Source organism: Grampus griseus (genome assembly GCF_964374135.1).
Source record: "Grampus griseus genome assembly, chromosome: 17".
In the NCBI taxonomy this organism is placed as follows: domain Eukaryota; kingdom Metazoa; phylum Chordata; class Mammalia; order Artiodactyla; family Delphinidae; genus Grampus; species Grampus griseus.
In genome coordinates this window covers 75481919-75554007 of record NC_139011.1, presented here as the reverse complement: position 1 = coordinate 75554007, position 72089 = coordinate 75481919, and the positions used below count along the sequence as shown (strand labels likewise).

The 72089-nt window shown below is 40.3% G+C and overlaps 1 protein-coding gene across 1 annotated transcript; it reads left to right on the top strand.

Moving 5' to 3' along the window:
- Nucleotides 1–31609: 31609 nt before the first annotated feature.
- UBXN2B (UBX domain protein 2B) lies at nt 31610–57825 on the top strand (the record flags this gene model as incomplete). Its single annotated transcript, XM_082675113.1, has 8 exons — nt 31610–31707; nt 37149–37252; nt 42468–42618; nt 45678–45761; nt 47363–47472; nt 50663–50800; nt 56552–56713; nt 57663–57825. Exons 1-8 carry the CDS (start codon nt 31621–31623, stop codon nt 57823–57825), a joined length of 999 nt encoding a protein of 332 aa, XP_082531239.1. The 5' UTR covers nt 31610–31620.
- Nucleotides 57826–72089: the final 14264 nt, after the last annotated feature.

The window sequence follows — 72089 nt, the reverse complement described above, 5'->3', positions numbered from 1 at the left end:
ACTAGTACACAAAACCCTCAAGCCTAGAAGTTCCATGCTAAGTCGTGTCTGTAGACTGCAGAGTTAACACCAATCATCACTAGCAACTGGCGAGTCCACATTCTCAAAAGTTTGGCAACCAGAAAACTACATGATGGGCAATAGGAAAGATGGACTTCCAGATGTTTACCTGGAGCCCAAAATTTCAAGTTCATGCCAAGCTGGGATACGGAGTTCACAGTCAGGTGATTTTCACCTCTTGGGACCTTCTATTTGCACAGCTGCTTTTATTCCATCATCAACCAAATAAGTTATTCAAATGTTAAACTTCTTGGGATTAGGGGTTTTATTCTTTTTCTAATAACATTTCCCCATTCCCATGAGTTAGGCAATGAACACTTCCAATGCCCAGCTTACCACGTTGCACTAAACTAAAATGATCTGACTTACAGGCAGCCCTTCAAATGACTAGTCTTTCTTACAAGCAGAATTTTTGTGATCGGACATTGTTGTGCCTAGAACACTTTTTTGGGGGGCACCAGTTTGGGTTTGCGTACACCCGCTTCTTAACACACAGTTCAAGACACCGTGCAGGACAGAATCTCTCTGAAAACATTTGCACTTTTGCAAGATTACTACCTTGATCAGTCAGCAGGCTGAGATGCAATTTCCGGAATATTGCTTTGAAGTTTGTAAGAATGGATGGAAATGAACAAAATAAAAGTAATGAAACTAAGGAAAAGATAATTGTGACAAGCGTGAAATTACTATCATGCTGAAATTAAAAGACAGAAAACCTAAATTGGACGCTCATGTGTCTTAAACTGGCCATTTACGTATTCAGTTTCAAATAGAAAAATAAATGTAAACGTGTAGAAAATGTCAGAAATATATATAGGGAATTGTGTTCCCGATACACATAAAAGGTGCTACGTAATTATGGATTTGAAGAAAGTATTATATATACATCTGGAAGATAGCATTCTGACTGCATTTGTCCCCTGCTCCTTATGAGGGGAGGTCTGCTTCATGGATCCTTATACCCCAGAGCCAAGTACAGTGCTGTCTCCAATAGACACTCAAGAGACGTGTGTTGGACCAACTCACTCACTGTGTACGATGTACTTCTATTTAGTCCTAGGCCACTCTCATTATATAAAAACTCTAAGTCCTTCTTAGTGGTTAGAGTTTTCCTTTGTTTCTGTCCATCCCCAAGAACGCTTTCCCCGCTAAACGCCATGGATAATCCCCACCAAGATAAGCCACTTGTATGGTCCAGACAGATGCTGATTCATATGTAAGCGCCCAAGTTCAGCCTTCCACTATTCCCACTCCTAGCTCAACTATTTCACTAACCAGCCATCTCAGTGACAAAATTAATGGATGCAATTTTTACGTACGTACAAAGTGACTCCGTTTCAATGAAGTCCAGTCCTTCTGCCTCTTTTGTGCAAGATTTTCACTGGTGCCAGTGAGAGCTTAGCAAGAGAAAGCCTGAAGGGGTTGATCCATTGTGGGAGGATGGAGAGGAAGGAGCATTTTATGAAAGTGGGATCATTATAATGCTCCCCATTTAGAACATTTGTAGTGCTCACATTTCAAGCTTAAACAGCCGACCCCGATTTGGCGATATCCCAGACCCGAGGCCCAATAAGGTCCCTGGTGCTTCCTGATGCTTCTCAAGCAATGAGGCAGGCAGCGCTTACTCTTTTCTGATCACCGTCAAAAGAATAAATTATGAAACAATAGACAATCCTGCTTCATTTAAAACATATGAACCACTTCACAGGAGCATTGCCATTTTTTGGGTCAAATGGAACAGCTGTTTGAAGGCATAGCATTAGACCTTAAAACTTATCAATCTAACTTTTAATGATTTAACCTAATAAAATACACACTTCACACTAAGTGCAGGCTGTCGATCTCAACGAAGTTATAACGTCGCCTTACAAATATGGTCTTAGAAGAATCTATTTCTTTGTGATATTGTGATAAGTTCTTTCAGATTGTCAAAAACCTTGCTAAATAAATATATTTTTTAAAGCAAACAGATCTTCATCTTTAAATAACAGTGGACAGAGACTCACTGTAAACATAACCCTACTCTGAATGCTTCTGGGGCTATATTCTCATCCTGTAAAGTTTTTCTCCATTGTGAAGTTACCTGTTCAATCATAACCTTGGTTTATCATCTTTACTGTGTATGTTTGCCGCTATCGCTGGGCTGAGCAATTTACGTCAGTCAGTGCAACAAAGGCCACATTTATCTTTTGTTCCTGAAGTTTCATTTATTCTGCAACCTCAAAAAACGAATGACAAATTTCGCTTTACCCTTGTTGTTAAGCTAGTGGTTAGCAATTTCTAACAACTTAAAAAGAGGTTGAAACCCATGGTTTCAAATTCAGATTAATAGATGGTTATTTAAGCCACAAAGGAAACAATGCCATCAGGATATTCTTGCAGTTAGGAGAGAGCCTGCTTCTAATCAGTAATCCTGCACACCTAAACATTTTCTGAGAAGTACATTTATAGATGTATTTTTGAACTTCCTGTGTGTCTTGCTAGGAGAAGAAAAACAAAAAAGTACAATTCTGCAAAAAAGAAAAGGACAAGAGAGCTGGTGATACACATGGTGTACATGACCCTCCAAGACTCTCTTTTAGGTAGAAGTTGGCAATATCGTGTCACACTTGATCTGGCAAAATTGGAAGTCACAAAATCTAATGTGTCAGCAAAGATACCGACAAGATCACAAAAAAGATGTGTGCCTATTGGTAAAATTTTACACTAGGGGATTCGATGACCAAAAGTTACCAAGTTTCAATCAGTTAATATTTTTTGAGCACCTACTTTACATGAAAAATTGATCTAGACACCCTAAGACATACAAGAGGAGGAATTTACTGAGACCCACCTTCAAGGAGCTTATCACTCAGTTGGGCCAAAAAGACCAACACATAGGAAGATGACAGCTCTAAGCGGCAGAATATAAATGACCAAGAAGTGGCAGAGGCAATAAATGCTGTGCATCAGAGGATCGCTGTGGGCCACGGAGGTCAGTAAATATTCCAAGAAGAGGGAGTGACAAGTGACCCTGGGCCTTGTCGGTCAGAAGCTAATCCTTTGCATTCTAGTATGTACCCTTGGGTAAAGTCCTTGCTCATGAATATGATTTTGTTTTTAAATCAATTAACAGGCTACTCATTTCACATGTCTTCAATGTCGCCCTCTTCCTTTTGCAGGGGCCAAGTGAAAACCTCATTCAATAAATCACAGTATTGATACTTCTGAACAGATGTTGAAATAATAATCATAGTGCCTATTCTGAGTTAATCCAACAACAAATATAAGAAAAGCAACAAAGTTTGACTGTTTTAACAACCATGACTATTTTTTCAAAAAAATAAACCAACCAAGATTCCATTCAAATTTTTTCCTTCTGAGGTAAAAAGCAAAAGATCAGGAAGTAAGTGAAGATACTCTCATTAGTAGAATACAGTTGTCACCACTCATCCGCAAGGGATACATTCCAAGACCCCCAGTGGATGCCTGAAACCACAGATAGTACCAAACTGTATATACACTATGTTTTTTCCTATACATACATAACTAGGATAAAGTTTAATTTATAATTAGGCCCAGTAAGAAATTAATAATAGTAACTAATAATGAAATAGAACTATAACAATATACTATTAAAAAGTTATGTGAATGTGATCGTTCTCCCTCTGTCTCTCTCTTTCTCTCAAAAATCTCTTTATCACACTAATTTAATGCTTTTTCCATCTTAACTAAGCACTTGTCCCACATTGTGGTCGTACCTTTTGCAGTTTGAGGCATAACAGCAAAACTAGCACAAATTTCTTTTTCCTTCTTCACAATTTCATGGATAGCAGATTCATTCTTATTATAGATCTTAACCACCTCAGCATACAATTCTTTTCCTTTTGTTATTAATTCAAGAGCTTTCACCTTTTCACTTAAAGGAAGCCCTTTACGGCTTCTCTTTGCCATATTTGAATGGCCAGCATCACTGCTCTTGCACTTTGGGGCCATTATTAAGTAAAATCAGGGTCACTTGAACACAAGCACTGAGATACCATGACTGCTGATCTGATAACCCAGACAGCCTCTAAGTGACTTGCGGGTGGGATACACCCGACAAAGGGATGACACACATCCCCAGCAGCACGAAATTTCATCTGGCTACTCAGAATGGCATGTAATTTCAAACTTATGAATTGTTTATATCTGGAGTTTCCCAGTTAATATTTTTGGATCACGGTTGATCACGTGCAACTAAAACTACAGGAAAACGAAACTGCAGATAAGGGGGGACAACTGTAGTGCTTAAGATACACCTGAGCAGGACTTCCTTGGTGGCCCAGTGGTTAAGAATCCACCTTCCAATGCAGGGGACTCTGGTTTGATCACTGATCGGGGAAGTAAGATCCCACATGCTGTGGAGCAACTAAGTCCGTGCGCCGCAACTACTGAGCCCAAGCACTCTAGAGCCCTCGAGCCACAGCTAGAGAGAAGCCCACGTGCCACAACGAAGAGCCGGTGCACCACAACGAAGGATCCCGCATGCCACTATGAGGATCCCCCATGCTGCAACTAAGACCTGATGCAGCCAAATAAATAAATAAATATTAAAAAAAAATATGACAACCAAGTGAACCGCCAGCTGAGGACACAAGCAGATGATGGGGGGAGGGGAATGGGGTCATCTAACCACCAAATAATAGAGATACTAGGGGAAACAGAGTCAGCAGCACTAAAACCATACTCAAGGAAATAAAGTTCAACTGCGAAGAAAGAAAATCCCAGTATAGACATTATTAACAAACCATCAATTCTATGAGAATAGTGCAGGTTTTGAGAGAACAAATGACATGAACAATGAGCTAGACGTAATTCTAAAAACAAACAAATAAAGCAAGGCCAATGAGGGAAAAATCACTGGCAATGAAATGTCTGGAGTACTGATGTCGGTACAAAGAAGGAATAAATTAGATCCAAATGTCACATCATACACCGTAATACATTCTAAATGAGTTACAGTGTAAAACACACACTAAAACTATATATGTCAGAAAAAAATAGAAAGATGTGTAAAATGACACGGATAAATGTTTTAAAAAGAAAGCAACGAAATTCCCAAACTGACAACATAACTAATAAAAGTTTCACATTCCGAATATACACAGAACTGATACAAATAATGCCAGTGCTCACATTTCACTGGAGGCAGGAAAGAAATATAAATCAAATAAATTTCAGTTACCACCACACGGCTGTGAGACCAACCATAATAAATACAAATAATAAGAGTCAATGTTAAAGACAAAAACTCTGCAGGAAAGGAAAGATATTCACAGGAAACCACTTGACTTAATGTCAAGCAATATTTACAAAGTCATGATAACACTCAACGTCGACTGACACAAGCATGGGGGAACATGGGGGTGAGGGGTGTACAAAACTTAAGTCTGTGCAGTAGTTAATTTTTAAAATTACTACTAAAGAAATAGCAATTTAAGCATTTCTTTTTTTAATAAAATGGACCTGATTACCCGAAGAAACAGACAAACAGTGTGGAAAGTCACAGCTCTGTTGGCCGAACTTCTGGAGTAGAAATAGTAGAACAGCAGACTGCTGTTTTCTATAAGCTTTCCTTTTTTTTTTTAATAAATGTATTCATTTATTTACTTATTTCTGGCTGCATTGGGTATTCGTTGCTGCACATGGGCTTTCTCTAGTTGCAGCAAGCGAGGGCTACTCTTCGTTGCGGTGCGCGGGCTTCTCATTGTGGTGGCTTCTCTTGTTGCGGAGCATGGGCTCTAGGCATGCAGGCTTCAGAAGTTGTGGCTCGTGGGCTCAGTAGTTGTGGCACACGGGCTTAGTTGCTCCATGGCATGTGGGATCTTCCCAGACCAGGGCTCGAACCCATGTCCCCTGCATTGGCAGGCGGATTCTTAACCACTGCACTACCAGGGAAGTCCCTCTATAAGCCTTCTAATACTACACTCCCTTTTGTTACAATGCTTGCTTTGAAAATCAAAATTTTTCTAGCACAATTAATTAGTTATTTAATTTGAGAACAATTTGAGTATAATGCAAATTTCCCATTTCCTTACGTGTGATTTTTGTCTGTAAGAAGCACTAGGAATACTGCACCCAGCTAAACTAGGTAGGAAAACATGAAACACATATACTCCCATCAATTATGTACCAGATAACTCCATGTACCAGGTAAACAAGACACACACATCCACATCCCTAGTTATGTACACACATTACTCATGAAGATGAGCGGCAATAAATACATCCAACTGTTTCTTCTTTGTCACACCAACATTGACAATTTTAGTGTTTTTTAAAGCTGTGCTTAATGTTTTAAAAATATTATTTCTAAATCATTCTGTCAAATTCATGCATATCATTCATGAAGTATTTGAGTGTCATGTCCCTAATCCCATTTTTGCCCTGTGGTGTTTATTTGTTGCTTTGTTTGCTTGTTTTTTAATTAATAGACTTTATTTTTTAGAGCAATTTTACGTGTACAGAAAAACTGAGCAAAAAGCACAGACTCCCAAACACACGACTACCCTATTATTAGCATCTAATATAAGTGTGGTATGCTTGTCACATTTGATGAGCCAGCATTGGTACATTAACTGAAGTCCATAGTTCACTCTTTGTGCTGCATATTCTATGGGTTTTGACAGATGTATAATGACATGTATCCCCCATTACAGTGTCATACAGAATAGTTTCATTGCCCTAAAAATCCCCTGAGCTCCACCTATTCATTCCTGCCTCCCCCCGAGCCCCTAGCAACCACTAATCTCTTTACTGTCTCCAGAGTTTTGCCATTTACAGAATGCCATATAGTTGGATTCATACAGTGTGTAGCTTTTTCGGATTATACCCTTTCACTTAGCATTTAAGATTCTGCCATGTATTTCTGTGACTTGATAGCTCATTTCATTTTACTGCTGAATGATATTCCATGGCATGAATGTACCACAGTTTGTTTATCCATTCACCTACTGAAGGACATTTTGGTGGCTTGCAAGTTTGGGTAATCATGAATAAAGCTGCTATAAGTATTTGTGTGCAGGTTTCCTTTGTGGGTGGACATAAATTTTCAGTTCATTTGAGTGCTATTAAGTTTTCAACTCAAGGAGCACTATTGCTGTATCACATGGTAAGAGCACGTTTAATTTTGCAAGAAATGGCCAGACTGTCTTCCAAAGTGGCTATACCACTTTGCATTCCCCTCAGGAGTAAATGAGAGTTCCTGTTGCTCCACACCCTGGCCAGCATTGGGTGCTGTCAGTGTTTTGGCTTTTAGGCATTCTCATTGGTATGTAGTAGTATCTTGTTGTTTTAATTCCAATTCCCTAATAACATACGATGTTGAGCATCTTTTCATATGCTTATTTGCCATCTGTATATCTTCTTTGGTGAGGTGTCTGTTCAGATCTTTTGCCCATTTTTAACTGGGTTGCTTCTTTTCTTATTGTTGAGTTTTAAGAATTCTTTGTATATTTTTGTGAAATCTGGCTTATCTTTTCATTCTCTCAACAGTGTCTTTCACAGAGCAGAAGTTTATAATTTTAATAAAGTCCAACTTACCATTTTTTTCTTTAGTGGGTCATGTTTTTTATCACACAGTTTTGCACAACACAGTGACTTTTAGGAATTCACAGACTGCGTGATAGCCATTGACCACATTTATCCTTTTCAATCGTTCATTTATGTGACCACATAATTCATTTTGAATAAAGCCCCCAAAATAATTGGTACAGAGGTACTAAGAAACATAACTTATGGTGAAAAATTGGAAACTTAATGCCAAAGAGTCGAGATTTGATAAGTAAATACAAGAGAATATTACCACTATGAAATATGAATATGGTGTTAAAGATGGTTAGCATGTCAACATTCTTTACATATGAAAATAAATTCATGGAAATGTTAAGCAAAAAAAGTAGCATGTAAAATATCAATCATACATTAATTTAAACTAAGAAAAAATGTAATTTAACAAATAGAAATAAAAATCCAGTAACGTATTAGTTAGAAAAAGTAGCACCTGTTGCCGTAAAACAAATCCCCGAATTCCATTTTGACTGTGAGATTTTTCATTCATGCAAAGTTGAATATAAATATTCCAGGGAAGCATCAGCTAAGGGACCAGCCTCCTTCCATGTGTGGTTCTACACATCCCCTAGGCCATGGAGCCCTTGGCCAATTCCTTCCTCTGCACTTGGCGGGGAGGCGGGGGGGAAAGTGTGAGGGGCCACACAGGAGGTTTTGACCAGCTGGCTTGAAAGGCTGAACAGACTTCCACCCACATGGCCACACCCACCTGAGGGCAGGCTGGGAGAAGTGGTCCAGCTGTGTGCCCAGGACACAGAGGAACGCTTTTGTGTCTGCACAGACCTCTCTGCACTTAACAAAATTAGACTATGGTTTTCTTAGGCTCCTTTCTCCTTTCAGTTTTGCTCAAATCTGTGATAATATGTAAGTATCCCTTATTATCTTTATCTATTTAGTTCCTGAGTCCAGATTATGAGAGTTCAGATACACTTATCCAAGTCTATTGGGTTCCGGTGTTCATATAGGAAGGGTTTTGAGAGTTTGGATTTATTCATTCTGTAAGAAAAGAAAATTGAAATTTACAGTCTCTATCTCATCCCCTATCCTTCATTTCAGGTAATACCTCCTAAATCAACTCAGTATTGCCACCCTACTTTAAAATTTTACAGTAAGATTACACGTCTTGCTAAAAAAACAGTGTGTAACAATTCTTTCTGTGATTCCTAATTCTTAACCTAAATCTTTTTTTTTTAAAGATAAAGCAAAATTTCAAAGATTTTCTTCTAAGTAGCACACAATGATTCTAGGTCTTCTAACCTACATATTAAGGACCAGTGTTGGTTATTTATCAGTGGCATTCAGCAGGGTCAATTCTTGTATAAGTGTTTTGTATTAACATAGATATTTTTATATGATATAAGGATCTGTAAGCATGCCACATTTGGGGAATAAGACAGCTTTATCGTAATCATTTCTAAATCTTTTTTTATTTCCAAGATCACTTTTAACATTATTCTCCAGTTACTATTTAATTTTGACAAAAATTTTGTAAAGTGTTTTAAAATTTTACAGAGTAAGTCTATTATTATGATCTTAAAAAATATATTTTATGTACTTGCTTGCTGATTTTTCCAAAAGATTTTCACTGTTAACTTATCAAGTTGTATAAAATGTTCCATACAGGCTCTTAACAAATATTTATGTTTAATCTATGTTTAACGTAGAATAGTATTTTCATGTTTACTATATTTAATCCCTGTAATTATGTCTTCCTTTATTTTTCCCAATAAGGTTTTATTGTATTTCTTTAATATATATTTTATGTTAAAAGATAAATCACTATCCATTTATGCAAAGCTATTGTTGCTGTTATTACATAACATGTTGACATTTTATTTTCTGTCTAACTCTATGTCATTAATGTATGTATGAAACTGATTTTTTTAAATTATGCTAAAATCTTGCAACTCTGGTGAAATTTCACTTTTTGGGTTGATGTCCTTGATTTTCTGTATAATTATACAATTAGTAAATGTTGACTTTCTAAAAAGATATCCAGAGACCTTACTTGAGGCTCTCCTTCAAATAACTTCTTATACAGTATTTTTACAGTTTCAGTAAAATAAACAAAGTTCAATCTATTTCCACTCTTAGTCTTCTAATTAAATGGATTAATTAAAACTGAAACTATTTATAAAATTAACTGAATTAAAGAAACTATAACAGATTGGAAGTCATGTCTGAGGTAATTAGATTTGGAGTCTGATTTCATAGACATTAAAAGAACAAATGAACAATCGATTGATACCCTAAGCAAATATATTAAATGTAACATAATACATTTCATAAATGTACTCTTTGTATATAACACTAAAATTTTACTACAATGGCAAAGAATATATTTCTAAAATGAATCCTAAGGGGAGAATTGCAGTTAGTTACTAGATCAGTAACTATTTTGAATGTTATAATATCACCACCTACTGGAGAAATAGGATAGGAAAATTTCTCATTTTGGAAATCCTCATCAATAGCAATATTTATTCAATTTAGACATTCCTAAATTCACATTTCTTTAGGTCTCAAGATCCTAACCTTATTCTTTACACACACGAGGAAATAGACACAGAAGGGCTAAATGGTTCAATGATTTGCCCCAATCACACTACTAATTATACAAAAGATGATGACGTGAGACCAATTACATATATAACTATTCTCCGGGTCTCCTAGCTCTCAGTCCCGTGATCTGAGTTCTATAACTTGCTCTTCCAGCATGACAGGCGCCACGTTCACTGTCAGTGTCCATTATAATAATGGCTAAAGCACTCTTGAAGTGAAAGCAAAGTTGGTTTTCCTATCAAACGTATAATTTCCTTTTTTTTTTTTTTTTTTTACTGACTCATGGAACAATTAAGAGCTAAGTCTCTCTGAAGTTCTTATGTTATCTCCTACAGGTGACTGTTGACTGAATTATTTAGTATGAGCAATCTCATTTCTCATTTCTCCCTTTTATTTTCTCACCTATAATTAAAGAAAGAAAGGAAACAGCACTTTCCATCTCTCAGATCAACACTTTAAAAAGACTGTTGGAAACCGGGTGGGAAAACAGGCTCCCCCTTAAACTGTGAGAGTGTAAACTGGTGCCAAAGTTTGCTGGTAATTTTAAAGCTCACCCATCCCCCCTCACGCGTGCCTTCACTTTCCGGGTCAACTGCAGTCCAAAAATACCAAATAAACTATTCATCAGTTTTAAATTGCAAGCCGTTTTGATTAACATTATGAAATCTCACGCTGCTCCGTCTTATGCAGGAGCCCCAACAATCAACATCGTCTACACCTGACGTCCAACCACCAACAGCATCACAGCTCAATGATTCTCCTTCTGATGCACTGGCAGAAGGCTGGTAGGAGCCCAATGCTACGTCACTGTGCCTACGGTCACTCACTTCACTTCATCTCATCATGTCGGCATTTTATCGCCTCACATCATCACAAGAAGGGTGAATACAGGACGATCAGGTATTTTGAGAGAGAAAGACCATATTCGCATAACTTGTATTACATACAGGGCACTGTTATAATTGTTCTATTTTATTAGTAGTTATAAAATAATTTTATATTGTTATTGTTAATTCTTTACTCTGCCTAATTTATAAACTAAACTTTATCATCAATACGTATGTATAAGATAAAGCATAGTGTATACGGGGTTTGGTACTATCCGTGGTTTCAGACATCCTCTGAGGGTCTTGGAATGTAACCCCTGTGGGTAAGGGCGGACGATTGCACCCATCAAAAATTTAAATCACATAGCTTTTGATGCCATAATTCTACTCCTAGGGATTTATAATGATATTTCTACACAAATAATCACTGCAGCATTATTGGTGATAGCAAAAGTGAAATAAATTTGGAAACAATCTAAATGTTATTAATAGGAGACTGACAAAATAAGTTATAGGGCATTGATACAGCTATAACATATGGAACATTGTGCAGCCATTTTTTAAAATAACATAGTTCTATGCATACTTACAAGAAAAGATAACTAGAGATTGGTTCAAGATGGAGGAGTAGAAGGACATGCTCTCACTCCCTCTTTCGAGAACACCAGAACCACAACTAACTGCTGAATGATCATCGACTGGAAGACACAGGAACTCAACAAAAAAGATACCCCACATGCAAAGACAAAGGAGAAGCTGCAATGAGACGGTAGGAGGGGCACAATCACAATAAAATCAAATACCATAACTGCTGGGTGGATGACTCACAAACTGGAGAACATTTATACCACAGAAGCCCACCCACTGGAGTGACGGTTCTGAGCCCCACATCAGGCTTCCCAACCTGGAGGTCCGGCAACAGCAGGAGGAATTCCTAGATAATCAGACTTTGAAGGCTAGTGGGATTTGATTGCAACACTTCAACAGGACTGGGGGAAACAGAGACTCCACTCTTGGAGGGCACACACAAATTAGTGTGCACATCGGGACCCAGAGGAAGGAGCAATGACCCCATAGGAGACTGAACCAGAGTTCTGGGAAGTACTCCTTGGCGTGCGCCCTCCCACAGTCTGCCATTAGCCCCACCAAAGAGCCCGGGTAGGCTCCAATGTTGGGTCACCTCAGGCCAAACAACCAACAGGGAGGGAAACCAGCCCCACCCAACAGCGCACAAGCGGACTAAAGTTTTACTGAGCTCTGCCCACTAGAGCAACAGCCAGCTCTACCCACCACCAGTCCCTCCCATTAATCCTCTTAGATAGCCTCATCCACCAGAAGGCAGACAGCAGAAGCAAGAAGAACTACAATCCTGCAGCCTGTGGAACAAAAACCACATTCACAGAAAGATAGACAAGATGAAAAGGCAGAGGGCTATGCACCAGATGAAGGAACAAGATAAAATCCCAGAAAAACAACCAAATGAAGTGGAGATAGGCAACCTTCCAGAAAAAGAATTCAGAATAATGATAGTGAAGATGATCCAGGACCTCAGAAAAAGAATGGAGGCAAAGATCAAGAAGATGCAAGAAATGTTTAACAAAGACCTAGAAGAATTAAAGAACAAACAAACAGAGATGAACAATACAATAACTGAAATGAAAAATACACTAGAAAGAATCAATAGCAGAATAACTGAGGCAGAAGAATGGATAAGTGACCTGGAAGACAGAATGGTGGAATTCACTGCTGTGGAACAGAAAAAAGAAAAAAGAATGAAAGTATATGAAGACAGCCTAAGAGACCTCTGGGACAACATTAAATGCAACAACATGCACATTATACGGGTCCCAGAAGGAGAAGAGAGAGAGAAAGGACCCAAGAAAATATTTGAAGAGATTATAGTTGAAAACTTCCCTAACATGGGAAAGGAAATAGCCACCCAAGTCCAGGAAGCGCAGAGAGTCCCATACAGGATAAACCCAAGGAGAAACACGCCGAGACACATAGCAATCAAACTGGCAAAAATAAAAGATAAAGAAAAATTATTGAAAGCAGCAAGGGTAAAAAGACAAATAACATACAAGGGAACTCCCATAAGGTTAACAGCTGATTTCTCAGCAGAAACTCTACAAGTCAGAAGGGAGTGGCATGATATACTTAAAGTGATGAAAGGGATGAACCTACAACCAAGATTACTCTACCCGTCAAGGACCTCATTCAGATTCGATGGAGAAATCAAAAGCTTTACAGACAAGCAAAAGCTAAGAGAATTCAGCACCACCAAACCAGCTCTACAACAAATGCTAAAGGAACTTCTCTAAGTGGGAAACACAAGAGAAGAACAGGACCTACAAAAACAAACCCAAAACAATTAAGAAAATGGTAATAGGAACATACATATCGATAATTACCTTAAATGTGAATGGATTAAATGCTCCAACCAAAAGACACAGGCTTGCTGAATGGATACAGAAACAAGACCCATGTATATGCTGTCTACAAGAGACTCACTTCAGACCTAGGGACACATACAGACTGAAAGTGAGGGGATGGAAAAAGATATTTCATGCAAATGGAAATCAAAAGAAAGCTGGAGTAGCAATACTCATATCAGATAAAATAGACTTTAAAATAAAGAATGTTAAAAGAGACAAGGAAGGACCCTACATAATGATCAAGGGATCAATCCAAGAATAAGATATAACAATTATAAATATATATGCACCCAACATAGGAGCACCTCAATACATAAGGCAACTGCTAACAGCTCTAAAAGAGGAAATCGACAGTAACACAATAATAGTGGGGGACTTTAACACCTCACTTACACCAATGGACAGATCATCTAAACAGAAAATTAATCAGGAAACACAAGCTTTAAATGACATAATAGAGCAGATAGATTTAACTGATATTTATAGGACATTCTATCCAAAACCGCAGATTACACTTTCTTCTCAAGTGTGCATGGAACATTCGCCAGGATAGATCACATCTTGGGTCACAAATCAAGCCTTAGTAAATTTAAGAAAACTGAAATCATACCAAGCATCATTTCTGACCACACGCTATGAGATTAGAAATCAATTACAGGGAAAAATACGTAAAAAGCACAAACACATGGAGGCTAAACAATACGTTACTAAATAACCAATAGATCACTGAAGAAATCAAAGAGGAAATAAAAAATATCTAGAGACAAATGACAATGAAAGCACAACAATCCAAAACCTATGGGATGCAGCAAAAGCAGTTCTAAGAGGGAAGTTTATAGCTATACAAGCCTACCTCAAGAAACAAAAAAAACCTCAAATAAACAATCTAACGTTACACCTAAAGGAACTAGAGAAAGAAGAACAAACAAAACCCAAAGTTAGCAGAAGGAAAGAAATCATAAAGATCAGATCAGAAAAAAATGAAAAAGAAATGAAGGAAACTATAGCAAAGATCAATAAAACTAAAATCTGGTTCTTTGAGAAGATAAACAAAATTGATAAACCATTAGCCAGACTCATCAAGAAAAAAACGGAAGAGACTCAAATCAATAGAATTAGAAATGAAAAAGAAGTAACAACTGATGCTGCAGAAATATAAAAGATCATGAGAGATTACCATAAGCAACTATATGCCAATAAAATGGACAACCTGGAAGAAATGGACCAATTCTTAGAAAGGTATAACCTTCCAAGCCTGAACCAGGAAGAAGTAGAAAATATGAACAGACCAACCACAAGTAATGAAATTGAAACTGTGATTAAAAATCTTCCAACAAACAAAAGTCCAGGACCAGATGGCCTCACAGGTGAATTCTATCAAACATTTAGAGAAGCGCTAATACCCATCCTTCTCAAACTCTTCCAAAAAACTACAGAGGAGGAAAACTCCCAAACTCATTCTATGAGGCCACCATCACCCTGATACCAAAACCAGGCAAAGTTACTACAAAAAAAGAAAATTACAGACCAATATCACTGATGAATATAGATCCAAAAATCCTCAACAAAATATTAGCAAACAGAATCCAACAACACATTAAAAGGATCATACACCATGATCAAGTGGGATTTATCCCAGAGATGCAAGGATTCTTCAATATATGCAAATCAATCAACGTGATACACCATATTAACAAATTGAAGAATAAAAACCATATGATCATCTCAATAGATGCAGAAAAAGCTTTTCACAAAATTCAACACGCATTTATGATAAAAGCTCTCCAGGAAGTGGGCATAGAGGGAACTTACCTCAACATAATAAAGGCCATATACAACAAACCCACAGCAAACATCATTCTCAATGGTGAAAAACTGAAAGCATTTCCTCTAAGATCAGGAACAAGACAAGGATGTCCACTCTAACCACTATTATTCAACATAGTTTTGGAAGTCCTAGCCACAGCAATCAGAGAAGACAAAGAAATAAAAGGAATAAAATTAGAAAAGAAGAAGTAAAACTGTCACTGTTTGCAGATGACATGATACTATACATAGAAAATCCTAAAGATGCCACCAGAAAACTACTAGAGCTAATCAATGAATTTGGTAAAGTAGCAGGATACAAAATTAATGCACAGAAATCTCTTGCATTCCTATACTGATGATGAAAAATCTGAAACAGAAATTAAGGAAATACTCCCATTTACCATTGCAACAAAAAGAATAAAATACCTAGGAATAAACCTACCTAGGGAGACAAAAGACCTGTATGCAGAAAACTATGACACTGATGAAAGAAATTAAAGATGATACCAACAGGTGGAGAGATATACCACGTTCTTGCATTGGAAGAATCAATATTGTGAAAATGACTATACTACCCAAAGCAATCGACAGATTCAATGCAATCCCTATCAAATTACCAATGGCATTTTTTAACTAGAACAAAAAATCTTAAAATTTGTATGGAGACAAAAAAGACCCCGAATAGCCAAAGCATTTTTGAGAGAAAAAAATGGAGCTGGAGGAATCAGACTCCCTGACTTCATTCTATACTACAAAGCTACGGTCATCAAGACAATATGGTACTGGCACAAAAACAGAAATATAGATTAATGGAACAAGATAGAAAGCCCAGAGATAAACCCATGCACCTATGGTCAACTAATCTGTGACAAAGGAGACAAGGATATACAATGGAGAAAAGACAGTCTCTTCAATAAGTGGTGCTGGGAAAACTGGACAGCTACATGTAAAAGAATGAAATTAGAACACTCCCTAACACCATACACAAAAATAAACTCAAAATGGATTAGAGACCTAAATGTAAGACCGGGCACTATAAAACTCCTAGAGGAAAACATAGGAAGAACACTCTTTGACATAAATCACAGCAAGATGTTTTTTGATCCACCTCCTAGAGTAATGGAAATAAAAACAAAAATAAACAAATGGGCCCTAATGAAATTTCAAAGCTTTTGCACAGCAAAGGAAACCATAAACAAGACGAAAGACAACCCTCAGAATGGGAGAAAAGATTTGCAAATGAAGCAATGGACAAAAGATTAATCTCCAAAATATATAAACAGCTCATGCAGCTCAATATTAAAAAAACAAACAACTCAATCCAAAAATGGGCAGAAGACCTAAATAGACATTTCTCCAAAGAAGACATAGAGATGGCCAAGAAGCAAATGAAAAGCTACTCAACATCACTAATTATTAGAGAAATGCAAATCAAAACTACAGTGAGGTATCACCTCACACCAGTTAGAATGGGCATCATCAGAAAATCTACAAACAACAAATGCTGGAGAGGGTGTGAAGAAAAGGGAACCCTCTTGCACTGTTGGTGGGAATGTAAATTGATACAGCCAGTATGGAGAACAGTATGGAGGTTCCTTAAAAAACTAAACATAGAATTACCATATGATCCAGCAATCCCACTACTGGGCATATACCCAGAGAAAACCATAATTCAAAAAGAGACATGCACCCCCATGTTCACTGCAGCACTATTTACAATAGCCAGGACATGGAAGTAACCTAAATGCCCATCGACAGACGAATGGATAAAGAAGATGTGGTACAGGGCTTCCCTGGTGGCGCAGTGGTTGAGAGTCCGCCTGCTGATGCTGGTTCATGCCCCAGTCCGGGAAGATCCCACATGCTGTGGAGCGGCTGGGCCGCTGAGCCTGCGCATCTGGAGCCTGTGCTCTGCAGCGGGAGAGGCCACAACAGTGAGAGGCCCGCGTACCACAAAAAAAAAAAAAAATAAGAAGAAGATGTGGTACATATATACAATGGAATATTACTCAGCCATAAAAAGGAACACAGTTGGGTCACTTGTAGAGACGTGGATGCATCTAGAGACTGTCATACAGAGTGAAGTAAGTCAGAAAGAGAAAAACAAATATCGTATATTAACGCATATACGTGGAACATAGAAAATGGTACAGATGAACCGGTTTGCAGGGCAGAAATTGAGACACAGATGTAGAGAACAAACGTATGGACACCAAGGGGTGAAGTGGCGGGGGTGGTAGTGGGATAAATTGGGAGATTGGGATTGACATGTATACACTGATGTGTATAAAATGGATGACTAACAAGAACCTGCTGTATAAAAAATAAATTAAAAAAAAGATAACTAAATTTTCTGTTGAAAGAAAAAGGGCCAGTTTTTTGCATTATATGTGTACTATCATTCCACTTGTGTAAACATGTAGACTTTTATAAATGTTTACAATACAAAATATATTAACGTATGGTTTTACATAAATATAATTTTATAAATATTTATGCTAAATGTATGTTATATATGTATACACATGAACAAATACATGCATTTGCGTATGCATAGAAAGTTCTCAAGCCGATGTGTTACATCTTTTTCAAGTTATGACTCACATAGCAAAAAAACTGTCCTATGCTCTGAGACAAACTAGAGAGGGTTTAGAAGCATCTATGTGGAAGTTGGTAAAAAAAAAATATCATGATGTCTTCTTTATAGTACAAAATTATTATAAAATCTATACAGTATTTGGAATGACATTAAATGCTAAATTTAAGCTTCCAAAAGTATTTTCAAATATTTAATGTACTTCTAAGTTTTTTCTTGCTAATACAATTTTTTAATATAGGACTTCATACTTGAAATGTCTATATGCAATCCCTGATCAAGACCTTTAAAAATGGTTGAAGCTAATTCTTGATGACCACCATTGATAAAAAACATATTTGCACTAATATACAAAATTTGTATTGCTTTACAACTATGCACAGATTTTAACATAAATGAAAGTCTGTTTTCAATTTTAATGTCTTTTTATTTTCTTTCATTGATAAGTGTAATGATAAAATTTCTTTGGTGACATGAATGGATTTCCAACTTAAACATTTCCATAACAAGTATTTCACAATCTAAATAATCTCAAATTTGCAAAAAAGTGTGGGCCTGTTAGAGCAATCATCCTCGAAGTGGTTTAGATGCCTCTGAGAGGGCATGTCAGCCCCAGGTAGGCAGAATTATATATGTGGTGTACTGGGTTGAATAATGTCCCCCCAAAATTCATGTCTACCCTGAACCTCAGAATGTGACTTTATTTGGAATAAGGTCTTTGCAGATGTAATTAATGTGAGGTTCAAGATAAGATCATCCTGGATTAGGTGGTCCCACAATCCAGTAAGAGTATCCTTAGAAGAGACAGGAAAGGAGAGGACACAGGGACACAGAGAAGAAGGTGATGTGAGTACAAAGGCAGGGACTGGAGTGATGCATCTACAAGGCAAAGGACAGAGAGGACAGAGGGCCACTGCCGGAGGCTGGGAGAGAGGTGGGGAGTGGATTCTCCCTCAGGGCCGCCAGAAGGAACAACCCTGGGGACACCTTGATTTCTGGGCTCCAGAACCATGAGAATACATTTCTGTGATCGTAAGCCACTCAATTTGCAGTAATTTGTCATGGCAGCCCTGCGACACTGATGTACACGGGTGCCCACCGAGTGCCCCCCACTGGGATGGGACGGCGCCTGGCCAGGCTGCTCCCCAGCTCTGTGCTCCGGGGAAAATGGGATGCTGAGAAAAGCAGCCTGGATGACTTAGGGCTGGACTCCCCCCCGCCCCCGCCCAGGAGCTGGGGCTGTGGAGAAGGAAGCTCCCTTCCCTCGAGGTGAACCAAGATTGCAGTTTCAAGATGGAAAGTCCATGGGACTCAGCACCGCCCAGGCCTCAGCCGATTGATCTACGCCCCCAGCAGCAGTTCAGAAAGTGCCCTGTCACAGCACTATAAATCAGCTCTACTCCAATTTTTTAAATAAATAAGAAAAAAAGGGAAAAAAAAGAAAGAAAGAAAACACCCTGCGAGTGAACCCTTGGAGGACCACCGAGGAAAACAAGGTCCTCCCTTCATACTCCTGTTACAGTGCAGTAAAACATCTTACACTCAAGAATGAAGAAAGCAATCAGACCTTTTCAGAGACACCAGCATCTTCAACAGAGAAAGGTGTGTGAATTTCAAGAAAATGTTAAACACACAGTGAACGTGAAGAAAGGATATATTTGAAAAATACCTTCAAGAGTATCAGTGCATGGCAATCTCAGTCACTTGAAACTGGTCGGACCGTGGGCTCCAAAATGATTTTGTGTGAGAATCTTCCCAAACAAGGAGTAATTAATGAAGAAGTAGAGCAGCTGGTACCTCAGGTGTTGCAGTCAGGTATTCTGAGGAAACAAGAGACTCAGCCTTACTCACTTGATAGACCCCTGTGGGTTAGATGATAAATGCTACATTATAACTGAAAGGAAGATGAAGTTATAGGTGTTTAATTCATAATTGTTTCTCCAGAAGAGCTTTGAGAATGACAGTTTAATTAAAAGGTACTTACACATTTTAAAGGGAAGATATAAACCCAGGGCTTAGAGAAGGGTATCAATTTAGGGCACTCTGTAATATAAGTATAAACTAAGTTCTAAAATGAAATTTTGGTATCTGGGGTAAATTTGCCCTCTCCCCAAATTGACAGTTAAAGAAATGCGGGGGAAATTATGTGTTTAAAAAATAATTTGCACAATTCTGGAAGTCAGTTTTAATACACTGCTTTGTTCTTGTGGTAAAATGTTTTATGTTAAATGTTAAAAAATAGTCCAGGGGCTTCCCTGGTGGCGCAGTGGTTGAGAGTCCGCCTGTCGATGCAGGGGACACGGGTTCGTGTCCCGGTCCGGGAGGACCCCACATGCCGCGGAGCGGCTGGGTCCGCGAGCCATGTCCGCTGAGCCTGCGCGTACGGAGCCTGTGCTCCGCAACGGGAGAGGCCACAACAGTGAGAGGCCCGCGTACCAAAAAAATAAAAAATAAATAAAAAAAAATAAGAAAAAAAAAAAAATAGTCCAATCTGGTGAATGTCTAAACCTAAACTGGTCCACAAGTGTCTGCCTTGCTTCTAAGTTTACGACCCTTGTTTCCATTCCTTCACCGCGTTTTTCCATCTGGATGGTCTAGCAGGTAATTAAACTCCTCTGCCCAAAACTGTAGTAGTAGTAGTAGCAGTAATAATGATATACATGGAGACAAAATTGGGGCCACAGCATGAGCCAATAGCCTTCGCCTGCCCACGCACCGCTGCTCTGCACATCCTGCATCAGGCCCTTTGGAAACAACTGCTGCAAATTTCACATCAGCAATTCTCTCTCTTTCTTTTACTAAACTCAACTTTATGTTCTACATAAAAAATAACCACAGTAATGTACTTAACCTTCTCTTAATGTATACCTTATGTAACACCTGTATCCCTGAGAATTCCACCTTCTTTTGTCCGACAAAGATTGAGAGGAAGCTGGAGCCGGAATCTCAAGTTACAGCTCAAGTCTGTGGGCTGGTGCGCCCTCTGATGGACATTTTTCACGTTACACGTGCTTTTTTGTTTTGGGGTGTTTTTTGCGCTGTTGTGTTTTTTAAGGAAGGAGCACTTCATTTGCAGGCCAAGAAACATCTCGTAAAGCCAAGAACAATCAGGAAGTCATCTCAAATGATCCCTGAATGATCCAAAACACACGAATCTTATTTAGCTGACTGGGTTCACCAGAGTTCTTGTCAGGGACCTTGTTTAACAGAGGTGGCTTGATAATAACTTGGAATGGCAGATAAACTGCAAGGGACTGATCAGCAAGAATTGTTTTTTAAAATGTTTGTTCTGATTGATAAAGGATGGGGAGTTTGCATTTGGGAATTGGAGAGGGAGAAATTGCACCCTCACCCTGGGGACAGAGGAGCACGGTAGAACAGAGGCCACAGAAAATACATGCGAAATAAGGAGAGTTCGCTTTGAGAGATCTAAGATGCTGAGCCCCGACCCGGACCCTCCAAATCTTCAGCAAAGAAGATTGGTCGGCCTCTTGCGGAAAACGGTAAAGAAGCTGAATTCTATGTCCTGGGTGATTAGGGGGGCTGAGGGGGGCAGGAGCCCGCGAGACACAGACCCAGAGTCTGAAGGCACAGCTGAATGTAGAAACCCAGTGTTCCAGGAGAAGCACCGCGGTCCTTCACTGGAGGGCTGCGTAAATTCATAAAACTCAAACGCCTCTGAGTCAACACTACAGCAGTGGTTGAAAAGTGACAAAAGCAGAGCTATAGGTCAGTGTTTCCCAGCAAGGTAAGCACAGCAAGTAGTGACATGTGCGTAGCTGGCTGACAGAGGTGCAGGGCCTCTGGCCACCCCAGAGCTTGTGCTGTTGCCCAAGAGTTCAGAGGTGTCAGTATCTCAACACCTGTGTGGCCTCCCGAGGGCCCACGGAGGAGGTTCTGCTGTAGGTAGGCTGCATGTGGGCTGACGCAGTGCCCAAGACTGGTCAACAGGAGCGACGACCACCCCTAGACAAGGCAAGGTCCCAGGCCTGCACCTCGTCCTCCTGGATGTGTCGTCAGGTCGTACTGGAATCTAGTCCTTTGCTGAGCGCTCCCCGGCTAGCCTCCGCAGAGCTGCTAACTTCCGTGCATTTACTCCACTGCGCTATTTTTAGGCACAGGTGAACAGCACTTCACTGCTGCAATTTCGGTGGCTGTTACTCTCTGGTTTTATCCTTGCTCTACCTGGTGATGTTTCCCTGTCTAAATACTTCACTAACAAAGGCAGTAACGTATCACAGAGCTGAGAACCGGGAAGGAAGCATGAAGGGGGAGATGCCTGTGAAGAGCAGAGCCCGTGCATGAGTGATGCTCTGTTCACATAATTCTGAAGCCACTATCTGAGAACAGGTCTAAGTTCTCTCACTGCGATGACAGAGGGAAGACCTCGGTGGCTTTAGACATAAAAAGAACAGCTTTCGGGGAATCGTGTAGTGATTATTACACCACTGCATTTTCTTAGTTACACTTACTAGTCCACTGTACTGTATCTCTGTTACAATTTCAGAATGAGATGAAAGGGACTGTTTACTCCCAGGACCAGTGCTTTAGAACCAGTGCAGGAAAGCCTTGGGTGCTCCCCTGCTCTTAACTTGTGAATCACACTGAAATAGTCATTCGTGTGATCACAGCTCCAGCTCTCCTGCATCCCCCAAGTCCTGGACAGTCAGGCAGGGCCTCCGGATTCGCTCTGGCCAAGGACACATGAATGGGAGCATCACGTGCCAGGTCCAGTCAAAAGCTTTAAGACCTGAGCATGATTTTCCAAATGTCCTTCCCCCTGTGTGACAGCAGAGACTGTCCCAGAGGGTGGCGGTGGCATCAGTCTGGGTCTCTGAGCGAAGCTATCATGAGACAGAGACCGTCCCCATTGACTCATTGTCACCCCGTGGTCTGTAAGCATCACTGAGACGTGTGGACACTTTGTCACCCGAGCAGTGCCTTTCCTGACTGATGCGTACACATATGCTAATTGTACATATAGAAGAACCCCCGTATCGATGGGTATTTTATCTTACATATAGTCATAAGAACTTAGATTATCTAATACTCAAGATTATAATAAAATAAAAGGTTGTTACTTCTATAGGTAGATCTAATATTTGTCTGTAAAAGGAACAGCTGGGGGAAAAAAGAAACAGCTGGTAGATAAAGAGAATACAGCTGACCGTTGAACAACACAGCTTGAACTGCCCAGGACTGAACTTGGACGTGCATTTTTTTCAGCAAATATGTACTACAGTACTACACAATCTACGGTTGGTGCTCAGATTCAGAACCACAGATACAGAGAGCTGACTGTAAACTTCTGGCAGGTTTTCGACTATGCGGAGGGTCGGCGCCCCTAGCCCCCATGTTGTTCAAGCATCAATTATACATATAAACATAAAAAGCAGAGGAGAAGCAATGATATGATCGGGAGTTATTATCAGCAGGCCACCAGCCCCATCTACCACAGTCGTCTCCAAGGTGATCAGTGATGTCATCACGCTGCTCCTGGACCATCTGAACCCAAAATCTCCCATCAGCAAAACCCATAGAGGTGACTTTACTTCTGTATTCTCTTAGGTCAACCACAAACATTTAGATTCCGGAACATATAAATGTCCAGTCATGCTTTTTGGAGATACTTTTTAGAAGATGCTCAACTCTGGGAACAGAAAAGAGAAGCAAATCGAACGACAGAAAAATAGAGGCCTTTACAATGAACCGAAGGAAACACAATGGACATACACTTAGAGCTTCGATGTGCACCTTCCTGACATTCTTGAGGAGAGCGGAGGGTGAGGTTAAGTCAAAGAGGCTGGCAGCATCTGCTTTGCATAAAGTCATTGTGGCGTTTAGAAAAAATCTTTTTATGTTTCTACAGAGTTGAAGGCTTCCTGAATACATTTAGTTGAAAAGATTGGATCCTGGACTAAGAGTAAGTCCAGGAAGTGAATTCACAACTCTGTAGATGGTGAGAGATCCAGAGAGACAAGTCCGGAGGATCTCATGGTACCTGTCTACAGAGGAAGGGAAACTGAGGCCCAGGACTGGGAAGACAGCTCTGTGATCCGTAATTTGAAAACTTTCCATAAAGAAAAGTCTAACCCCAAATGCCTTAACTAATAAGTTCTACTCAAATTTAGAGAAGAAAAAACCACCAACGTAAGAGAATTAAAAAAAGTGGGAATACTTCTCCATACGCTCAGTGAGGTCAGAATAAATTTGATCCCCAAACTTAACAAGGACGTTACAAGAAAGAAAAATTATAGGCTAATATCATTCATGAACATAAATGCAAACTTCCAAACAATATTAGCAAACTGAGGTTCCATTTCCAGCAGTGACAGAATAGGTTGTATCAGACTGATCTCCTCCTAATAATAGTTAGAATTTCTGGACACAAGCATGACCAAAGACAGGCAGATGTCACAGGCGATCTCAGCCTTAAAAGAGGGGAAGCAGGCTGGGTTGATCTAAATTTACTGACTTCTCATCTAACGGCTCCACTAACTGTGCTGCACACAGGAAATGGAGCTCAAGTAGAAAGGGACAGGTTCATCCGGCCAAGGATTCAGAGGTCAGAGTTCGGGGCTGGGAATTAAGAGGAGGAATCCTAGCAACGAGGCAGCCAAAGGAAGGCGTCCCCAAATCTGTGCAAAACTCCTCTCAAATCCTTGACTAGCTCCTTAACTGTGCAGACCTAAGCTGAGAGTCCAAGCAACAGAGCAGAAAGCAGCAGAAGGTAGAGCCTAAACGACCTGGGCAGAGATTTCAGCATCTTTCTCTTCTTGAGAGGCAGCGTTTGGAGTTCAAGTCATGCCAAGTGAGAGGGAACTGGTAAATACTTCGGGTTTTCCATTGAGTACCAGAAGAGTCACCATACAATAAAGGGCCACATTTAAAACTAATGGCTATGTCTTAGGACTTACTGCCTACAACAAAAAAACAACACTTTTCAGAGAAAGATGAAAGAATTCAGAGCTCCTATAATGTAGCCTTTACAATACTCAATATACAAATAAAAAATATTAGCTATGCAAAGAAGCAAGAAAATGTGACCCGCAATCTCTAAAAAGTTAAAAAGCGGTTATTATAAACAGGCCCTGCAATGACCAGATGTTAGAATCAGCAGTCAGGGATTCTTAAATAAATAAAAGAAGTATGCTAAAGAATCTATAGGAAAAGAGGGATCTGATGGGTGAAGAGGTGAGGAATTTCAGAGAGAAAGGGAAATTCTACAAGTAAACCGACGGAGAGTTCCGGTCCAAGACGGCAACATAGGAGATTCCTGAATTCACCTCCTCCCATGGACACCTCTAATCTGCAGCTCCACACAGAACAATTCCCTCTGAAAGAAATGCAAAAACTAGCTGGACAACTCCTCCACATCAGGCAAATGAGAAAAAAATCCACATCAAAACGGGTAGGAAAGGTTGAAACTTTCATCAGAAACCCCACCTCCGGTGCAGTGACATACAGTCAGGAGGGAACTCACAACTCCCAGCTTCTCCCTGGGGAGCAAGGGGTTTCGACCCAACATCTAGTGCCCTAGCTTTTAAAACGTCCACCTAAGGGATGGGCCCCCAAAACACCTAGCTCTAAAAGCCAACAGGGCTTATGGTACAAAGCTAACGCAAAGAAAGAAAGAGTTGTTAATGGGTTTGTGAGGACACCTCATGGCTGCCCCCCAGTGCTAAGTGCGGAAGCAGCAGACAGAAATGCCCAGCTCCTCGTTTTTACCTAAAAGAGGTCTCTTTGCATTCCTTAAAATCTGCAGCCTGAGGGTCAGGCCCCTAATTTAGCACATGCCTAGGGGCCACCTGCTGCCCCCCATGGAGACTGGGGAGTCTGGTAGGGGCATCTCCACCAACTCCCTAGGTCTGCCTCCAAGTCACAGTTTTCTCCCTGGAAGGAGCCTGTACGCACATCTGACGCCTGGCTTTTGCAGATGCAACCCAGGAGATGCACCCCTTGATTGTCTGGCTCTGGGGACCAGTGGGGCTTGCATTTGTAGGACCTATCAGACCGTAGCAAACAAAGGAACAGCTCCTAACTGGCTGTCACCCCAGGGCTCAGTGCAGAGGGAGCATACAGAAATGCCCATCTCCCAGTCTTTTCCCGGAAAGAGGTCTACTTGCAGACTTTCAATTATAAGATAAGGTCTGAGGAGCTAATGTAAAATACGATGACTGTAGTTGACTGTGTTGCATAATTGAAATTTGAGACTTGAAGTTCTACTCTAAGAGAGTAGAAGTTAACTGTTCTCACCAGAATAAAAGGAAATATGTGAGGTGATGGGTATGTTAAGTAACCAGATGGGGGGAATCCTTTCACAAGATTTACATGTATCAAATCATCACACTGTACACTTTAAATCTATTACAATTTTATTTCAATTAAAAGAAAAAGAATTTGTACCATGTCAGTGCAATGAGGGTGAAGAAGAGATATTTTGGAGGAGAAATCAAAAGATTTGGTAAACAATAAACTGTGAGGTTAAAGGAAAAAGAGGAATTAAAAATGACTCTGGGGACTTCCCTGGCGGCACAGCGGTTAAGAATCCACCTGCCAATGCAGGGAACACGGGTTCAAGCCCTGGTCCGGGAAGATCCCACAAGCCACGGAGCAACTAAGCCCGTGCGCCACAACTACTGAGCCTGCGCTCTAGAGCCCGTGAGTCACAACTACTGAGCCCACGTGCCGCCACTACTGAAGCCTGTACTTCTAGAGCCCGTACTCCACAGCAAGAGAAGCCACCGCACAGAGAAGCCCGCGCACCGCAATGAAGAGTAGCCCCCGCTCGCTGCAACTAGAGAAAGCCCGCACGCGGCAACAAAGACCCAACGCAGCCAAAAATAAATAAATCAATAAATAAAAAAGACTGATTTGTAGCTTACGGTAAACGGTAAGAAACTTTAGAATGAATAAGTTCCATGATTCTCGAACCCCCTCAATCACTTTGAGAATATAAAATAGTAAGAAATGGAGGGGAAGTGAGGTACTTGTGATCATTTCTTTGGAGAAGAATGGGAAGAGGTACTATAGCTTCCATCACAAGCTAAAAAGAGAGGGACTGCCTGTCATGAATGTCACCAATGTCGGTTGATACCTTCATTCAAGTTAAGATGTGAGTGAAACAACACAATATACATAGTAACTCAATGACATGACACGAGCAGCTACTTCCTTCCTGTATCAGTCAGTCATTTTCAAATACTGAAAGAATGCCCCTTTTTTACCCCTTTTGCTATTCCCAGTATAGCAGCTACAGACACAGAACACTTTTAAGTCTTAACTGCCTTGTAAACATTTTCTCCACCACATTCTTAAATTCAGAGTAGACAATGAACAAAATAATAAATCAAGGTCTTAAGTGTGGCATTTGCCAATTTCTGAGTTGTGAATACTCCCACCATGGTGAATTCCAAGCTACCAACATGTTGTCACTGAATGTGGAGTTGGGAAGAGGTGTACCATAGCGTGCCATTACATGGTATTTCCACCATGTAGATACAATAGCTGTATAGATAATAATAAAATATATTTAGAATAGGTAATAGATAATAAAATGTATGGCATAGATAATTATAAAATGTATTTAAATAATTTGGAATTGATTTTTAATATTTATTACATTGGTTTTTAATATGACTTCATTGTAAGTTTATGTAACTTAATTTTTTTCTTTACTTTTTTATTGAAGTATAGTGGATTTACAATATTGGGTTAGTTTCAGGTGTACAGCAAAGTGATTCGGTCATACATATACATATGTAGATAGCTATATCCTTTTTTTTAAATTCTTTTCCATTGTAGGTTATTACAAGACAGTGAATATAGTTCCCTATGCTATACAGTAAATTCCTGTTGTTTATCTATGTATATGGTAATGTGTATCTGTTAATCCCATACTCCTAATTTATCCTTCCCCCCTTCCCCTCCACTTTTAATAATGGCTGTGTTTAACATCTACCTGTAAAATTCCTGAAAATGTAACCACAGGCTCTCCCGAGCCAGGATGAGCCACGTCCTGCACACCTCTGACTTTAAGTACATCGAAAACACAGCTTTACTGTCCCAGCTGTCATTCTCAAACTGCTAAAATGTGGATTTTCCTCTCTATGAAATTCATAGTAAACTTGGTACAGCAATCTCTTCTCTTAATCCAGTGGACACATTCCAGTCCTAATTTTTTTTTTTTTTTTTTTTTTTTTTTTTGCCATACGCGAGGCTTGTGGGATCTTAGTTCCCCGACCAGGGATTGAACCCAGGCCCACGGCAGTGAAAACGCTGAGTCCTAACCACTAGCCCACCAGAAAATCCTAATCTTGATTATCCATAGGAAACGACAGCATTGGTCTCCTGCTTGAAACCGCCATGTCGCTGGTTTGTCCAGTCTCTTGCCTTCACCCTCCCTCTCTGACTATTCCCTTAGGTCTAGTCTGAATGTTCTCCTTTCCCCACTGAGCCCTTCAGTGCTGGTTTTTCTAAGTATTCTTGGTGCTCACATCTTATCACATCTCACACTGCCCCAGGAAGCCTCATCTACCCTGCTATCGCTCATGGGCAGTCATCACCAAACCTATATCTCCAAACCAAGATTCTCTTACTTCCTAATATCTAGACCCACATTTGCAATTGCTCTGTGATGTATTTTCCCTCTAGTGTCCCACATAAATTTTGAATTCAAAATGTCATAACACTCTCTTCCCTTGTGATTTGATGACTATGTTTAGTGTTGTGTTTGGAGTCCTTTCTCTTTGTGTGTGTATGTGTTTATCTATTGCAGAGTGTTGGTTCCCATGAGGTTTACATACAGCAACCTATAAATATACAGGATCATTTTAAGTTGATGATCCCCTAAATGATCTCTTTTATTATATTTTGTATCTATACCATTTGATGGATGTTCACTAAACCTACTGGGGTAAACATTTCATGATGTATGTAAGTCAAATCATTACGCTGTACCCCTTAAACTTATATAGTGCTGTATGTCAGTTATAGCTCAATAAAACTGGAAGGAAATAAAGCAAAACGAAACCACAAAATGTCCACAGCAAACTCGTTTCTGTCTTTTCAGGTCTGCTTCTCCCTTTCAACTCAATAATTTATAGGAGGCACCATTTGCCAAACCACCTAACGAAAACCCTCAACGTCATCCTGTATTCCTCCTCCTTTCACATATTCCCCATGTAAGACTTCAGCGCCAATTGGCTCTGGTCCTAATATCTCTACCAATTACTGCTTCTCTCTTTACCCACTGTCACTGGTAAAACTTTATTCCTGGGAATTCCCTGGCGGTCCACTGGTTAGGGCCTCGTGCTTTCACTGCCACGGGCCTAGGTTCAATCCCTGGCTGGGGAACTAAGATTCCGCAAGCTGCACAGCGAAGGCGGAAAAAAAAAAACCAAAAAAACCTTAATCCTAATCACCCCACATAACCTTCTAATTTTGTAACTCTGATTCATCTTACACACTGATGCCTCTGTTATCTTTCTAAATCACAAATCACTTAATGCCTCCCGATTGCCTTAGACCAGCGGTTCTCAACCTTGGCTGCACAACAGAATTACCTGGGGAGGTTTTTTTCAACTAATTGTATAAATGTGTGATTTACATATAATAAAGTACACCCATTTTAAGTATATAGCTCAATGTGTTTTTAACACATACATGCACACACACAAAGTGTGTAATTATCACATCAATAACAATATAAAACATTTTCATCACTTCAAAAAGTTCCCACATATCCTTTTTCAAATTCCCCAAGCTTATCCTTCCCCCAAAGAGTTGACCCTAGGCAACCCCTGTCAGGAAAGATAAGTTTGGCCTGCTCTAGAATCTCGTATAAACTGAATCGGACAATATTTACTCTTTGACATCCGGCTTCTTTTACCCAAGATAATGTCTTTGAGATTCAGCCATGGTGTGTGAATCAGTAATTTCTTCCTTTTTACTGTTGAGTAGTATTCTGTGGTACGAATTTCTCGAAATGTTATCCATTCATTTGTTGATGGACATTTGGATTGTTTCCAGTTTGGGGCTATCATGAATAAAGCTTCTATGAACATTTGGGTACAAATATTTTTGTAAACATATGTTTTCATTCCTCTTGGGTCAGTATTTAGGAGTGTTATTGCTGGATCTTATGATAACTGAATATTTAACTTTAGAAGAAACTGTCTATTTTCCAAAGTAGCTGTACCATTCTCCATTCCCACCAGCATTGTAGGAGAGTTCCAGGCAGAAAGCCAGGACAAACATAGCTCATTTTGCTTGTTTCCCTTCTCTGGCATAGCACAGATCTGTACTGCCTGTAGTTCAATGTCTGAAAATAATCGTTTCATATATTTTGTCTAGTTTTTTCATTGTTGGGAGTGGAAGGGCAAATCCAGTACCAGGTACACTGTCATAGCCAGAAGCAAAGTCCACTTGGGGAGCGGCTTATAAAAACATGATGCTTGAGTGCAGCCCCATACTAATTAAATCTGAGTTCCTGCAGTGAAAGGATGGCAGGGGAGTTCTAATGGGCATCAGCCTTAAGAATCGCTGGCCCGGAGCGTAATATTCAATCTCTTCACTAAGGCAAGACCGTTCAGCATCTGCCCTAAGCATACATCTCCAGTCTAGATCCAAACCCACACTCTCCAACCCCCAACCATCGTTTGTCATTTCTCCTAAGGTTCTGCCATGCAGTACTTTATCAGGATAAACATGGTATTTCAAACCCATGCCTCTCCCGGTGGTCTCTTTTGGTCCAAAGTTTACCAGGGGTACTTATCCTTCAAGATTCGACCAAATGCCTTTGGCTTTATGGGTTATAAAGAAAAGCCCGGGATTTCTAGGGCAGAACGTTGTACTCAAAAGAATATCTGGACAACCAACAAATGCGAGGCTTAGGATCTGGTACCACCATTTACAACAGGGTGAGTTTAGTCGTTATTTGTCATCTGCTTTCCTCAGGTATAACACGGTAATAACAATACTCACCTGGCAGAGGAACAGACAAGATTACACATACAATCGAACGCACCTAGCATGGTGCACATACCAGGTGCCAACAGAATACTCCCCTTCACACCCCACATGCCACTCATAACGTTTCCTGCAAAGCTCTACTGCAAATGGCACTTCATTATCTGTTTATACCTCTCCCTCTCCCAACAGATTGTGAGTTTTATAACGACCAGGACTACTTCTTTTTACCTTTGCATCCGGGGGTATAAAAGTGCTTGGGATATGACAGGAGTCTGAATAAATCTCAGATGAATTTAGAAGTCTCTAGTTCTGATCGCAAAGAAAGTTTACAGGGTTCTTCCTCCTCAACGTCAATTCACGCTTTGGGGGCGACGTACCACCCAGTCCTTGGCAAGGAAATGAGAGAATGTGACCGAGACTGGAAAAGGACGGTGGCACTTTTCAACAGATGAAAGAACCAGAGGACGTTTTCACTGTGGAGTTAAAAGAACACGAAAGTCCGTGCTGCCCTCCAGGGCAGCGCCCAGCAGCCTCCGGGTTTACGCAAAGGCTTCTTGGCGGGGAAATTCTGATCCAACTTCCTTTAAGGAAAAAAGCGGGACCGCACAGGTGGGCGGGCGCCGGAAGAAGCGCGCACGGGGGCCGGGGGAGGCGGGGACGCGCAGGGACCGCCCCGCCCCGCGGTTGCCAGGCAACCGGCCCCGGAAGTCGCGGGAGACGCTTCGGCGGCGGCGGCGGCGGCGGCGGCGGTGCCGGGAGCGAGTGAAAGATGGCGGAGGGCGGCGGCGGCGGCGAGGCGGGCGAGGAGGGGCCGAGGGCGGTGGGGCCGCGGCCCCCGAGCGCGCGGGACTTGCAGGTGCGGCGAACGGCGGGGCGGGGGCGCGGCGTCGGGGACAGCGCGGCCGGGGGCGTGTGGAACCGCCCTGGCCGCGGCCGAGCTTCCCCAGACCGGCTCGGGGACCGAACTGTGATTCCGGCGCCGCGGGTCCGCCCCAGGCGGCGCGCCGGGCAGCGGCGTCGGTGAAAACAAGTGTCCGAGCCCGGCTGTCAGTGGTGCCCCTGCCTCGTTTCCCCTCCACCCCACTTGCAGTTTAAGAAGCAGCTGCTCATGTCGAATGGCGTTTGGGGGGTTAGGGGTCAGTTGAGTGCTTCACCGGTTGATGCTCCGGTCAGACTCACTGCAGAAGAAAGCTCTGCTGTGGCCGTGGGGAAATCGAGTCACAGCGTGGGCTGGTTTGATCTTGTTTGTCCTGGATGCTGTTTGTGGCTCGATTACTTACGTGTAAAAGGGTTCCTTTTTATCAGATAGCTTTTCCCTTTTAAAGGGGTGAACTAAAAAGTATTTCATCCTACGGCTGCGCAGCCTAGTTGTAACAGATTACAGTCTAGAAAACATTGCACATAAGAAACAGAGAAATAAAACTGCGTAATGTTACAGGACATTGACATTAGTTAGCTAAACACCAGCGCACCAAATCTTGCACCGCCAGATGCGTCACACTACTCATTTTAGAGGTTGTTTTTTTTTAACTGTCTCTTTGTAAGATCATTGATAAAATTCAAAAAGTAAACATCTGTAGGGAGCTATAATTAAAAGTAAATGACATTCAATCCACAAGCCTTGGTAGAAAAGTTCTGTTACTTCATTGTTACACCTTCATTCTATTTCTTTGAACAAACATATAATGACCACCTGCCATGTAACATACTGCTAAGCTCGGGAATGCAGAGATAAATAGGACCTCAAATCCACAGTTGGTGCTGGGACACTGGGACACTGTAAATATACACATATATTTAACAGAACATTTTGAGATGGAGTATGAATTAGTGCCAAAATAAGTAGGGCATAAAATGACAAATTTGGAGAATGGAGAGATTGGTGTCAGGTTAGGAGGTGAACTCAGTGTAGAATAGTTCCAGTGTTCATAGTCAGTTCAGATGCAGTAAACAGAATCAAGGGGCAGGAAGGTCTCATCCACCTCGTATTTTCTGCTGAAGACCGGTATCACTAAGAGGCAGCACGGACTGTCAGGGAAAAAGTGGAGTTTCTGGTCAGAACAACTTCGGTTTGCATCTCGACCCTGACACTTAATAGTTATGTGAATATCGGAAAAATGTCTTAACCTCTCTGATCCTCAGTGTCTTTATCTGTAAACTAGAGGTGATGGTGGTGTCAAGGATGAAATAAAGAAATGTCTATAAAGTGTCTGTTCAATCCCATGTTATCCTGGATCAGACTTGCTTAGTAAATATTTGGTTCTTTTTCCCTTAAAGGAGAAAAATACTATAACTTTCACTGGTTAGTCCATGCTAATGCTATTAAACTTAAAACTATGTGACTTAATATCCTTTCTCTAATTTAAATCTATTTTGTCTTTTTATGTGAAAAATGAGAACAGCTTGGTTAATGATCACCTGATACTTGACAAATTTATACTTCATCCACTGGATTAAGATATGATAAATTGTTGGAGATATTGTGGTAGATGTCGCCAATTGTGAAAATTCCTTCCTTTCCACCATCAATTAGAAAATAGGGTTTTTGGGGGTTTTTTTAATTCCATCCCCTGTCTACTTCCCGGTAGGTAGTTTCAAGCAGATAACTGATTTTTTATGAATGTGGTTTGGAATATCAAATACACTAAGTATTCATAGTGTTTCCCTTAGAATTTAATAAGAATGTGAAGAATTTGTAAAGAAACCTGAAAACAACCAGGTGATGGCATGTGAAGAAATAGAGTATCAAAGATTTAAAAGAATTGGATAATGTTGTCTCCCCAGCTGGTTTCTTGGATATTGATTATTTGGGGATTATTTTATTGTTTAATCTAGCCATGTTTATTTGAAGACTTACCCACTTGGTTCAGTTTTCAGTAGATCCTCCTTAACTTTCCTGACAACTCGCTCTGAGAGTCTTTCACAGTATAATTGGAAATAGCAAAAGTACCACTGAGTACCTGTTTCTTAGCTGCCATGCGGCGTAGGGTTTGTCGGCATCTACGTTAGGAGAGATTTCCTCATTCACCTCAAGAGGAAAGATGGATCGTCATCTCCCAAAAGCCTCCCAGCAGCGTGAGCCTCTGACTCACAAATTCAGAAATCTCCCATGGATCTCAAACTGAGAGCAGATCTTAGGTCCTTTCCTCCTCCAAAATTGGGAACATGCAGTGGGAAAGTTTGGTATAGGATTGTTAGTGACAGTACTCACCCCCAAAACCTCAGTGTCCGTTAGTGTTTGTGAACATTTTCAGAGCCCTTTGTCTCTTCTCATGCCCCTCAGTCCATCCACACAACGGGGTTAACAGTTAAGGTATTTGATCGTATGCTTCTGTCCCAGGTTTCCTCCAGAATGGTATCAAAAGAAAAAGATTTCTGTTTTTATTTCTTTGTTTCCATAGAGGTTGGACTTGAGGAGAATTGGGGCTAATAACTTCAGTACTTCCTAGGGTTCAGAGTGGGCTTTGGGTGGGGCAGAGAGGGGAGTTCTATCAGTAAGAAAAGTGTACAGATGTCTGGCACTGTGTTGCACTTGTCACAAGTACCCTCGTCCTGTTGATGTCAGCGTCCCATATCGTTGGTTCTCAATTTTAACATACATCAGAGTCACCTGGAAGGCTTGTTTAAGCACGGACACCAGACCCCACCCCTGATTTTCTAAATCACTTGGTCTAGGTTGGGGTTTGAGCATCTGCAGTTTTCAAGGGTCCCCAGGTGATGCTGATGTTGCTTTTCTAGATTGAAACATCTGTGTTATACCTTCTGGCAGTTGTCCCTCTAAGACTGGGAATTCCAGTACGTTTAATCTTTTGCTATATATTTGATGTTCTCACCCACAATTTCAGGTTCTTTTCTCACATTCTTCTCATTTCAAATTCTAGAGAAAAGATTATCAGGACTTACCTACTTTATTCTCTCTGTGTAATTGAAATATCTTCATAATCTAGTTGTTTAGCTCATGGAAGTCTGTCCTGGTAATTCACAGTGCCATCTTTACTTCACAGAGCACACATTTTTATCTCTTTATTTGACTGAGATTTTGTTGTTGTTTTCTACTGGTTTTAACCAGTGCATCAGTTAATTTCCTCTTCTGATGTGGTGTCATTTGCTATGTCAAATAATATAGATTAACTTTATTTAAAATATTTGCTTATGAACTTATGGCATATGATGCTTCAGGTACATCATGGATCCTGGCATTAATTCCCTCTAAATATCATTCATTTTCCTCTAAGTCAATGATGTACTGGTGACAACTTGGCCCTTTCAGCTAGGTGGGCTCCCTGCTGTAATGTAATTTTCTCCATATTCCTATTTTGTTAATATATATTCCGCATTCCATGGAGTCAAAAGGCATTGTTTGCATTATTCATCTATTTGATAGAAGATTATTTGATTTACAGGGTTTATTCAAATCATCTTAAAGCAAAAAACAAGGTCCAAAACTATAGCAGATATAATCTCAGTTTTTAAATCTATAACATTATCTGTGTCTCTTTATGATTCATGTTGAGTTGTAGTCTACATAATTCAACAAGAATTTGTTGGGTGCCTGTCATGTGCTATGTTAAAAACAATTTGGGAAACCTAAATTATAGTGGGGGGGATGAAATAGTAAGAAAAGTACACAAGTGATGACAATGTAATGTTTAATATAAATGTGCTATGAGGATTTGGAAAAGAAATACCACTTTAGTTAAGAAAATTAGAAAAGGCTTCTTGAAGGATAGCTGAAATGGCCCTTTGACATACAGATAACATTTTCATTGATGGGAATAGGAATAGCATAAAAGTAATTCATAGAGCAATATTATCAGCTCATGAGGAAATCCATAAAGGAATACGGTTTTGAAGAAATTTCAGGGAGGTAAAAATTTCTGAAAACTTTGGGCCGAAGTAGTCAGAGTGTCTGTCTGTCTCTGCCTCTGTCTCTTCTCATTTGTTTTGTGGTGGGTTTTTTGTTTTGTTTTGTTTTCTCCTTTTGGAGAGGATAAGTAGGAAAAGACCATAGGAGATATATAGATAACACTGCAGGAAGAAAAGAAACCTTGGGGAAAATGAAACACTGACACAGTCATTGCTGAGCATTTTTTAATAATATCTTGTCGGAGCACTTGCCTTGTGCTTCACATACATTACGTAATACCTCTAAGGTATTGTTTTAATAGGCATTAAAAGATGAGGGAACTAAGGCTCAGAGAAGTTAAATAATTTGCCCAAGCTCACACAGTAAAAGCCTAAGTTAGGATTTTAATGAGTCCTTTTAGGCTACATAGCACTTTTATAATTAGGATTTCCTGCAAAATTGCCATGTTAGAAATATGAAAGTTGACATATGTGTATGGGGTGGAGGTAAAAAATTAGGTGGGAAAAATAAAGACTCATTTTTGTTTTCTTGTGTGCATATTTTTCTTTTCCTACTGAGGAAAGAATCCCTGGAGATAGTTTTTATATTTCTCATGTTTCAATAAGGAGCACTTCATCTGGGTTTTGGGGGGATTGGGGGATTTTTTTTGTCTTTTTTTTTTTAATTTTCCAAAGATTATGGTCATGCCAATTATAATTAAATAGCCACAAGGGGCATAAAGGAAAGTTTTTGAGTTGTCCAAGAAAGTCAGAAGTGGGAACAAAATAACTTATATGATAATGAAATATTTTGATAATTTCTTAAAATTCCAGTTTCAAAAACCATGCTTTGTTTATTTCATTTTGAAGATATCCAGCCATATATCTATAAAGCATAATTTGGTAATATTGCTTTCTAAAAGTTATATAAACTGTATATATCATTCATTGAAATGAAGCTCATTTTCCTAAACTTGATGAAATTTATATGTCTGGTAAACTTTTAAGTAGAATAATTTTGGAATTGTTTCATGTACTCAGATTTTGAAAACTTGAACAGCTAAGTGAAATATTTTTATGGGATCTGATGAGAGCAAACTGACATTAGTGTGAAACATCTTCAAGTATTTTTAAAAGAATTGTAGGTCCAACTTTGAAAATGATCTGTTACCAAATAGTTTTTGAAACTGTTGAATAGTTCATTGAAAGTAATTAAACAATTATTGTAACTTTAATTTATTCTATATGTGGCATTTTTGGTTCATTTTATAAATGAGAAATGCAGCAGTTTTATTTTGGAAGGGAGTCATCTTCTGAAATGGCAGCCTTCATTTTTAATTAGACATCTTTACTACTCAGTTACAAGTTAATTTTCTACTCATAACTTGTCATTGTGTAGAAGGGTTTATTTCTAGTGTTTTTATACTTTATGACAAATCTGTTATTCTGTAGTTGGCCTTGGCAGAATTATATGAAGATGAAGTGAAATGCAAAGCTTCCAAATCTGATAGACCTCACGCCACAGCCTTTAAAAGCCCACGAACAACACCTCAAAGGTAAGTTTTGTTTTGGTTTTTAAACTTGTATCCCTTTTTAGTTCACTAATCCCACATTATTTTACATGGTCCTGGGAATTTATTTTTAACTATAACTTCTTAAAATAAATGTTTTTTAGATACTATTTCTGAAACTTTAATAGTCAGAAAGCCAGAAGAAACTTACGGGAAAATTATCTTAAATACTTAATATTTTGATAGACATTACATAGCATAATATACTGAATAGTATTTTTCTTGGGCACCGTGGTTCTTTTTTGAGTCATTGGACTCATTGAGGATCTGATGAAAGTCATACCCCCTCTCCCCCAGAGCAAGACTTATGTACAATTTTGTCAGTCGTTTTTAAGGGTTTGTGTGTTTCTTAAAGCCCATCCATGGAGTCCTTCATTTAAGAATCTATAACTTCAGGAATCTGTCTTTCCTTCTGTTGGGTGATGACCCATCTAATAGTGATCTTCTAGATAGTATTTACTATTGTTAAAATCCCTGAACTATAAAAACAACCAACAGTGAAGTCTTAAGAGATGAGAACCAGGTATATTTTATTGTCATGAGTTTTCTTGTTTCCAGGAATGTTTTCCTCAATGTCCCTTTAGTACTGCAAATCTCATTACTGGGGAGAAACTTGAATTTTCCCATTATATCTCATTTTCAGAAAGTCTGTTCTTTTATCAAAAGTTGAAAAATTCACTGGAAGTTATTCTTTCTTTTTTGTTTGTCACTAGTCTACCTTCTTTCTTTCTGTAGGGGAGGTAAAATGACATCCCTTTCTGGACCTGGATGGAAAGAAAGAATAATATTTATAATTTTCACCCCACCTTTTTATTTTACAAATTTTAAAATCCATAGATAATCAAAGATAAAGACAATGAATATATGCCGTGTCTGCTCCGATATTCACCAGTTGTTAACATGTTGTATACAGCAGTACATTGGTGCACACGCTGTCTTTTGCTCAACCATCTGGAAGTAAATTACAGCCATCATAGCATTTCATCCCGAGAGGCTTCAGCCTGCACCCCCTAAGAAGAAGCCCACACTCCTTTATAACCTTGATAACATATCACACCTTAGAAAATGAGCACTAGTTGCGTAAGTCATTTAATCCGTAGTCTATGGTCAGGTACTCTTAGAGCCTTTTGGGTTTAGGATCCAGCCAAGGGCCATGCATTCCACTCATGATGCCTGTTTGGTATCTGAATCCAGAGCACTTTTCCCAACCTTTCTGTTGTCTGCATTTAGCTCATCTATATAATCTAAAGCTTATTACGTGGACTTTGAAGAGCCGGGGCCAGATGTCTTTTAAAATGTGCCACATTCAGGGTCATTGTTTCCTCACGATTAGATTCTTGTTAAACGTATTTGTTAAGAACACTAGTTAGTGATGTTTTCTGCTATGTATTATATCACATCAGGAGCCATATGGTTTCAGGTTTTCCCACTATTGGTGCTATGTTCACTTGGTTAAGGTGCTGACCACCACCCCACTCCATCGGAAGATACAGTTTTTCCTTTATAATCTGCAGGTTGGTATCTTGGCACTGTTTGAATATCCTTCCTTTTCATTTAATTCTTATTTAATATGTATGTTTGTGTATGTGTGTATGCCTATACACACATACATAGACATATATGTATATAATATTTTGTATTTTAACTGCTTCCTTAATCTATACACTCTCTGAAATTTTGAAAGAGCTCAAAATATTAATGTACCAAAGTTTTACTCATTAACTATTTGGCCACTGTTCCCCAGTTTGAACAGATTTTGAATGACTTAATTTGTTGGTATAACAAATCAAAATATTTGACTTCTTAAAATAAGATTAGTGTATTAATATTTTCCTTGCTCTTCGAATATAATCCTTGAGATATTTCAATGAGTGGTTTTTTCTCTTTTATTTTATGCTATCTGAAACAGTGTTGCCATTAACAGTTATAATTTGATAATGCAATTTTTAAGGACTTTGCGCCTCAGATTTGACTTCTAGAATTATTTACATATCCAAAAAGAGGCGCTGCCTTAAATATATTGGTTGATGCTTATACTATGTTTAATCTGCTTAAAATACAATGTGAAGCAGATTAGTGGCAATGTTTTCTTCTTGCGAAGCGTGATATTTTCGAACGCTAAGTATGCAGCTCCCTTGACTTCACATTCAGCATTGACATCTGCCGGGTTTCATTGCGTGTCTACCGCTCTGTCTGGTACAGAAAACAGTCTTAATTAATGGTCCACCTTCTTGGACAACATTAGATATCAAAACATTCATCTGTTCATTGTCATTTTAAGTCACTGTGTACATAATGTGAAACTTAAGTACTCTAGACGTAGTGTGACCTATTTTTAATTTACAAGAGGAGGGGCAGGATCTACAGAAAAACTCACAGAAGTTAGCCTGACAGCTGCTTTTACATATTCATCCACAGAAGCTTCTCTGTCACAAATAGAACTTTAAAAATGTGAGTCTTCTTGTCCAAAAATGTAAGAACTTAAAAAAAAATGTCCCCTACAAGTCATGAGACACTAGTATGGTTTTGAGAATTCAGTAAGTCTATCAGATGTCTAGCACAGTGTCGGTACCTAGCTGGGGCTTAAAAGGTTATTAGGATGTGGGTAGGCACAGAAGACAAGGAACAAAATAGGCCCAGAAGAAAAAATAATAAAAAGGCCAAGAGCGAGCCAGAAAGGAGCAGCAGAACTTGAGTAGCCTCGTGGCAGGTGAGGCTGGGTGGGCGGGGTGCTGCCGTGTGTGCTTCGTGCACGTGGAGCCCCAGCCTTCGCCCAGAGCCCCTCTCCGGGAAGGGCCGCGAGCTTGGTTTAAGGCTTTGTATTACTGTCTTGAAATTCTCAATGCACTTTGAGCAAGGAGACTCCTACCTTCATTTTGCCGCCGGCCCACACATTATGCATCCAGTCCTGCATGCAGCCACATCACGGCCAGCCTTGACAGCCAAGGAGAGCTGCTCTTGTGCGCAAGGCCACAAAAAAAAGCCAGTGTATGTTTTTCACTGTAGCTTTTACCATAAAAACTATAGTAGAGCGGTAGAGCTTTGATTCTAGACATAGACACACCTCAGTTTTCTATCTTTTTTTCTCTCTGTTCTGATAAGGTTTTGCCTGTGGACAAGTGTTTTTAATTCCCTAAGCTTCAGTTTTCTTATTTGGAAAGTGGGGATAATGCCATTGTTATGAGGATTAAATGAGCAGTTGATAAATGTTGGTTATTATTATTATACTTCTGGTAAAGTAGGTCTGGCAGTACCGTATAAGATAAATAGCAATGGGAAGAACAAACTAAGGAGACAAATCAAGAAGAAGACAGCTGCAGTAATCCAGAGAATGTGGGCATGAAATTTGAGGTTAGGATGGTGTCAGTGGAATGGAGCAGAAAGGGGTGAAACTGGTGTGGGATACTTTCAAGGAATTGATTGTAGAAACGTGATGACGTGGAATATAGAGAGTAAGTGAACGGGAAAGAGGGAAGACTGAAAGCTTCTTAATCTGGTATCCAGGGAAAATGTGATCATTAATGGGAAGAGATGAACTGGATTCAAGTAGGTGCTTTTCAGTTCAGCACCAGGCCGTAAGTAAGAAGGTCTAAAGACATACATTTGAGAGTCCTCTGTATAGAGAAGGTTGCTATCTATGGGAGTGGACAGACGTTGATGATCAGATGAATTTAAATAGAGAAGGAGAGTCAAGTATATAGGCATACTTATGAAAGAGGAGAAGGATGGATTGTGGAAAACAATAAAACTTCTAGAAGAAAATAGACCCTGAGGTAGGCAAAGATTTCTTATACCGGTAATAAAAAATCAGTGACCATAAAGAAGTTAGTAAATCTTTTCCTACGTCAGGTTTTGCCTGTAAGGTCTTTCTCACCAAGGCTGAGAAAAAGGAACTCTATCGTTGTACTTTGCCAGATCAGGGACAGGAGACAGGAGGGAAGGGGCTCCAACAGGAGGAGCTGCAGCAGGAAGCTTTGCTTCCCCTCCCCTCCCCTCCCCTCCCCTCCCCTCCCCTCCCCTCCCCTTCCTTTCTCAGTGCTGCCATTTAAGGCATCTGCTATCAAGCGCCTTCTAACGCTGACCCCTGTCGTAAGAGTCAGCCATGGCAGTGTTCGGCCTTGCTTGTCTGTACTGGGCCCTCTGAGTATCCGCTGGGCAGGAAGGCTTCCAGACGCTCCTGCTCTGGGTGAACTTAGTCCTCAGTGTACTTGACCAGAGCGCTAGCAGCTGGATCCATCCCACCCCACCCTCAGTAGTTGTGAGCTGGCCTGTTAGTGGGGTTCTGCTGGTGTCCGTTGTTCTCCGTGTAGATCTTTCTTCCACTTACAGTGAATTGAGAGCTGAGCTGCCCTTCCCTTTCCTGTTTAGTTTTGCATATACTAATTTTGGGAAAGTCTTGAAGGTGACTTCTGTTCCTAGTCTCCAGTGCTGATATAATTTTCCCCCTTTGTTTTGTGAGTCAGTTCAGTGCAAATTAGGAACTGAATTGGAGGGTATCGGTAGTCAAGGATATGAGCTTTGATTGTCACCTTATTCTGGAAGTCTCCATGTTGATATTTCATTGGTTATATTTTCTGATATTCTTGATTGTAAAAAATCTTGAAAGATAAAATAGGTTACTAGTTTATGTGAAGGAAATGTTTATATTTCCTAGGACCATTATGAAATAGAAAAGAATAGAGAAATGATTCACTACATAGTTAACACTGAGAAAATTGTTTGTGGTCTAAGTTATTTACCTTTAACACAGGGAGGTTATAATTTTTCAATCAGAACTCTCTGAGGAGTAAACTCTATGTGTAGCCCTATGGTCTAGATTTAGATATTTACAGCATCTAAATATAGAAGTCTCTTCACTGACCAGGTCCTACTGAATGTGGATTCCTCGGGGGGAGAGGCTTAGCTTCTGGTTGTCAGCTGTCAAAGAGATCCATGTGATAGATGAGCAGTTACAGAGGGTAAGTGAGGAAGAAACAAACTAGTCAGTTCTCAGGTGGGATGCTGAATTTGCTACCAAATCTCTGCAAACTGTTGATACTACTTAATTCCTTAATCCCGTTTTTAAAATTAAATATTTCCACAAAGGCCTTAGAAATGGCTCTCTTTAAATAAAAGTCATTTCCTAAGACTGTGTAGCTTTTTGCCTTAAAGTAGTTTATGTTTGTATTCTGTCTTTATTCATGAACTGTAATGTTTAAAGGTTCTATTCAAGTGAACATGAATGCAGTGGATTACATATAGTTCGACCTTCAACTGGGAAAATTGTGAATGAACTTTTCAAAGAGGCAAGGGAACATGGGGCTGTCCCTCTGAATGAAGCCACAAGAGCTTCGAGTGATGACAAATCTAAGGTAAGGGCTGAATTTTTTAAACTAAATATGCTATTGGGACTTCCCTGGTGGTCCAGTGGTTGACTCCAAGCTTCCACTGCAGGCGGCATGGTCAGGGAACTAAGTTCCCACATGCCGCCCAGCGTGGCCAAGGAATAAAATAAATAAATAAAATATAAAATATAAAAGCAATATAACATTAAAGTTTAAAAAAAAACTAAATTTGCTGTTTATATATTTGATCTCCTAAAGATTTTTATATTAGTTGCAAACGTTGTTTTTCTAACTGTATATTTGTTTCAAATATTTGTTTTATTTTTCTAAGTCTATATAATCTTTCTACTAATGGTCGAAAGTTGAGGCAGTTTCTTAACATTTCTATAAAACTTCTCTGTTTACCTTTTTATCTTGAAATAATTATAGAGTCACAGTAATTTGCCAAAGAATGAAGAGAGGTCTTATGCACCTTTCACCCAGTTTCCCCCAGCGGTTGTTACATAATTATAGTTCAGTCCCAAAGGTAGGAATTTAACCTCGGTGCAGGGTTTGTGTGTAGGTCTGTGTCATTTTATCACAGGTGTAGGTTTGTGTAGTGACCTCCTCGAGCTGGATGCTCTCCATCATCACGACAGTCTCCTCTTGGTGGCCCCCTTTAGAGTCACTGCCACCGACCCCGCCCTCAATAGACCTCCGGCCACCACTAATCTGTTCTCCATCTCTGTAATTTTGTAATATCGAGAATGTTATACAAATAGAATCGTACAGTATGTGACCTTTTAGGAGTAGCTTTTTTCCCACTCTGCTTAAGCCCTTGAGATCCATCAGTTATTGAGTGTATCAGTAGATTCTTCTTTCTTATTCCTGAGTAGCGCTCATGGCGTGGATGTACCACCGTTTGTTAACTCTTCACTTATTGAGGGAAATTTTAGGTGTTTCTAGTTTTTGGCCATTAGAAATATAGCTACTGGGACTTCCCTGGTGGCGCATTGGTTAGGAGTCCGTGCTCCCAATGCAGGGGGCCCGGGTTCAATCCCTGGCTAGGAACTAGATCCCACATGCATGCCACAACTAAGAGATCGCATACCTCAACTAAGGAGCTGGCACGCCGCAACTAAGGAGCCCACCTGCCATAACTAAGACCCGGCACAACTAACGAAATGGATAGAAAGAGAGAGAGAGAGAAAAGGAAGGAAGGAAGGAAGGAAGGCAGACATATAGCTGCTGTGAGCACTCTTGTTTTGTATGTAAATTAGTTTTTATTTCTTTGGGATAAATGCCTAGAAGTGCAGCTGCCTGGTCGAAGGGTACGTATATGTTTATACATATACATACTGCCAAACCGTTTTCCACCGTGTAGGAGGGATCTGGTTTCTCCACATCCTTGCCAGCATTTGGTAATATCACTGTTTATAATTTTAGCCATTTTGATAGGTGTGTAGTGATAACTCACTGTGGTTTTGATTTGCATTTTCTTAATGGCTAATCATGTTCATTTGCATTTTCCTAATGGCTAGTGATATTGAACATCTTTTCATGTGTTTATTTGCCATTATCTTTATTATCCTCTTCAGTAAACGGACTTTTGCCCATTTTCTAGTTGGATTGTTTGTTTTGTTACTGTTGACTTTTGAGAGTTCTGTATATATTTTAATAGGTATGAGTCCTTGGTCAGATATATGGTCTGCAGATAGTTTCTCCTGGACTGTAGCTTGTCTTTTCATCCTCTTACCAGGATTTGTTACGGAGCAAAAGTTTTCAATTTGATAAAAGTCCAGTTTATCCTTTTTTTTTTCTTTTATGTATTTGGTATCTTGTCCAAGAACTCTTCATCTAACTATAGGTCCGGAAGATTTTCTTTCATGTTATCTAGAACATTTTTTATCGTTTTTCTTTTTACATTTAAACTTACGATTCATTTTGAGTTAACTTTCTATAAGGTTTACATCGAGGTTCATTATTCTCCTTATGGAGGTCCAGTTGCTTCACCATTGTGTGTTGAAAGGCTCTCCTTTCTCGATTGAGTTGTTTTTGTGCCTTAAATTCCTATAAAACTTTTATACAGCTTTTATAACTATGTCAGCTGGCAGAGTACTGGTATATCAAAGAAGACTTCAAGTATATTTTTGTGTATAATTGTCATATATTCTTATAATCATCATTTCCCAACCTGAGTTCCCTCATCAAAATCATTTGGGAGGTTTTCTAAACCACCATGTGGCCCCAGGGATTATGACTCAGTAGGTGTCCAGTGTGCCTAGGGGGCCTGTCTGGTAATTGTGAGGGTCATCCACTGCTCAGAACCGCTTTTGTTAAATGAAACTTAAATTTTAGTTTTCATTTCGTTCTTTACCCACAGTTTGAAATTCTCTTTCAGTTAAGTCTCAGGTAATTTTGGTTCTTGCAAGTTCTCCAATTCTGTAAGAAAAATATAGGATTGATATAATTTAGTCTGTAGAGAGGAAAGCAATGTGATGATTAATAGCTCATTTATGATATGAATGGTGATTAAAAGAAACAGCAGTTTTACCTCATAAGCTATATTACCTGAAAAATAGAAGACGTTGTAATTAGTATAACAAAACAAAAAGTACAGTCTAGTTGATTTGTCACAGTTGAATCAAAGCAGCTTGTAAGTATGGAGCTTTTCTTCAGGGTAATTTATACTCATTTATAAAATTCTTCCTTTCTCTATGAAACTCTTATTTACTTTGTGAAATATGATTCAAGAATTATAATTATTATAAGACATCATAAAATATTAAAGGTGGGTTTTTAAAGTCTGTTTCTACTTGAAAACATTATTTCAGCGTATAAATGCATTTCTTAGTTTAAGATTGGCCTAAGTTATTTCAGCTTCTGAGTCACTAATGTTTTTGTGGGAAGAAACATAATTTCTTACTAGAGTATACCTCTCTGTAATATAAGACCTTTATTTTAATATAAAAATTTCCTGCAAAGTATAAACCAGTTTGGCTATTATAATTGATACAGTTTTAAAATATATTATCACACATTGTCATACCACTTTGCTTGATAAGCCTCAGTGGATTTTCAGCTCATTTGCTATGTGTGTGTTTTAGTCTTTTACAGGTGGAGGATACAGATTGGGTAATTCCTTTTGTAAGCGGTCTGAATACATCTATGGAGAAAATCAGTTGCAAGATGTACGTACAGAAAGAAAATGAAAAATTGTAGATTTTTGCCTCTAGTTACTACTGTTTGTTATAAAATTAAAAATTAATAATATAATCTTTTTGTGCTGTTATTTTTTGAAGCATTAAAAGGACTTACAATTATGTGTAAGTTTTCATACTTAAATTTTGTATTTTATATCTCAGTTGTGCCTTGCACTTAGAGATACATAACTATTTGTTGAAAGAATGTATGACTCACTGTCAAAATGAGCTTACATATATGTTATAATAATTATTATAAATGACATACCATCATGATGTAGAATTAGCTGAGTTATAAACATAGAAATGCCTAAAGTCATTCTTTGTTTTTGCCTTTTGAAATTTCGGAGTTGTGTTTCATTTTAAACATGTATAGTTTAGCCTTGGAGGGTCTCTGGAGGTTCTGTCTGCCCCCCTGGCATAAATAGTTAAGCTCTGTAGCAGGAAAGAAGACGGGTAGACCAGCAATCCCACTACTGGGCATATACCCTGAGAAAACCATAATTCAAAAAGAGTCGTGTACCACAATGTTCATTGCAGCTCTATTAACAATAGCCAGGACATGGAAGCAACCTAAGTGTCCATCGACAGATGAATGGATAAAGAAGATGTGGCACATATATACAATGGAATATTACTCAGCCATAAAAAGGAACAAAATTGAGTTATTTGTAGTGAGGTGGATGGACCTAGAGTCTGTCATACAGAGTGAAGTAAGTCAGAAAGAGAAAAACAAATACCATATGCTAACACATATACATGGAATCTAAAACAAAACCAAAAAAAAGGTTCTGAAGAACCTAGGGTCGTCAGGGCAGGAATAAAGACGCAGATGTAGAGAATGGACTTGAGGACATGGGGAGGGGAAAGGGTAAGCTGGGACGACGTGAGAGAGTGGCATGGACATATATACACTACCAAACGTAAAATAGATAGCTAGTGGGAAGCAGCCACATATGTATATGTATAGCTGATTCACTTTGTTACAAAGCAGAAACTAATACACCATTGTAAAGCAATTATACTCCAATAAAGATGTTAAAAAAGAAAGAAGACAGAGATGATGGAGAAGGGTGGGTGTGGCGTGGCAGCTGGATGCTCTCAGGACTTTGGTCTTCTCAGTGAACCGGAAATAATTGTACTTCAAGGCCAGGGTCCAGCGATAGGACCTTTGCTATTTCAGCCATTGTCAGTTCATTAAGCTAAATATAGATCTCACACGTGGCTTCGTTTATACCTTTATTTCAGCTGAATAAAGAATGGTACAGGGCTTCCCTGGTGGCGCAATGGTTGAGAGTCTGCCTGCCGATGCAGGGGACACAGGTTCATGCCCCAGTCCAGGAAGATCCCACATGCCGCAGAGCAGCTGGGCCCATGAGCCATGGCCGCTGAGCCTGCGCGTCCAAAGCCTGTGCTCCGCAACGGGAGAGGCCACAACAGTGAGAGGCCCGCGTACAGCAAAAAAAAAAAAAAGAATAGTACAAATAACTCTATATTTTAAATAAAGTAAATCATAAATATCACATTTGAAAGTTAAAATTGTTTAATGCAGACGCGTTCTTGTATTTCTTTTTTCCTACGCTCAAAAGGTTCAGATTTTGCTTAAACTGTGGAGCAATGGTTTCAGCTTAGACGATGGAGAATTGAGACCTTACAGTGACCCAACAAATGCTCAGTTTCTGGAGTCCGTTAAGAGAGGGTAAGCTGTGTTACTTGGGTTCTATTTGTTACTGAGGGTGGAACTTCTTTTTCTTTTAAACAGAATGCCATTCAGTAGTGCTCTACTGGTTTTAAGAGTGAGATACTGGAATATATTCTGTAAGTGGTTGCTGGGGGGAAGGATATTTTTAAGTATATAAAGGACATGTTGCTATCTGTATGTCAGTGGTTCTTAACTTGCTGGGGGGGAGCAGTGGTCATTGGTCCCTTTTAAAATCCAGTGAAGCTATGGTCCCAATTCTGAGCAGAGGTATTGTAATAAATTAGTGAATTGATTAGCAGGTAGCTGCTCATCCACTAAGCTACTGTCCTGCTCACTACTGACAAGGGTGATTCATTGCATGTATGCCTGAATTTCAGCAACTTATGTTAGAAAGCTTTTAAAGTGGCATTACTGCTGGCAGAAGATTTCAAAAGGTTAGTTTGAAGTTATACTTTGTGAAAGTAAACCAGATTCACAGGGCTCCGACCCATCTAAAGAACATCATAACTCACCAGGCCTTCTGGCTAGAGGACGAGGAATCAAGTGATTTTGCTACGATTATAAAAGCTTTTCTGCATTGTGCCTTCACTAGCTGACAGTGTGATCATCGCTAAGTAGAAATACAACTGAAGAAAGGTGTCAGGCTGGCCATGAACTGGGAGATGTAAGTAGCAGTGAAGGGGCTGGAGCAGGAGGTTACACTCCATCCAGGAATTGAAGGTGGGGCTTTTCCAAGTGAGGAAATCTGTCCAAGGAGAGTGGCTGAAGTGGAGTGGAGATGGGAACTCATCGGAGTTGAGGTGGGCAAGGAACTCGAAAGGAAAGGCATTTTAGAACTAAGTAGCATGGATTTTGTATTTGAATTCTACAAAAGTAATGTCAGAATACCAAAGAAAAGCAAGAAATGCTGTAAGCGGGAGGGAGGTCATTGAGAAAGGTGGGAAGCTGACCCGGGAAGCAGTGTATGCTGGTGGCAAATAGAAGGGTAAGAGTTGAAGTCAGTGCTGTGGACTTGGAAACCTGCAGAGTCACTGGGCAGAGCTTGGGAGCCACTGGGGGGGGGAAGTGCTCATCTGCTGAGTAAAGGTCAACATGACTGCTGAAATGACGCTTACTTCCAGATGGAAGAAGAAAAGAACATGATGATGAATGTGCTATAATATAGATCAAAACTAATTTATTATTAAATGAAAATACTCGACGGATGTTGTAGGCTAGTGGTCAGTCATGGTATACTAAGAGAATTTTTTCATTTGAGCTACACCATATCCTCAAGTACAAATTATGATCAAGAACGATTTTAGAAACGACTCCTTGAAAAAAATGATCGTCAGATAGTGGTTGTCAGCTGTATAATCATTGTTCCTTCTTTATAACAAATATTTTGTAATACTATCTTCACTATCCTCAAAGAAGAATTTATAGGTGACATAATCAATCTGTGCATATTATTTCTAAAAACATTCACATAATTTATCTTAAATATGGTGAAGAAGTAAAGGAAGGTAATTTATCATAAAACTAAACATATTTCAACATCTAATGCCTAGGTATGATTACACCAGAAGACATAACAAAGTAGACGGATAGACTGACCTAGACTGCACCTGTGTGCAGTCTAGCACTTTTCATGTAGATGCGACACACAAAAAACAGAATAATGAGGTGTGTGACTTTGGCATCTTAATTACTATAAGTGGCATTGCAGTCAGGCACTTGGTACAGTTCCAAACAAGACAAAGTACAATGTCCCTTCTGTTTATATGGCAGATGAGTTCCTGAAAAGTTCAAAGCATATTTATACAATACCATAAAAAAAAAAAATTTTTTTTTTGCTTATATGTAAGATAGAGCCTAAGCCTTAGGTTTTAGGCTCAGGCGTTATAAACAGCCTTGTCATCCATGTGACCCCCTGGTGGGACCCTCAGTGGTTCTGTGGAACCCCCGACAAGTCTTCATGGTGTAAGTTGAGACCCTGAGACAGAGCATCTCCTGCCCTGATGCTGACCCTAAGGGAGGGCAGCATGCGTGAATCACATGACAATCAAAATCACCCCTGTCAAATTTCCACACTTCCTCCAGGGTGTTTAGAAATGAATATTCACATTAACTGTTATGTCCTCATCGGGATTTTCTAATGCCGACTTAGGTGTAAATTGCTTCCCTACAGTTTGGCCTTCTGTCAGAAGCACTCCAGCCTCCCTGTGACGACAAAATCCCTATGTTGAGAATCACTAAGGAATAATATGAGGCACCTTTAAGGAAGAAAGATCTACGAGAAGTAGTCAATCATCATGGAAATTTTTAAATTATAAATTAAGCAAAAATTGCTGTTTTCAAGTTCACAGCTTAACTATCACAATCGCAACAGTGTAGACTCCTTTTTCAAAAAGTTCACTGAAACCTTTTTCCTTTTTTTTAATTTTTATTTTATTTTTATATAATTTTTAGAGGTTACCTTCCATTCACAGTTACTCCAAAATATTGGCTATATTCCCTGGGTTGTACAATACATCCCTGTAGCCTGTCTTACATCTAATAGTTTGTACGTCCCACTCCCCTAGCTCAATATTCCCCCCAACCCCACTGGTAACTACTAGTTTGTTCTCTATATCTGTGAGTCTGCTGCTTTTTTTGTTGTTATATTCACTAGATGGTTGTATTTTTTTAGATTACACATGTAAGTGACATCATACAGTATTTGTCTTTCTCTGACTTATTTGATTTAGCACAATGCCCTCTAAGTCCATGCGTATTGCTGCAAATGGCAAAATTTTATCCTTTTTTATGGCTAAGTAGTATTCCATTGTATATATGTACCACATCTTCTTTATCCATTCTTCTGTTGATGGACACTTAGGTTGCTTCCATATCTTGGCAATTGTAAATAATGCTGCTATGAACCTTGGGGTGGATGCATCTTTTGGAATTAGTGCTTTTGTGTTTTTTTGGATATACACTCAAGAGCGGAATTGCTGGGTCATTTGGTAGTTCTATTTTTAGTTTTTTGAGAAACCTCCATACTGTTTTCCACAGTGGCGGCACCAATTTACATTCCCACCAACAGTGCACAAGAGTTCTCTTTTCTTCACATCCTCGCCAACATTGGTTAATTTGTGTTCCTTTTGATTAATGCCATTCTGACAGGTGTGAGGTGGTATCTCACTGTGGTTTTTCTTTTTTTAAGAGAGATTCCCCTGGAGCTTCAGCGGCTGGTTCACAGAGGCCACGTGAATCTGGATATGGAGGATCATCACGATGAAGAATACATAAAACCTAGACTGAGGTTCAAGGCTTTCAGTGGAGAAGGACAAAAACTTGGGAGGTAAAGCCCTAAAATGAGGAAAATGCTTGTCTTTGTTCAACATGAATTTGCTTTGAGATCAAGAAAAGCAAAGTAACCTGGGAAGTAAAAACTAAACTATAAACCGTGAAGACCTTGCTGATGGAATTAGATGTGCCAATCTGGTGATAATATTAATAGATGATACTTAGATAGCAGTTACCACATTCCTGGCCCTCAGAGCACGTTTTTCCCCCCTTTTTTTTTTTGTTTTTGCGGTACGCGGGCCTCTCACCATTGCGGCCTCTCCCGTTGTGGAGCACAGGCTCCGGACGCGCAGGCTCAGCGGCCATGGCTCACAGGCCCAGCCGCGCTGCGGCATGTGGGATCTTCCTGGACCGGGGCACAAACCCGTGTCCCCTGCATCGGCAGGCGGACTCTCAACCACTGCGCCACCAGGGAAGCCCTCCTCAGAGCACTTTTACAGCCATTACCTCATTTCATCTTTACAGCAGCTCCTTGGCGTACACCCTGTTATCACTCCATTTGCAGATGCAGCAGTTTGCCCAGGGTGACTGAGCGAGAAGTGGTTAGTGTGTGAGCTTCAAACTGGGCACTCTGGCCCCCAAGTCTGTGCTTTTTACCACTGTGCCATCCTGCCTCTTTCTGATTACGATTACGTGGGTTCACAGGGGGAATTGTTGATTAGATAAAACAGTAGGTATCTTAGATCACAGCTGTAAGCATCCCTGTCTGCCGTAGGTAATTGTTAAGCTCTTGAAGCCAAAGCAGTGGGCTTAAGTTGGTTATTTTCGATATATCTTAAGGAGCCAAACTCTTTCTTCAAGTTATGGGAACACATAGAGAACTCCTCTTATTGCAGGAAGAGGGAATTGCCTCAGACATTTCCAAAGAACCCTAGGACTTTGCCAAGCACAACTTAGAAACCAGTGTGCGTGGTGTAATGTACGAGTGGACACCTTTATAATAGCCACGGCTTGCCTCTTCATAAAGCTTGTTACATGTGCTGGTAAACATGACCCTCCATTTGTCCACAGGTTACTGCAGGTGGCATGCTGAATTGCGGCCTTGGCCATGTTTCCAACATACCCTTTTGTGCACCCTTTGTTCCTTTTCATGTGATTCCTTCCCTTCTGAGTTCTTTTCAGTTGCCTTGTGCACACCGGTTCTCTCTTCCCCTCTCATTTCTCAACATAGGAAAGAATTCAGTATCAGCTCTCTGCACCTGTCTTTCATTTCTCAAGTCTCCCTTTCTGCATCCTTTTCTCCCATTAGAGGCTTATTTCTGAGATATGTAGAGAATACAGGAACATGTGTTGACCTTGCTCTTTTAAGGACAGGTCTACTTGGAAATTCTCCCTCATCTCTCTTTACTTTCAACAGTCAGGCTTCTCCTGAATTGTCCTATTTCTTCCTGCCTTTTTTTTTATAACTACAACCCCCAGATAGTTTTTTAATATTTTCTAGCACTTCTCATTTTTTACTTAATATTTATTGAGATTATGATTTTTAATTAAAACACAGGTTAAATGCCCAGTCATCTCTTTGTTTCATATGCTTTCTTTTTCTATTATTTAAGTGTATGACCAAGAATTAAAGTTAGAATGCATATCTTTGTTAGTAGAAGTACAGTTGACCCTTGAACAACACGGGGGTTTGGAGTGCCAACCCTCCAAGCAGTCGAAACTCCTCTTATAATTGGCTCTCTGTATCCACGACTCCCCATCCTCGGATCGTGTAGTACTCTATATTATAGATCCTGTAATAGTGTTTGCTGTTGAAAATCCATGCGTAAGTGGACCTGCCCAGTTCAAACCCGTGTTTTTCAAGGGTCAGTTGTAGAGTAAACTTAGAACTGAAATTGAAGAAGGTTGCCTAAAGGGAAGATAGCTAAGAAGCCCCAGTGATTATAATTGGCAGTTTGAACTCACGAAAATAATGATTTATTATCTGATTGATCATAGTATCTTACAAAGGCCAGCCTTTTTACTTATAAGGGAAATAACTAGAGAAAATGACAATAAAAAAGGAGAAAATGATGAAGGAAGAATGGCAAAGATAAGTGGTGATAATGCTGTGTTAATCATTAGCCATATTGGTCAGGGTTTTTGATTATGGAAAACAGAATCCATTTGCTAGATTAAATAGTAAGGGTTTTCTTACAGAGCCTTGAATAATTTATAGAATTTCTGGAAGAGATAGCAAACCAAGCTTTCCTTAGACAGGAGAAACAAACAGAACTTTCTAGAGAAAACACCTCCTGTGCCCCATCAGTTGCTCAGAGCCTGTGGAGCTGGGGCCCAGAGCTAGAACACCCCATCATGACTGCACTGGGAGAGTCAGATGCCTCCAGGACCTTGGGGACCAGAAGAGCTGCATCATCTCCACGCCATGGTCTTAACTTTCACCGTACAAGTATGTATTTATTTGCTTGATGGAAGGGTGGAATCCTACAAAATCCTAGCTGCAAGGGAGTCTGAGAAATGTAGTCTTTAGAGTTTCCAGCTTCTGACGCACAGAAAATTTACACGGAAGATGAGCGTGGTGGTGTGAGCCTGTGTGATGTACATGGGTCCAGATGCAGAATAGTTGGCTATGTATGTTCTAAGAAGGTGAAGGATTGCACAGAGCGTTAGAGGGCTTCACGTTAAGAAACATATTAAAACATAAAAGTTCTAACAGTCAGCCTTTTTCTATTCAGAAAGTAACTTTCTAAAATGGCTTGTTTCTCAAGAGCTCCAGACAACTATTTACTGAACAGAGAAGTAATTAAAAAGAAGCAAACAAAACAGAATGAGAAATGATTCCATTGTCTTCCATAGTTGGCAGTCTAATTGCAAAGAAAACTTTACATAGGTGTAAATTGACTTATTTGTAGACCACAATAAAACGGTGTAAACCTAAATGCGATAGAAATATTACCCAGTACCTTCACGTAATATTATAGGAGCAAGCAAACCGTAGGTGTAAAACTACAAATTTTTGATAGTAGAGCAATACATTTATTTACTGAAAGTGAGCTGGTGAGCCAGGTAGAGCTAGAAAACCTCAGCAGCGTTTCTGACGGCAGGGCCGGCGCTTCTGACACACGCTCACGGTAGGCTTCTGAGCTGGCGTGTGTGATGATACGGACCGTGAAGTGAAGTGAAGTGAGTCTGTCTCTGCTTCAGCACAGTCACTGCCTGTCTGGCACGCTGTGCATCCACAAGCTGCCGTTTGCCCCGAGTCCGGACACTGCGCCTGAGGTGTGCCTGCGCCTTGGTCCCCGGGCCCTGGAGGGCCCTCTTCTCTAAGGTCTCACAGCCCCTCCTTCCTGCCTCTGCTTCATTCTCTGAGCAGCGGTTCTGCAGCCCCTTGCCTGACTGCACAGCCACTGGATCTGTCTGTCCTGTGCAGTCGGTGCTTCTGGGGACGCCCGCGCACCCGTGCTGGGCAGGCGGGCTGCCCCTCTCCTGCCCCCGGACGGCTGAGCCCGGACGTGCCCGGCTTTCCCACAGCGCCCGTTCTACCCCTGCCCCTCACTCGCAGCAGCTCTGCTGGCAAAACAGAGCCTGACAAGAATTAGCTTTCTTAATACATTCCTCTTAGCCTCTGAGTTTATTACATCCATCCCCACCACCCTCTTTTAAGTCTGAAGAAGATGGGTCTGAGGGAATCACTCCCCTTACAAGCTACATCCTTTCCTCCAGTTTGCCTAGAAAGCTTGTTTTATCAATTAACTTTCTTCTTTTCCTTTTTAAAAAATTTTTCTTTTTAATATTAATTCTTGAAACATACATACAGTATATTAAAAATGTCACTATGGCTTGAATGATGAGGAGAAAGTTTGAAATAACACACAGCCATGACTTTGAGAGCTAAATGTTAAAGTTAATATGACTTCTTGTTTTCATTATTCCAAATTTTTTTTATTTCAAATTCATTGAAAGAAATAAAATTATATTTTAAAAAATGGAGTGATCTCACAAACTGAGGAGAGCCAGGGACAAAAAGAACAGGTTGAGTACTTTTTCCTGAGAGGCAGATCTAACAGCTATAGAATGGTCTTTCTTCCTTCCTAGCTTTTGTCAACACACTAACCAGCTTGTTCACTGCCTGTCTCTCTGACTCTGAGGGTATCTTTCAATCTCTGTGACTCAGTTTTCCTTTCCTATAAAATGATGTGGTTGGCCTTAATTATCTCGAAAGGCCATTCCAGCCCTTGAGCACAAAGAGGTTAAGTGACTTGCCCAGAGTCACACGTCTAATAAGTGGCAGAGTCAATCCCAGAGTCGGGCCCCTGCATCCGTGCTGTTGCCCACTAAGCAACAGTGCCTCCCTCACTCCAGGATCTAAATGAAATAGCAAATGCTGCAGAGGCTGTGCTGGTGGTGGTGATGACAGTGTGTAGACCTGGTTATAAAGATGCAAAGGGAGAGGGAAGAGGCCCATTATGCTCACTGACTCCCGTCCCCTCTTTGGGTTTCGTCCCCCTCCCTGTGTAAGGGACACTGGACTGTTGCAGAGTAACCCACCTTGGCGGTGCAGCTGTTTCAGTCCTCAATTCCAAACTTGAAAGGAAATTCCTTAATATTACATTCTGAAATTAGTTCTAAAATACGTGTCAGGAAGTAGCTAAGGAAAGGCAAAGTGTTAGCAGTAAGTACCAGTTAATTTTACCACTTTGCCAGACATGCTGAGAACGTTTTTGGGTGGGAGTTGGAGTCATGATGAGCTAGGTTTACACTAGACTAAAGCACAGATGCTCATAGGACTTTTTACTGATAAATATATATTTATTTTGTTTTTTTCAAAAGACAGTCATTTATAGGGAGCCATCAAAGTCCCAGTATTTGAGAGAATCAGCATCAAGGCCATCAAAGAATCCCGCAGGATGACTGAAAGAGGATTAAGATTTGATGTCTATGAAGAATTTCTAAATTTCTTTTAATTTGTTTTAATTGCTTAATCAAAAGAGCACTCTATTTTTGAGATTCGCTTTCGGCTTACAATGATGGGTCATCCTGCTAGCGTTAGAAGGCACTATGGTCCCTAGTAACCAAGGTCCAGTGGTAAGAGATTGTATCACACAAGGTTCATTATAAATTCATCGCCATATATTAAATTTCATTTCTCACTCACACTTAGGAACTACTCTCTTGTAAAGCAGTAACTACTTAAAGCAGATTTTTAAAGTAATATCAACTAAGTTTAAGTTGATAGCTTAGTGCTGATGATATGTACAAATATAGCTGATACCTCTTGAAACACTATTCCAAGCACTATATGAAGGACTTACTATAACAGACCTACATGACATATTATTATTCCCCCCCCATTTTATAAATGATAGAACTGGGATTCAGAGAGATTAATTTAGGTACTGGAGTTCACACAATTGACAAAGCTGGGATCTGAAACCAAGTCTGTCTGTGCTCATGGTCAGTCTTGGATGTTAACTCCAGGTTGCTCCTCAGGTTTCTGACTGAAGACCATTGTGCTGAACAGTCTCATGAAATTTCAAAGGCATTGGGGAGGAAGGAATACAGAGTTAGGCTTTCAGAAGAGGCTGGATAACTAAATCAGCATCGTAGGCCCCAGGTAATTTTGATGTCATGAAAGAAGGTAGAAGAACAGGAGACCCCAAGGAAGCCGTGGCCCCACTGGGGCAGAAGCCCCGGCGGGATGACTGGAGGCCAGGCGCGGTCCAAGTGGTGGTTCTGCTGTCTTCAGGGCGTTGTGCATCTTATGTGTTCAGATTCACATTCTGATTCTTCAGTTCTTCTTTCTTAGCCTCACACCTGAAATAGTCAGTACGCCTTCCTCCCCAGAAGAAGAGGAGAAGTCACTACTTAATGCAGTTGTTCTTATTGATGACTCCGTGCCCACGACCAAAATTCAGATCAGGTTAGCAGACGGGAGCCGTTTGATACAAAGATTCAATAGCACACACAGGTAAGCTTGGGGCGACTTATCTTTGTAAAACTGGATGCAGCTTGAGTAATGAAGAACACGAAATTCTTTACATTTACTTTTGAAGTAAGTTTTTGACAGAAAACAAAAATTTTAAGAGAGTAATAGCTGTGTATAAGAAGTGAAGCACTTAGTACTTAAACATCCTCTGTAAACTGTCCAAATACGGGTGCAAATGCAGATACCACTCAAAAATAAAGAGAATTGTTAAAAGCTATAGATTTGCACCATTGCTAAAACCATGAGAAGTTGAATCAGATTTGCTTTGCTTTAGTAAAACCTGATTTGGACTTTACTCCTTTAAAAATTTATGATAACCCTGATTAGGATTAACTTTCTACATAGCACATTCTTTGTAACATAAATTTATAGTGTAAATAAAGTTTAATTGTACTCTTACCAAGTACTTCAAATAAACAGTTTTAAATGCCATTTTAACATTAATTGTACATTTGTTGTGCTAATAACACATTTGTTCATTGTATCCCACTAAGAGATACATTTATGATCGTAGTTGAGCTACTGTATATATGTAAGAGTACTTACACTTTTCATAGTTATAGACTCACACTGACACAGGCTCATCTGAGGTACCTTTTTCTGGGTCATGTGCTGCTAAGATATTTTATACTCTGAAAAAATAGGCCCTGTAGTGTGATGACATTGTTGACATTTCTCTGATGCGTAACTCACCTAAGGATTGTGTCTGTTTACAGTGAGAGTAAATGTCAGGTGCGCTCCAAAGTTAACGCTCACATTTTACCGTAAAGCCAAGGTAAATCCATCCATTGAAATTAAATTAGAGAAGGTTACAACACATTTAAGTGAGGATAAGAATTGTGTGATTTTTTTTTATTATCTAGTTTTAGCTAAAAGCTTAACTGACAATAAAACTTTTGTATCACAAATTATTTTTATCTTATTTCTTCAGGATCCTGGATGTTCGGGACTTTATTGTACAGTCCCGTCCTGAATTTGCAGCTCTTGACTTTATTCTCGTGACTTCATTTCCAAACAAAGAGCTAACAGATGAAAGCCTGACACTACAAGAAGCAGATATTCTTAACACTGTGATACTCCAGCAACTAAAATGATGTTGCTCCTACCCATGCAGTAGCATGTAGGAACGGTAATGTGCCATGTTAGTGAGGAAAACACTTAGAGCGTAAAAAGTTATTTTTATTATTTATACAGATAAATTTTGGTTTTATTCTTACTCTGTCTTCCAGCTTTAGTCTAGACACATTTGGAGTAGGAATAGATCTTGAGAAGTCTGTCTGAGGTTTTAGCTGCGAGGGCTGGCTTCTGTTGATAGCTTTTAAATATTCAGGCAAACCAATTTGATACATGATCAGAGTTAATGCAACAACATTTGTTTGCAGAGAAAATGAACAAACCCCCATTTTGATAAACGCATTTGGTAAAATCTGCACTAAAGTTTCTCGATGCTGCATTGATCAACAGCCATTAAGAAATCTTCTGATCAAATACTTTGAAAATTTTTCTGTAATGTGTACCGAAAAGTATCTGTATCTGATTTTGAAATACTTTGATCATACGATAATTATTTCTCCTATTAAGATTTTACACATCCTTTTTCCTTGCTGATTTAGCTGTTTACTCATGTCAGAAAATACAGTTTAGCCTTGTATTTTACAGGACTCTGACCATCCTAAACTAGAAACAAAGACAAAGGTCAGCAGTTCCTGAGGAGATGTGTCCACCAGCACTTTAGAGTAACTCCAGTCCCTCGCAGAGCCTGTCGTGACCACATTCACTTATTCATTCAGCACGTTGTTCTAGAGGACCCATTACATATACTAAACACTGTTCTAAGTGTTCGACCCAGAATGTAGTCTATTGCAAGACAAAATGAGTGTAGAAATACAGGAATGTAAATTCTGTCAACCAGACTGGATCTGAAGAGTTACCAGCGTAAACGTCTGCGTTTCTGCTGACGCCACGTATTTCCTGAGTGAGGGAGGCTACAGCAGGATGAGAGAAAAGCTTTTCCTTCTTCCCAGACACCATTTCATCTTTGGTCACCCCTCCTGGTTAGTCTTCTATTGTAGTCTTTTATTGCTGCTGTAACAAATTACTACAAATTTAGCGGCTTAAAACAGCCTAGGTTTCTTCTGTAGGTGAGATGTCTCACGTGGGTCTCACTGGGCTAAAGTCGGGTGTCAACAGGGCAGCATTCCTCTGGGGAGGCTCTAGGGGAGAAATGTTTCCTTGCCTTTCCAGCTTGGAGAGGCCACCTGCATTCCTGGGCCTGTGGCCCTTTTCCATCTTCACGACCAGCAATACTGTAAGTCTCTGGCTCCAGTGTCATCACATCTCTTTGAGGACCGCCGGGAAAGAGTCTCTGCTTCTGAGGACTCATGTGATTAGATGGGTCTGCCAGATACTCCAGGATGACCTCCCATCACAAGGTCCACAGTAACCTTAACCGAATCCTTGAAATCCCTTTTGTCGTGTAAGGTGACCTGTCACAGGTCCCTTCTGCAGGCACCAGGGGTGGTCTCTTCTTCGCCTCATCCAACTTGTAGAGGCGGGTGGCATCCCTTCCCTTGCGGCCGTATCCCTCCACGTCTCCGCTTCTGTCCTGACATCATTTACTTCCGACTTTGATTCTCCTGCTGTCTTCTTACAAGCACCCTAGTGCTTACATTAGGTTCACACAGATAATCCGGGATAATCTCCTCATCTGAAGTATGAGTGAGCATCTGGGTGTGCGTCCTGGGACACAGTTTCTCTCCATCTGTGAACCTAGAGACCCAGGTATCTGCTCCCAAATATAAGGGTTAGACAGGCATAGAATAATCGTTACAAACCTTCCTGTTCAAAAAAATAGAGACTGGAAGGGAAGAAGGAGGCAGCAGTGCCAAGCGATTTAGAAGTTCAGCCAGGCACAGTCCGTTAGGTTTCGGGGCCTGCGAGTATCTTCTGTGGCTCCCAGCAGCATCCCACAGACGTGTGGCTTTCCCTCAGGGTCTTTCCTTATACATGAAAGGTAGCAGGTGTCTGCAGCTGAGTACTTTGGTCAGCTTGTTTCTTGCCTGTGGAATCGTGGGAGGTCCAGCCATCTCTTTTCGTTTCATCCTGTCTCTGTCCCTTTTAGTTTAAGACGCAGTGTCTGTGGGTCTTCTGTGCCTGTTACAGAAGTTGCTGCATTAGACCGGAGGCTCCTCCCCAGAGCTTTCCTAGATAATCCAGCTCTCTTTCTGGCCTTTTCTGAGATGGCTGAGGGGCTCTGTGAGTCACACTCTTAATCTTTTTAAAGAGCCTTTGATGTGACCTTTTTTTTTTTATCTTTCTCAGGTATTAGCAAAAAGTTATAGGCCACAATCTCATCTCTTTCCTTAGAGCCGTCTTTCCTGACAGTGAATCTCTTAATGTCTTTGCCGTTCGGGTAAACTAAGAATTTCCAAGTTATCAAGTCCCGTTTCCTTCTTTTTTAACAGTCCTTCCCTCAATTGATCTGCTTCCTCTCACGTTTTACCATAATCAGTAGGGAGAAAGCAGGCTGCGCCTTCCCCGCCTTGCTTGGAAGTCTTTTCAGCTCGGTGTCCCGAGTCTCTCCCTCACGCCTCTGGCTGTCCCCGCGGCTGCACTGCGGCCAAGCCTCCTGCCGCTGTGTCGCTGTGTCGCCGGCATCTCTTTACCTTCCGCTTCCCGCAGCACGTTCCGCATTCCCCCCTGAGCCCTCACTGGCCGCGCCTTTCAGGTCCTTGTCGCTAGTAGGCGTGTCCTCCCAGCAGCCGCGAGCGCCCCTTGCCTTCTCGGAGCCCGGGCTGGCTGCCGTCCGCAGGGCTCAAGGCGGCCTCGGCTCTCTCCTCCCGCTGCACGGGCGCAAGGCCACCTCTGCATTGTAGGTCTTTGTTACAGCAGCGCTCGCTGCAGGGTGTCTGGCAAAGCCCACTGTGCCTCCTCGCTGCCGCCTGACTGGAATGTGCCAGGAGGAGCTTTGGACGTGACCTTTCTCCGGGGCTCCCCTCGCTTCCAGGAGCTGAACTTACCCGTGTGAGGGGCGGCTACCGCGGAAGTGTTGGTCTCAGCCCCGCAGAGAAAGCTTGTTCTCGGTGTCGTAATCCGGAGTAAGAATCGTAGTCCTGAGTCTTCTCAGAATGGGAAGCTCTGTTCCTTTCCGCTAATTGAAAATAACCTGGAGAATATAGAAATGACCGTTCAAAAAGTCAGCCTCTGTTCAGAAAGGTTACCAGGGATAAACTGCATTTTCAAGGGGCAAAGCCGTATTCCTGCAGAAAGAATCTATTGAAACAAGTTAATATCTTAAATAGAAGGGCATTGCCCTGTTTTGGATTAACAAAATGGAGAAAACAATTAACCAAACCCTGTAAAATTATTTGAAACGTTATTCTTGTAGTTCCTTTTTAGTCCGTTAGATGGCGTGCCTGTAGACGCACATACAAAAACGACTGCCATTTCTGTATATAATGGTTCCAAGATAGGTTCCCACCGGGAGGGAGGATCAAACATCCAGAGGGATGAACAGTACTTTCGTGTGTTCTACAAAGTGTTTTGCTTCGTTTAGAGTTTTCCTGAATTCTTTGTACTGTTGCAGTCGCTGTAACTTTTAAAATTTATGATCCTCTCAGAAGAGATTGTGTGACGTCAATTGTTTTGCATGACGTGTGTAAGGACGTTTTCACGCACCAATAAAGAATGTTTTCACTGAAAGTGATTGAAAATCCTTTTCAGAATTCCCTTTGATTTGCAGCTTTTTTTGAGTGGCCTAGTGGAGCATTGTAAGGGTAACATTTCCCGTGGTACGTCTTTTTGATGGGCAGAAGGATCTGAGCTGTAGCGATGTTATCTGTTTCCCATTACTGATTCTGTTTTTATTCCACCAAAATAAAGGTGCAGATTTTTCTTCACTTTGGCCACACTGGATCTCTTGAAAACCTTGTCACGACATGTGTTGTTGATACGGTGCCTCATGTTCTCCACTTAAGAGTTTTTGTCCCTCATCAGCGATGCACACAAATACATGTGTGTCCAGTGTTGTCATAAAGGCTAAGAAACACTTTCTATAATCCTCTATCTAATTTTAAAGTATCTTTTAATTCCGAGTAAATGTTTTGTAAAAGGAGCCCCATTGCATATGTATAACAGTGTGCGTGGTGTTTGTACGGCACATATAAATTACTCATGTGGCCCAGAACTAACACCTAGCTGTAGTCTACTTAGCTTAATACTTAACAATTTGGCCTTTTTAGAATTTGGAGCTATGACCTAAGCCTCTGAAAAAATAGGAGGACGGGGAGCTTTTTTTAGAAAGTTTGAACTTGATGATTTATTTTCTTTTAGATAAATGTTTCTATATTGTTAAAAACAAGACTGTAGCCCAAAACGGGGCCCCTAAATGCCAAGGCCCACGTCACCAAACCCTGACTTAGACTTAATTACAGCGTGGGCTCTCCCGGAAGTGGAATCTTAAGCCAGTCAGTCGACAATCTGATCAGCACTAATTAGGTCATCTGTCTGATAAACCCTTGCCACCCCCTAAAGGAAAGTGACCTTTGCCATAACCACCCTGCTTTTCTGCCAGTGTATCTTCCTGTTCCCACCCTCTTCTGCCTAAAAAAGTCTCAGCTTGACCAGCTACTGGGAGCTCGTTTCTATTTGCTAGATTGGCTGCTGCCCATTCGTGAATTGTTCAATAAATTCAGCAAGACGTTTAAAATTTATTCATTTGAATTTTTTTTTTTTTCACACTATGAAGCAAGAGACTTTCAGAATCATTCTGGGGAGCTGCAACCTTCCAACTTCCTGAGTCCTGACTAGGTGATCTCAGATGGCTTCTTGGGCTGCTCAGAGGAAATCTACAGTAGGAAAGGTGGAAATAATTCCATTCTGTTGAGTATATCACAACATTTCTTGCTTTCTTTGGAGATAATTACCAACTTATTAGCATGGACTTAGAGACGTCATACAATCAGCAATACAATAGTTTTTCAATTGGCTCCTGTCCACTGAAAAAAAAAAAAAAAAGCACAACATGGGAGTTATGAGTTAAGTTTTATTTGGGGCAAAATGAGAACTGTAGCCCTGGAGACAGCGTCTCGGATAGCTCTGAGGACCTGCTCCAAGGAGATGGGGGAAGGTCAGTGCTCTATAGGATCTTAGTGAAGGGCGGCCGTGCAGTCAGGCACACACGTGGAGCAGATGTCACCGTTTGTGATTTTAGAGCTCTTCTAGATACGAGGAGATGCAAGAATTTGATCTCATAAAATCTTCTCTTGAAAATATCTAACTATCTGAAGGCCTGTTCTGCCAGTTTTTCCCAGAGCACAGATGCCTCGCTCCTGATCTCCACCCCGAGCTCCTTTCAGGGGACGTTGAAGGTCAGCGGCTGCGCTGGCTATGGACTTCGTCCTTGTCGAGCCAGGTGACGAGCGACAGGTTTAGTTGGCACTCCTTTTGAATGAAGTTATATGTGTTAATTAGGCACCAATAAAAGAGGTCCATGAGATTAAAGGCAGCTGCCTTTTCTCCTCCGAAAATTCTCTCCTGCCCTTTACTCTCTTGAGTGTAAACTCTCTTAGCGCTGCTGTTTATTCGTGTAGATGTCAACACAGACGTATGTACAACAGTGACTTTCCTTGTCTAACCCTGGGGATAGAAGAGTGCTTAAAAGGAGTGGATGTCCTTTGATTTTATGCCTCTGTGTCTGCTTTTTGGTCTGTATTTTCCTTGTCTGCATGGGGCACCTTTCAGTGTCCTTTTTAGAACATTGTTAATTATAAAAGGTCCGACATGGTAGTTTCTGTAGTTAACATTTTTCCCGCTTTGTTTTTCATTTTTGTCCCTGTGGGAAAGGCTTGTTTCTTCTGTTGTCAACAGATTTTATCATTTTTAATCGTAGGATCAAGAATGGTAGAAAGTATAAGTTTTAGTTTTCTGTCAGAATCTATGTTGACTAGGAAGTAGCAACAATGAATACTACAAATACGCAGAACATCAGTAGGCTTGGAAGTGAAAGCGCGAACATAGCTGATACAAGCGGGCGGTCCTGCCCCCAGCCTGGGATTTTTAACTGGGTCTGGGCTTTTGAGCACAGGAGGGCATAGGACGAAGTAACATCTTCGAGAAAGAAATGTTCATCCTTCCTACAAATCAATGTCAGATTTAACGTTCCCTGAGCTGAAGAGGTCACTCTTATTAATGTAGTGAACTTATATGCAAATGAAAGTTTCATATATGCATGTTATAAATACATGATAATAACACCAAGGCTGAGAGGTGGGGTGTTTTTTTCCCTTGAAAACCTATTATAAATGTTTGTAATGGGAGTAAATGTTACTGTTTTTGGGGGGGGGTATTTATTTATTTTTGGCTGTGTTGGGTCTTTGCCGCATGCGGGCTTTCTCTAGTTGCAGCGAGCGGGGGCTACTCTTCGTTGCAGCACGTCGGCTTCTCATTGCGGTGGCTTCTCTTGTTGCGGAGCATGGGCTCTAGGCGCGCCGGCTTCAGTAGTTGTGACACGTGGGCTCAGTAGCTGTGGCTTACGGGCTCTAGAGCGCAGGCTCACTAGTTGTGGCGCACGGGCTTAGTTGCTCCGCGGCATGCGGGATCTTCCCGGACCAGAGCTCGAACCCGTGTCCCCTGCATTGACAGGCGGAGTCTTAACCACTGTGCCACCAGGGAGGTCCCAAATGTTACTGTTTGAAACAGTGTGTACAAAGGTGTTCTACGGCTATTCAAACTCATCTGACTTTCCATTCTTTAACACGAAGCATGTGTGTGGTTCATTTGTGATAAATGTGCGTATGTTGGAGATCGGTGCTGGGGTTCAGCGTTTATTGAGGGCTCACTCAGAGCAGAATCCTGTATCTGGCGGGCAGCATGTCACTTGCGGTCAGTGTCACCCTGACCCCAGCCTGGATGTGATTTCTCCGGAGAGCCCCCCACTCCCCAGCCCCACTCATGCTTTGGTCTAAAATCCTCCCTTGTCCACAACTCTCAGTCCCACTACCCTGTTTACTATAGCATTCGCAATACCAACATTTCCTTGTCCATTTATTTGATTTTATCCCTACTTCCTAACATTCGGGCGCTCTTTCCTGTTCCCCCTGACAATTATAAAACGAAAACGATTTGGTGATGAGTTTGATGTCCTTTGTCCAAGAGAAAACAATCCATGGATTGGGGAGTACAGAGCCCCACAAGCAGTGAGGGAGGTTTGGGGTCAAGAGTGAGTTCACAGAGCTCAGAAGAGGCAACCTGGAAACAGAGCCTGACTCACTAGGAGGCGGGGGTTTCCTTACACGAGGCTGGCAGGGCCCATTTTCTAGGGTGAGGTGAGCTCACTAAAGCTGAATTGGAGGATTGTGATTGGTGGGTGTTAAGATTCCTTGTCAGGTGTTTCCCAGAAATCAGGCTGCTTGAGGTTTAGATCTGTGGCATGGGCAAGCCCCTAGGACGGCCTCCATTATTACATGGGTCTCCCTAAACGAATTAACTTTATCACCCCAGATTCTCAGAATGTGAGTCTGTGAGAGCAGGGGTTGTTTTTAACCTACTGCTGTGTCCTTAGAGCCTAAAACAATAACCTGGACATAGGAGTCACTCAGTAAGTGGTCCATAAGTAACAAATCAGTGAATTAAGATTGGGACCCTCTGAACATTGGAAGAATATATGCATTCATGTTTTAAAAAGGAGATTCCGAATAGCGCCAATAGAGTCGATACTGGTGACAGAAAACACCTGTATATTTTGTTTGGGTTTAAAGGAAGGAGGAGGAGAAAAGTGATCTAGAAGTGGTGGCCTCGACTCCTCCCAAGGGTGGGAGCATCTGTATCTGTGAGCGGGTGGTCCGGCCGTTTCCCCAGGTAGAATTGGGGCGAAGAGGGCTGAAGAATGTGCTCCTGAGAAGCCTGCGGAGGTGAGATGCCTGGGATTGTCTGAAAGCCAGTAGCAGGGGCTGGGATTCTAGTTTAGAGATAAGGAAGAACAATGCTCTATAAAGACCTGGTAGAAACCCCTCGGAGGGCTCAGTTCTTTTTTTTTTTTTTTTTTTGATGGTTACTTCTTTAATACGATAAAATGTGTTTCAACCCAAAAGCCAGCATTTTTTAATGACATATACTAGAAAGATGTCCACTATCACCACGATATTTTTAATCAATTCATATTTATATTTTAATAATTAGCAATGAAAGGACTTACACTTTGGCATTCCGAGTTACAAAGGAATGGAGAAAATAACCCCCCTTAAAATGAAATTGACTAAGGTTAAAGACGTTTTGCAACTTTTTCAGGAAGGAGAATATAAATATAAACAATCCTCTTAAATGTTCTTGAAGGTGAGTTTTTCCTAGAAAAAAATAACATGGGACCATGGAAGGCCACTGCTGGCTGTTACTCGGGGCAAGTCAAAGGAGCAAAGATGGCCTTGTGGCCACACCACCAATTTTTTTTTTTTTGAATTTTATTCTATTTATTTTTTTATACAGCAGGTTCTTATTAGTTATCCATTTCATATATATTTGTGTATATATGTCAATCCCAATCTCAGTGGGCTCTGTTCTATTTGCTTACTCTAAGTACAGCTGTTCTTATAAATTCAATCTTCATGTCAGAGTTAAAATATTGCTAGTCTTATAATAGCTATTTAATTTATTAATATCACATAATTTATTTAAAATGTTTAGCCCTTGATATTTTATTTTTGAATGTAATACCCCATCCTCATTTGTTACTTTAATACTGATACCCCAAAATGTGAAAGTTGATTTGATGAAATTTAATCACAATAGGTTGGGAGTGTGCTAAAATATATGGCAACACTCTTGTTAACTGAAAAGCTGCAGAAACTCAGATGACGCTAAAGGCCGTAACCACACATCGTGCCTTTGAAATCAAACTAGTTTGTGGAGCTGTTGACTTTGGCTACGCTCTCACTTTGGCTGAACTTATAAAGAAAACTCACGAGTCATTATATAGTGTTCTTGTTCTCCAAATTAACCCCATTACCCAATCTTCCACGCAAGCAAAGAAGGCAGAAATGACCTGGAGTTACAGATTTCCAAATAACCTTTATAAACAGAAAAGGATGATCTCTGCAAACATGTATGAGTTTCAATGTTCTTCTTGAAATTATTTCTCAGGCAGAATGATGTTATAAAATTCTCTTAATTTTGATATTCCTGAATAGCACACTTTTATGTAGGTTAAAATACTCAACCAGTACTTATTTAATTTGCATGTTTCTCTTTTTTAACATAAGTACAAAATCTTAAGTATTTATATTTGACATGAGAAACGGCACTAAAGCTTATAATGATAAGTGAAGTAGGTTCTCTATGTGCAGTCCTGGAAATAAGAAATGACTTTTAAGAAGGAATGGTATCCATAGGCATCTTAAACCTTTGGTTTTAGTTGTAATGAAAAGAAGGCTAGATTTGATTCCAAGTCACACCTGTGCCTCGGTGAGTGTGTGGCACACAATTCATCTGCTCTCATCTCCCCAGGTGCAAAGGACCACGGGGCGATTCACAAACTGTATCTTTTCTTCCTCTAAATTATTTTTTAAGATAAGAGGATCTCCCTTAATCTATTAATGAAAATAAAATTGTAAGAGATGTTTGCCTTTCTAGAGGTTTTTATATTTTATGACAAGTTTTTGTTTTACACCTACAGATAGGTCCCCTAACTCCACTTTAAATGGATGGTTGTCCAATTGAGGCTAAGATTTTACGTAAATAATTGCATTTACGTGTATGCAAAAGTGTGAGTATTCGGCACTTTAATTTTCAGCATATGAAGTAATACTCTAAGGGATATTCAGCTAATATGGTAACTCTTGGTTTCACCACCAGAGACATCCTCAGGTGAGATGTTAATTTGTGATGATTTGGTAATTTTGGTTGCATTTAACTCTTGCGTGGAGTACTCTAATGCACTTCAATGTTTTGTTATATTTTTCCTCAGTGTGTTTGCCGTCTTCCTAGCAGTTTTATTACGTCAAGACTGATGTAACAGAGAAAGCAAACTATTTGAAAGGGTCTGACACTTTCTAAAAGAATATTATGTCTTTATTTTAAAGTGGAGATATAAATATCAAATTCTTTTTTGCATTGATCTAGTACAAGAATCTAGTATTCTTATACAACTATAAGCCAGAATATCTTGAAAGAAAGCCAAAAAGATTAATAAACGTAGAACTCTGAAAAGTTCTTAATGCATCCCTTCAAAAATTTAATGTATTAAAACGTGGGGGAGCGGGGGCAGAGAGACAACGTTTGCTACAGCAGGTATCATTGCCTGGCAGCATTTAACGATATCAAAAATGCTGTTGTTGATTACAATTTAACTTCTTTCACGAGGTGACTCCAATCTTAAAATTAACAGCCCAGGATGTCAGAGGAGAAAGAACTGCATTTCTTCCCACCAATACATATGTATGGAGAGGACCCACATGGGGTCGAGTGAAGAAAAAAAATTTTTCATATGTCATCATCTGGCAATAAACGTCTAAGGCCAAAGGCCCTGTTAACCTTTACAAAGATCAAGGTGTTGCTGATAGTAAAACAAAACCCTTTAGTTGCCTTTGAGAAGGTAACATTAGGACATCCGTGTGCGAGATGTTGGCTACTTATTCCTCCAGCAGACGGCGTGCGGGCCCTGTAAAAGAATCTCATCATTATCTTTCCCTCAGCTGGTTGGGCTGTTGGTTTGTTTACTGACGTATAGTTGCCTTAAAATATTATATTAGTTTCAGGTGTACAACATAGTGATTTGATATTTTAATAAAATAAAGAGAGGATGAAAGTTCGTTGTTAAAAACTAGGAATTACGCCAACATCAATATCATTTAGCACTGCTTTTTTCTGACCTTTTGCAGTATAGATAAGGAATACTTGGCTAAATATAATTAGCATCTTTAGAAATGTAACAAGGTTGAATCGTAAAAATATTGCTAGTGTCAATGGATTGGGCCTTGGGTTTTTCAGTGCAATATTGTCCGTTACACATGGCCCAGATGTCCATCACTGGTGTCTCACCCACTGACCGTTCTCCCTGGAAAGCACTTAAAATGCCCCACTAAGGTCTCAACTCTTGATAAGACATTCTCTGTATGTAATGCACTGCCATAAACTGACTTCTTAACTCTTTTCCTGTGTTGGTTTTTCTTTTTGGTTTTTGGGGGGTTTTTTTGTTTTGTTTTTTCTACCCACACCATATCCCCTCCTGTTTTCTCTAGCTAAATTCTGATGACTCTGATTTCAGTTCTTCCTTCTTTTTTATCTGCAGTCACCAGCTCTCACCACGGTAAATTCTATTTTGATCTTTGCCTTTCCCTCTTACAAACCTGTGCGTGCACGTTCGCAGTCCTCAGGGCCGCTGGCAGAGACACGAGTAGCAGAATTGTAAATGAAAATGGAGCGAATTGGCATAGAGGTGGACGTCCTGAATTCCTCACCACGCCTCCACCACCAACTCTGTGAGTCCCAATTTTCTCATCTCCAGAACCAGGAGATCAGAACACCGTCCTTCAGTTCTTAATTCTGATTCTTTTCCACAAAATTAAGCACTGACCAACATAACATGCCTACAGATGTTACCACGGAAGTAAAGATGGACAAATGATGCCCAAAACGGAAACCAACAAGTAAATCCAGAGAAAATATAACGTGTTGTTTATTCTCTTCCTTTTGGATTGCTTTTCTGGGACTGTCTACTGGTAAGAGAATTTGAGAATTCTTATTAAAAACATTTTAGTCTAATAATACCTGTGGAATAGCTTGGTAAAGGATAGCATTAAGCAACAGGTTAAAGACAGTGAAAATTTTGCAGGCCAATACAATTTTCCTGGGCCTAATGCTTAATAGCCTTTAAAAAAAATTATGTTAGAATCTAACGGCACAGACCTATTCAACAAAAATTATGGTTCCTTCATAGGACACTATTCAGTCTGTTGAAAAAATGTCTAGTAAAATAATGATGTGAAAAAATTTACGATAAGTATAAAGCTGTTAGAAAAGATTTGCCATGGGATTCCAGTGTAGCTGAGGGGTGGAGGGGGGCACTGCTTACCATTTCTAGCCCAAATTTTGGTCTCTCATATCATTCCCGACTGAAAATAGCCAGAGCCCTTTGAAGAAACGGTTGACTCCAGGTTAGGGAAAGGGAAACACAAGGTGAGCTCAGGTTATCTGGGGACTAAAAGTAAAGAAGCTTTCAAAGACCAATGGGGTCGTGTCAAAAGGGCACAAAAGCCAGGTTGGTGTAGTTCTCACCGGCCTAATTTGACACCATTTGAGCCCAATTACCAAGATCGTAGTTAACTGAAATTCACTGGGTCCATGAAAATCCGTAAGTCATTCGTGATTATCAAATGAGTCACTAAAACCACTTTGTCACCAGTGGAGGTAGCCATTAAACCAACCCCTTACTTTGAAAACTTTATGCCTTTATTCTGCCTTTCCAGGAAGACCTTTATTTCTCGAAACCAGTAGCCCTCGTTGATAAGGGAAAGCTGAATTAAAGAATACCAGCTAGTAGAGGTAGATGGTGACAAACAGAAATGTAAAATCATCATTTTGCAGTCCCCAGTGAAATCACTGACTCAGACACGGATTATCAGTTGGTATTAAAATTATTAGATGAGGGATGGATGGGGAAGTGAATTTTGTATGTGCTTTGCCCAAATAACATCAAAAAAGATCACACTCATGACAAGGACGAGATCTTACCTGTATGACGGAGGAGGAGGGAAGCTAAAATTGTACAATATGAAGAATAACGCCATCTTCACACTAATTCAGTGACCAAACTTGGCAGCTCTAATGGTGGAACAACCAGGTACTGTGCATCCCCAAGTGGACTGCCTACGTGTCTACACGTCACCAGGGATGTGTTCTCAACTAAAGCATTTAAGTTGAATCTGTCCAGCCTTCAGGTGTAACTTTCAGTTTACAAGAAAGTACGTACAAGAATAAGTTAAAAGCTGCCACAGAGAAATAATCAGACAAACCCAGACGATGAAACATTTTACAGGACAGATCGGTGTCATGAAAGAAAAGACTCTTCTAGATTAAAGGAGAGGTAAGGAATACAACTAGGCTGCTGTAACTGGGACTGGATCCTGATTTGGACAGACCAGACCATCATATTTTGAGGACAGCTTGTGAAATGTGCACTACGTATATTGAAAATTGTAATTAATTTTGTGAAATGAGATAACGTTTTTAACCATATAGAGGGAAATATTTAATGTGTGCTAAAGTAAAATCTTCCAAAACTGTTCATGCTCGTTAATACAAAAAAAAAAGTCAATCGTGGTGAAGTGTTGGCTTGGAGACAGGCCTGGCTTTGACCCCTGACTTCATTTATCAGCTGGTCAAGGCATTTAAACTGTGTGCCTTAGTTACGTCTTATGCTATACCTACCTTTGATAGGTAACGGGAACTGTATGAGATATGCACAGTTTAACAACTAACTACTGTACTTTTCCCATTAACCTCCTGCTGCTTGACCTGTTTGTCTTCTCTTCTACATTTTTAAAACTCTCTTCTTTGCTCCTCGCTGTTTTAAGCTTTCGCTGGATTTCATTATTTCCACTGATGATTCTTTCGATCTGTGTACTAGGAGCACTCAGTGTGAAATTATCCCTTGTTATCTCTGTGCTGTTGAGTACTTTGATTACATAATTATCCACTTCTCTTAGGTCTTTTGTCTCTAAAAAATTCAACAATCTGTGCCACGTTGTCACTTTGTGAATCAGTCTTCACTTAGGACAGTATCTGTTCTTCTTATTGACTCTTCATAATCTGCTTCCGTGTTTATTTCCTAAAAAATAACACTCCCTCCCTCCCTTCCTTCCTTCCCTCCTACTCTCTCCAGCTTATCTCTCCCTCCCTCTCTCTCTCTCATTCGAGATAAAAGGGAGATCACCTTTTCTCCCTGCATGTTCCCACACTTTGCATGTCTCCACGTCTCCTGTATCTCGCCCTTCAGTGGAGTCCGAGCCAAGTTTGCCCCTGACGTGCTCTGCTGACCCCTGAGCTGCTTCCGTGTCCACCCTCCAATTCTCCAATTCCCGCTCTGACCTCTGCCACCCTCACTTGTCAGAAACAGCTGTGCTGAGGTCTTCCTTAACCTCCTCTTTCTAAACTGAATCCAAAATCCTCACTGTGATTGTTAATACTCACATTTTTCAGCTGCTTGTGATTAGCATCTGATCTCGCCTGTAACCATTTACATTTAACTGGCTTTCTTACTTTTCCAGTAATTTATTGAACTCTCACATTTAATTGCAGCCTACTTGTCCCTTATTTGCACATAATGAATTCTTCCCCACGTTTTCATCATATGTACTTTCCAATTCCT